Consider the following 72,089-nt stretch of genomic DNA (forward strand, 5'->3'; position numbering starts at 1 on the left):
ATTGAACGACCATATTGCCAATTTTGATCTTTTTATTAGTCTAATAAAATGTCATTTCAAGTATGTTGCAAAGGTATCGAAGTTCTGTGATAAATAGAACATTACAGTCGTGTCCATTTCATATGAAATCTACAAAACCTCACAAATTTTCTATGATTGGGAATTCGTATACAATAATATCCTCTACATACAGTTAATTTTTATATATCTGCCCATGCCGGAGTCAAAAAGCATTTTGATCGCCTTAGCACAAATCCCTATATCATTAGCAACAATGAGATATCTTCTGTCGATAGGAACAAGTACGCTTACGTCGCGAAACTATTTATAGGAGCTCTCTAACGTGGAGGCGAGAAGCTCCAGTCTTCTCGCCTCTTTAACCCTATCCGTTTACTACACAGCACACAAGGACTCGAGTGGTCATAAACCAGTCCAGAATTGTCGGGTGGCTTGTTTACAGAGAACTGGAAACTCAAACAACCACATTTGTGTCACAGGAAATAATTTCGTGTTATAAGGCTACTCTGGAATTTATAAAACGTCAGGAATAAAAAAACCGGAAGTGTCAACGCCTCATTAATTACGCACAGAAAGGAACAATTTAGGGTTAGGTGAGTAGTATAAGAGGCGAGCTGCAAAGGTCCCACGTCGTTTAAATTTGCAGTAAAATTATTATCAGCACTTCTTACAATTTAAGAGGACACTTGTCTCTGTAGGAAAGGAAGGAAACTCGGCTGTGAGTATCACCAGGTATGTTTAGACAGTATTCACTACTACTTAATCATTACAAGTTTAGTTTGACAGACAGACGAGACTAAATACAAATCTCTTTAAACAGTGATTAAATATTCACTAATTAAAATTTGTACGGTTTCTATGGTATTTCTTTGTATCACAAGTTGATTATATTTTTTGTTAAAGACATATTCTTTCTCTTTTGTTGTTTTATCTAGATGACGTGTATTGATCGGCTACCATCTTCATATACACGTTGTATACAACGCTCATAGCTCAACCGACGTACACTTAATATGGAGCATTTTTTAAAGATTTAAACACAGGTGAATCTATTTCAGTTTTCAAAACAAATTTCCTGTATCTGTGGTAAGAATTGCGTTCCGTGGAAAGCCTTTGAGGGTCTTTTAAGTAATATTTTTTAAATTAATTTTTTTGGCTGTAATAATCAAACATAGATTTCGGTACAGAGTTTGTGTGAATCATTGATAAGCTCGGTGTTTCGGAACTGTAACAGAATTGGTCGAGTATACGTAAAGATCACACACAGGAATTACAGGGAGAAACATACAAGGACTTACAGCAGTTACAGCAGAGTTACAGCAGGAACTTAACAGACGAAACAGACATGAGGATACAATTTTTACTATTACTTCTGACCTTGATAGTTTGTCACTTCACCGGGGAAGCTTACATTCTTCCAGAAGACTCTTCTGTAGACAGAGGTAAGTAAAGTTATACCTATCTATATAAACATGATATTATCTATATTCTCATTTAAAGCAATATTAAGTTTCGACGTAGTATAATTTTTTTTGTATGGAAATTGTAATTTTCATATTTATTTTTTTTCTTTAGTTGCTTTTGTTTATTTGATTTGTATTTTGTTTTGTTTTGTGGTTTTTATTTTCTTTACTTGTTTTTGTTTGAATATTTCGTTATTGATGTTTTTTCCGATTTTTTCTAGATATGTTATACGTAGGCAAGTCATTCAACTGTGTAATTGATTTGAGTTTTTATAAGCAAAAATATTTATCGAATGTGTTACAAATACTCAATACATGTTCAATAATAACAATTAGGAAACTAAAACGAAAAATTAATTGAATAAAAACACACAAAACTAAAACAATAGCAAAAGAACAAATAAAAATATATATATACAAGTATATTATTTTCCATAAAGTTATGAAAAATCACCGCAAAACACACGTTCTGATTGATCTTATCAGATACGAGAAAATTAAAAAACAAATATTCAAATTATGATAAGGTTCAACTTTTAAGAAAATATTTTAATAATCTTTCATCCATATATAAACAAACATAATCAATAATATTGTTGTGTACATTCTAACTTACAATACAACGCTATAATTGTTTTTAAGTGACTGTTGGAGTACAGCAGTGTGGAGTTCTACGTTCCTAAATTACTCGATATTTGCGTCAAATCGATCGTTAGTAGATCGTTACACAACTGCACTTAAATTTCGTTCCTAATTTCGTTGAATTATATCGATATTTTGATAGTTTTATTCCGCAAATCGGCGTAACACAAATACCAGTAATTCTGAGAACTGATGGGTAATATCGTTTTACTCCGAGACCTCGACAGCGAGTCGAAATCAACATTAATGTCAATTTAAGTTAAGAACAAGGGTAGTGATAGTAAACTGTATGGAAATCGGTTACTTTTTCATGTAATAAACGTTGATGTGATTTCGTGGTAGAGTTGACAAAATTTATATAAAAGATAATTGACAAGGCATTCTGCGAGGAAAAATATCTCCAGATCCCTCGCGGATATATACCTCGTAATTTCCAGACAGGATATCTGGATAAACCACTTATTTCGATACAGCTTATCTCGTAATATCCGGATATATACCTCGTAATAACCAGACAGGATATCTCGATATACCATTTTTTTCGATATAGCTTATCTCGTAATATCCGGATATATACCTCGTAATTACCAGACATGATATCTCGATATACCATTTTTTTCGATATAGCTTATTTCGTAATATCCGGATATATACCTCGTAATTACCAGACATGATATCTCGATATACCATTTTTTTCGATATAGCTTATCTCGTAATATCCGGATATATACATCGTAATACTAGACAGTATATTACCAGTCTGTTATACAGTGTAATAACACCATCATATATTCAGACTGTCATATAGTGTAATAACTGCATACCTACGTAATTGAGTTTTTTTGTAATTTTACCTATATTGAAAAGAATTATGACGTCAGAAATATAGAAATCCATACCCATTCTAACATCATGACAGTTTTGCTAAACTATTGTTAGAAAATATTAAATATCCTTTGAATCGATATTAAGTAGTTATGCACGACGATAAACGTAAATAACTTCAAAAAAATGGTTTCTAATATGACTTTGGTAATGCCATTCTTTGTGATATTTTCTGTTTAAATATGAAAATGCTGATTAATTTTCTTTGGTCAGTTCGTGTCGTTGTTTATGTACATATTTATATAAATCATTATAAGAATGTGGTGTTAACATTTCCATCCATTTAGAAAACTATATAAAAACATATTTTTTTATTAAAACTATCACACAACCTAAACACACACAAAATTCACTTTTTATTAGTATATCTGTATAACTTGCTGACAAGCCCGTGTTCATGTATGTACTGCTCACCATCATTTGTAACCCAGTGTTCAGAAAAAGAACGTGATGAGAATTGACAGATACGAAAGGAATTCTCACAGATAGATTAGGATCACGTGTGTGTAATACACAACCATATCCCCACGAGGATTTGTTCTCTCGGTTCTGGTTAAGAATTCATAGCTACCATCTAGAACGTACAAATTTTGCTCATGTTACATATAAATATCCTGTTTTTATTTTAGCTGATAGTGTATTTGATAATAACTTATCTTACTTCTTTCTGCTGAACGTCCTGTATTATGGTTGTGTAAAGACTGGTTTGTCCTATGATTGGGTGAGGTATCCTGCTGGGGGTTTTCAGCAGTATGCTTCAGTATGACAGCACTCTAAAGTTACCAGAACTCCACAGTGTCATAAAAAGACTTACACGACCATACCGTAACCGCCAATAACACGAACACCACATACACTCACCTCGCATACCCCGGGAGGCCATTCTTCAATAACTCCAGCTGTTGATAGCACGTTAAACAGCGTAAAATTGACGCAAGCAATTAGTCAACGTCGTGACCCGACACCCTCGTGACGTCATACAGAATGATATTGGCGTCCTATAATTTTCATAACGTCATTTTAACAGATCTGACATCACTAAAGAACATTTTAAACTTGAAATTCTCCCAAGCGTTGGTATTCATTCAAACCATTGATTACAATTATATAAGAATTCGGTCCAAAACTTGAACTTGTCATTAAGCCTTAGTGTTGAATATTAATTAAGCAGTGAACTGTGATGTCGTGACATTTATTAACGATATGAATGACAGAGCTTTGGAAGCCAACACCACGCCGCAATGTGATATGATTGCTTGCAAAACTGTCATTTATAACTGTCATAAATGCTATAACATGCCATTTCAACACTTGTATTTACATTCTCTATATATGTCACCGTTTCCTCAAGATTATAAGTCGATTTAAACGAAGATGAATAATTACTACCGACTAAGCTGTCAGTGTGAACAGCCATTTTGACGTCGAACCATGGTTGTTTTATAGTACCTACAATAATGACGTCACAATGAGCACGCGTTGGATGGTATTTGAAGTCTCTGATGTCATGGATCTTTCTTGTTAGCCTATAAAATGGCATTGTCAGGCAAATACAAATACATTTATTTTGTATATCACAGTATCAAAAAGGTACAATGATTGACAAAGGAGTGTGTGTGTGTGTGGGGGGGGGGGGGGGGGGTCAGGAGGGGCGGGGGTCATATTACTAGTACTGAAGTGATCAAAAAGCAAACAGCACATCACAATACGTGCTCTGAGTTAGCGACAATATTCCTGGTTCGATAATGGTGTTGTGATACTAAGATCATAAAGAAACCAAGAACACAGATCGTTGGTACACTAAACCTGTAGTTCAATTTTGTTTGCTTCAGTAGAACAGCACGTGATTAAAAAAGAAGTAAAATCTGACTCGAACAAACAAACATATGTAATTGTTTGTAATCTAATGATCTGTCATGGCGAAATCAGCTGACAGGACAGAAAGATCAGATATAGCTCAATTATCGCCCTGGGACCGTAAGTACTTGTTATAAAATCCCAACCAAGGACTGCTTTTATGCTATATCAGACTGGACTCGTGTATAATTTGTGGATTAATAATTCAACAAGGTGTCGGTCTCTAAATTTACTGTCCTCAAGAGTCTAGACCATCTCAGGGTCATCATATTGTGCTAATTATAGCGTGTTATGACACCACAATCATTGGTAAATATTTATGAAGTAAAATAATGTAATGATTTCTACTTTGGTGAGTTGGGACTGTGTAAGATTACTGACGTAAGGACGGTTATCTTACCGGGAGGTTTTCTGTGTGTTAGGGTACTGACGCTAGGACAGACATCTTACTGCGAGGTGTCTCTGTGTGTTCAGGTACTGACGCTATGACAGACATCTCCCTGCGAGGTGTCTCTGTGTTAGGGTACTGACGCTATGACAGATGTCTTACTACAAGGTGTCCCTGTGTGTTTAGGGTACTGACGCTATGACAGATGTCTTACTACAAGGTGTCCCTGTGTGTTTAGGGTACTGACGCTATGACAGATGTCTTACTACAAGGTGTCTCTGTGTGTTTAGGGTACTGACGCTATGACAGATGTCTTACTGCGAGGTGTCTCTGTGTGTTTAGGGTACTGACGCTATGACAGATGTCTTACTACAAGGTGTCTCTGTGTGTTTAGGGTACTGACGCTATGACAGATGTCTTACTACAAGGTGTCTCTGTGTGTTAAGGTACTGACGCTATGACAGATGTCTTACTGCGAGGTGTCTCTGTGTGTTAGGGTACTGACGCTATGACAGATGTCTTACTACAAGGTTCTCTGTGTGTTTAGGGTACTGACGCTATGACAGATGTCTTACTGCGAGGTGTCTCTGTGTGTTAGGGTACTGACGCTATGACAGATGTCTTACTGCGAGGTGTCTCTGTGTGTTAGGGTACTGACGCTAGGACAGGCATCTTACTGCGAGGTGTCTCTGTGTGTTAGGGTACTGACGCTAGGACAGACATCTTACTGCGAGGTGTCTCTGTGTGTTTAGGGTACTGTATAAGTTTTCTGACACTGTAAGGTGTCGCATTTAAGGTACTAAGGCTGGGGTGGATATCTTGCCGTGAGGTGCTGCTATGTTTGGCTATGGGCTTAAACAGGAGTTATATCGACCAAGGGAGAGTATCCACAGCCTTACAGGGGCAAACGCTCAACTGAAAGCTAAGAAGGAGACAATATCTAGGGAGACATTCGGAAGAAGAAAGATATGTAGAATAGAATGAAAATATAAAGATTGCCAGTTTAGTATCCACGAACGGCTTTGTTATTGAGGCTACAGGGATGGGCCTATTTTGACTTCCCTCGCATCAGCCAGGACCGCTTGTAGATGGTATTCACAGATTATATGACAGTTTCATTGTTTCCTTGCAATTAAGTAGTTGACAAAGAAAGCGAAACTGAAGCATACAAATGTTTCAGCTTTTACGATAACACAACACGCATAATATATGTTTTTATAAATGTATCACTACTGTAATATTTAGGCAATAATTGTACCGAAAAGGATTCATGAGAACTGGTTTATTCAGTCACAAGATGTTCAAGGGACATTAGGTATTAGGTATCACGTTACTCGTGTAAACGGTTAATGAGCGTTTAATCCACGTTTCCTGGGTGTTCGTTGATTTTTAAACGAAATTGTATAATCCTCTCGTGCCCTATCGGTAAAGCATCTATTTTAGTTAAAACAAAATGGCCGCCGGTTGGTAATTTTGGATTTAATAGCCGTACATTACAATATGTTTTTCTCAGACATTGCGTGTGATTGCTCTTATTCAGAAGAATGACACCTTGAGGAAATATTAAAGAATTGTTCATCTTAAAGGTTAATTAGTCTTGACGTATAAATTTTACAGATGTCGCAGGAAAAATCCAGACGGTTGTTTTTGTATGACATCATTAATCAGAGTTGACTAGAATGACGTGTGATCTGCCAGGGCCACGTGGAAAATGTCAAGGTCTGATTTAAATCAATTTACAGTGAGGTATGATTAAAACATATAACAATGTCAATAAAAATTATTAAACGAGGAATTGATTGACCATGGGTCAAGGGTAGATAAATTTCTGACCACAAATAGTGGTCGCATTACATCACCAGTTTCGAGTCGGAGAAATTTTTATTTTGTGGTGCATGTCATTGCCCGGAAACAAGTTGGATTAATATAGATGTCTGAGAATATGAAAAAGAGAGACTGATCAAACGAACCATTGACGGCACACAAAGTTCATGCTAAGACCGGATTAAGGAAACGCTGCATGTGGCAGATTTAGGAGATTACCGTTTGTATCCAAGTATATGTACACACCAGATATTGTATGTTAGGACCAGATACGACATTTCGACAATTACAGCACTGGCATAGGACAGCTACAGGACACTCTTAATAGGACAGTGACATGTCAGCCCTAATAGGACAGTTACATGACACTCCTAATAGGACAGCTACAGCACACTCCTAATAGGACAGTTACAGTACACTCCTAATAGGACAGTTACAGCACACTCTTAATAGGACAGTTACAGTACACTCCTAATAGGACAGCTACAGTAAACTCATAATGGCACAGTTACAGCACACTCCTAATAGGACAGCTACAGCAAACTCCTCATAGGAAAGCTACAGAACACTCTTAATAGGACAGTGACATGTCAGCCCTAATAGGACAGTTACATGACACTCCTAATATGACAGCTACAGCACACTCCTAATATGACAGTTACATGACACTCCTAATATGACAGCTACAGCACACTCCTAATAGGACAGCTACAGTAAACTCATAATGGGACAGTTACAGCACACTCCTAATAGGACAGCTACAGCAAACTCCTAATGAGACAGTCACAGCACACTCCTAATAGGACAGTTACATGACACTCCTAATAGGACAGTTACATGACACTCCTAATAGGACAGCTACAGCACACTCCTAATAGGACAGTTACATGACACTCCTTATAGGACAGCTACACCACACTCCTAATAGGACAGCTACATGACATTCCTTACAGGATAGCTAAAGCGCACTCCCTATAGGACAGTTACATGACACTCCTAATAGGTAATAGGACAGCTACAGCAAACTCCTAATGAGACAGTTACAGCACACTCCTAATATGACAGCTACAGCACACTCCTAATATGACAGTTACATGACACTCCTAATAGGACAGTTACATGACACTCCTAATAGGACAGCTACATGACACTTCTAATAGGACAGATACATGACACTCCTAATAGGACAGCTACATGACACTTCTAATAGGACAGATACATGACACTTCTAATAGAACAGCTACATGACACTCCTAATAGGACAGATACAGCACAATCCTAATAGGACAGCTACAGCACACTGTTGTGGATTGTTAAGAAAGACAGAAATTAGAATAGAACATTACTTTTAACGGCAAATGTAACTACATTCCTAGATATAAAAAAAGTTTGTCAATGTTAGATTTTGCAAAAACGATTCCAACTAGATGTTTAATATATTTCCAAATCACAATCGCAACTTCATATTCTGTTTTATATAACTTTGTGAGACGTATAGGCGGAGATAAAAGGTAGAACTTATCGTAAATAAATACCTCGTCACTCTTCTCAACTTTATACTGTAGTGTACCCTGTATTTACGAGGTAGGTGAGGTCGACAACCTATTTATCGGTTTATTGCGCCTGCCCCGGATGTAAGGTCATACAGGGTCAAGTTGGAGACACTAACATGATCTAGCTTTATTGAGGCAGTAAGAGAATTGTAACCCATAAGTGTCTGTGTTTCTATGTTAATAGACAAGTTATGTGACCGAGTTTCAAACAAAAAGTTTGTTCCCTTGTGAATTCCAAGCGTATTGCGGCCACGTTGTGTTTTATTTACTTGAGTTAGTAAGTCGAAATTTCGACTTATTAAGTCGAACCCGAAATTTCGAGATAACAACTCAGATTTTCGAGTTGCTTTCTCAAAATTTCGGGTTATCTCAAAATTTCGGATTACTAACTCAAAATTTCAGATTACTAACTCGAAATTTCGAGTTAAAATAAAACGGTGGGTTTTATGATAAATGCGGTGTAAGGAGACGCGTGAAAATGATACTGATCCCATTGCGATTTTTATCCGAAAAACATTCTTCTAACAATAATGTAAATATATTCGTCATTCTATCCATATTGATTTAACGATCTGGCGAAGGACTCTCCAATAAAACACACATTACAAGTTACGTTATCGCGATATGTTTTGACGTTTTTATTATAGTCAAACACATTCACACGGTGTTCTTTTGAAATAGCCCAGTAGGAAAAATTAAGAAATTTGTTGAATTATGGGGAAATGAACATTCCCATTAAGATTTCCACATTAATTCAAACCAAATTTAATTTTCCTTCGTCGTCTCCTTACTTTCAGCTGCTTAGATCCCAATTATCATTGACAAGTCACAAAACACTACAATAGATGTAAGACGAGATTTTATTCCTTATTTGGCGTTACTATATCTAAATTTGTATAGAAACGTTATATTAATTTGTTGGTCTTTTGTACAATCACTCGCAGTGCAAAACACATTTTGATATATTAGACTGTATCAATTGAAACCATGCGAAGATTAAGACTCAGTGTTGCTGTATTCGTGTATAAGGATGGGCATATTTAAAGGACATCTACCATTTTTCTTTTTAGTGGGTGTGTGGGCAGGGCACGATGATTTCCATTATTTTGATATAGTTCGGCATGCAAGGGTATGGTTATAAGAGAGAAAATCCAAGTAGCAAGGTCATCTAATCCAATGTTAAAAAACAACCAGCAGTCATGGCTTAAACGAATGGTACATATACGGTAATGTCACATGTGACTGTCGCTTATGTACCAGCAAAATAACATTCAGTGACAGATGACTCGTGAAGATTTGGGGATTCTAGGGAGATAAAACAATAATCTATTCCATTTATCGTTTTTTTTTTTCATTTGACTGTCGCTTATGCGTTAGTAAATATAATATCTTATGGTTCTTGGGAAATAACTTGGTAATTTGACAGGTGCGCGCAAATATTAAATTGTGACATAATCTAGACAGCGTCCGGTTATCTTTCCTAAAATGTAGGAGAACGCGTTGTTGGCTTGAGTTCCTACAGGTTCTGCTGTTTTTACGCTATATTCACATTTGACATAGTTTTTTGAATTAAAATATATATAAATATATTAGTGAACCTTCCCGTCTACTCTTGGATCGTTTTACCAATGTCTGACGCCTCTTAAATTTAATCTAATTAAGCATCACTGATGTGTATACGATTCGCATAACAAATGAAGTCGGTCTTCGCATTTGATAGAACGTTATGTTGAAAGAAATGAAACGAAATTGCCGACCTGTCCTAAGGACGACCCAGCTGTATAACTCATTGTTTAATACATTACGTATAGACGGTATATTGTATAGGTGATACCTGATTATGTATTATCCATTCAACCTTGCCCTTCTAACTACTGGTGTTGATAGTCTCTAAATCATCCTCGATACTCCATGAGTTACGGTCACTTTCGTTCTCGTCTGTTGGTTGGTTGACAAGTTTTCCGTCTCCGAGACTCCTCCCGTGTACGGGTATCGTCTCACCGACAAACGTCAGTGTTCTGGCGACGTGAGGGGGCGACCTGCACCCCATATTTGTACTCTCTGCACCCCTGGAACATGTCATGGCAAAATTGATGGCACAAGCGAAGTAATTTGATTGGTTCCGGGAAAACAAAACTGACCAATCACAGACTGATACACTCCTTTTTGCGATTACAAAGGAGCGACACACAACTTCAAAGTGTCGTAAGTAATTAAAGTCCAAACTACCAAGATGGCGGAATCTCCTTGGGGACCAGGCCCAAGTTTCACGAATCTTCCTCCACTTTTGGAAATTTAAAATTGCCAACAGGAAAGCATTATAATAGTTAAGGAAATTTATTTAATTTTTTTTCCCCATAATTTTCTGTTGGGAGTTGAGATTTCCTTAAATTAGTGCAACCTTTGTACAACTTGGGTCTGAGTCTATTTATAGGTATTTGTGTGCAATGTTGTGTTATGTTAATCTGTATGAGTTTGGCAAGATTTATTAAGATGTATGTTGAGTTTGTCATTTCTGGAAGTGTAGTTAATCGAAGTTAAAATATAGGAACTATTTAAGGATGGCAGCAGTAGGTAGCAGGTGTCTGGATATAGAACTATTAGATAATTTGATTTATGTGATGGGATTTTTGAACAATGACGAAACAATTAATCTCTGGGGTATTCTTATCTCAGCAGGTTCCCTAGACAAGGTATATAAAAATAAATTACAACGGGGCGAAATTATTTGTCAATGTTTATTGGAGATTTGTGTGACAAATTTGAACCATTTAGGGACTTTGTGGGATAACGATTTGACATTTACTAACAGCCTGTCGCTATGACAAGTAACACAGGGTGTAGACAGCTTCCGTTTTTTATGTTATTGTTCACGATGTGTGGTTCGTGGTAGCTGTTACGGTCCTGATAGGAGAACTGGTGTTTCCGTACATATTATCGCTCTAGATTTACGTTAAGTGTCATCTAATACGGCTTGAATCTTTAATTCTATTTTTCAGTGACAAGAAACTACCGTTGTTTTATTTGTCTTGAAGAAAATACAGTATTTTAATTGGTCACTTCAACATATCAACAATCCAGCTGAACGAAATAAAAACATAACGATTTATTACATGTAGACTATTTTATTACTTAATTATTTTTGAAATCTGTCATCACAATACAACGTTAAAAAAACAAAAACAAAAAATAACATTGACTTTTTCTCCCAAAAATTAATACCCATACTTTGATGCCCTTTTCGAGTGACGTTATGTTTTCGACAAAATATTTTTATTCTGAATTAAAATGCATCATTAATTTTACGTTGTACAATTAATTTTCACTTTTTAATTCTTTCTCTTCTAGAAACGATATATTTTAATAACAAACACTAGTGCTGTAATTTGACTTTTGCGACATGTCGTTTCGTCATATTATCAGAAATACTGACCTGTCCACTCGGACCACTGATCTGTCCACTAAGACCACTGACCTGTCCACTAAGACAACTGACCTGTCCACTCGGACCAGCCGAGAATGAATGTGTTACATTTGATGTACATTGTATTTTAGAACTGTATCTAAAAAACCGCCCTTCATAAAAATGTTAATTTTGATTCGCTTAATACTAAAGTTTATGATAAATATTAGACATATTTAACAACTCAACTGTATGATACTTTATGTTGGGGAAAAACATGGACGCTTAAAAGTACTAAAATGAAATGTTATTACAACGGAAATACCATATTAAACAGTATTTCGTTAATGTTACAGAATTCAACGGTGTTGATGATCCGACAAATAACGTGATTGAACAGTATTTTTTTTATGATATTACACGTACTAAAAGGTTTTCACGTGTTTTTAGTAAAGTTTTTTTCCTATCTAAGGCAAATACAACTGTCAAGGACTTTTATCAAAAACTGGAATTATTTTTATTTTCTGTAGAAACGAATGCATTGACTTGGTGATTTCAAAATGCAGGGTTTTCCCAATTGATTTTAGCAACACGTGTTTCAGTCGTAAATTCTTGTAGCCGCTAACTGGCAGACAAATTACGTATACCAAGGGTAAGCGTGGGTTGTAAATCTAAGACTGTCGACGTGAAAAAGATTTACACAACATTTGCTCACTTCCGCACACTTCATTGATATGGATTTGATTGCGTGCTTTGTTTACCACCCAACCAACAACCAAGGTCACATGGTCTCTTCAAATAGTTTGTAATCACCTCACTGAACAACATAAGAAAGGCCCGTTCACGCCGGCAGAGGCCGAGTGGTTAATGCGTTTGACCGTCTTTATCACTAGCTCTCCACCTCAGTCAGGGGTGTGAGGCCTACACGTCAAGTCCTTAAATGATCCTGGCTATTGATATCAACCAAAGCAACAATGAACCATTCATTTCATCCAAAGCATTTCGGTTGAAGTATTTTGTCCAAGAACACAACATGTAATTAAAGGACGATCCGTGTTCACGGCTTCATAGAAACACAAACTACCCCGACTAGGGATCGAACCACAGACAATCCCGTTTAGGGACTGTTACTATTTATAGCTTTTCAGGATTTTGCTCACTGCGAAATAGAAGGTTTTTCTCTTTTATTCTTGTATTTCAACATCACGTGTTTTAGTGTTTTAGCTTTTGTTTTAATCCAGGTCAACAAGATAGATTAATATAAGTTGGGAAAAATGGTTTCACAATTGTTTCTAAATAAAACTTACTTTTTTCAGAGAAATGTTAATAGATAAATGCATCAGTCTACATTCCTCTTAGAGCCGATGACCTTTTAGTACTAAAACTTGAATAACGTATTTTATGCATACCTAAAAATTCCAAAGGTGAAGATTTGCGTCAATGTGATATATGATGCAGATGGTAATATTCTGTATCAGGTATACAGACGTGGGTGGGTGTTCTTCTAATCTTTCCAAAGTACAATTGGTTGTTTCAATTCAGGTTCCGACAACACTATTCATTCAAATAAGACGAACTTGCAGCCGTAAATTAAGCGATCAATAAGTGCCAGTGTATACTAAATTTTCGATGTGTCACAAACCTGCAATATTGAAATAATTCAGCTGGTGTTGCATAGTCTCCAGATGAAACGTACCAATCACACTATTGTCTTTGCCAATAAAGACTCAAGGCGATTAGACTTGCGCAAGGATATACAATTCTGTAGTTTTGTCTATTTTATTTATATTGTCAATGACGCCCACGTGGCGCTACCTACTTTCTCAGGTATTACGTGACCAATTCGTTGAACTCGACACTGTCCTCAATGTTTACAAAGTGATTTGTTTTAATGTGGTAATGGTAATCCAAGTGTAATTAAGATGATTGTTATCTAGTCTCTGTGCCTATATACCTGCTAACGAGCACGAGACAAATTAGGTACAAACACACAAACAAACAAAACAGGTGACGAGAACAGTTGATAATAAATGCACTTGTGTCGAGAGAATCGACTTTGTTCATCTTTCTCACTCCGAAAAGAGGCTAATGTGCTTTTTTCAATGGTGAACAACGTTTTTTGTTCTAAATGCGAAGCCCTTCTGAAAAAAAGTGCCTGCTTTTGTGTTACTTATGCTGATATATCGACATTGGCATGGCGATGACTCGATACAAAATAACCAGAGAGGTCAGCTTAAAGGTCGGCCAGCGCATGAACACGGCAGCGTCGTTAATGTGTCAGCTATCGTCAAAACGCCTTTCCACTGTCGATAATGATTGCATATTTAGTTGAATTCAATTCACAATGGGCATAAAACTTATAAATATGTTGGAATATATTTATAAGTTTTTTTAGAGTAATGATATGGCATTCACAGTTGTTATAAATGACACAGGTTTGCAGTCAAACAACCATATATAGGATTTATGATTTTAATTTTTGGATTGTTGTCAGATAACTGTTTTATAATCGGGGCCTCCCATTCAATAAGGAATCAATTGCAGATATTTACACAGAAAAAAAATTCTTTGAAATTATTTTATTCAGTTTCTTGGCATTGTCTGTAGTTTGCATAAATACATTGTTGGTTTCGATCAGGAATAAAACCAGCTTTTACAGAACTATCGACAATGGCAGGCTTGTACATTTAACTTAACGGATAGAGATTAATTGAGAGATGTTCGGGTGATAAAAAACAAACAGACCATGACAGTTACATTGTTTACAGTGTCATTGTCTTGGTAAACAATATATAAGTGAACTCGGCACTGCCCTTTTTGTTTGTTTGCTTATATTTTTGTTTGTTAATTTTTATATGAAACCATAGCGACAGACATTGTATAAGCCTCGACATCAGAAAATAGCACTAACCTGATCACATGTATGAGGCATTCCTTGTATTTTATCCACAACTATGTTCTAAATCAATTTCTGATACATCTGCTTAAAAACTCATTCGGAAATTTATTAATACCAATAAAAATTATGCTACTTGTCATTTTAACTTTCAATTTTTTTTTATTTCTTGAAAAATGCTTATTAGGTCTGTAGTGCACCGGCGATGTTATGGAAGCCATTCTTTCAGAAAAAGTCATAATTTGGACGGAAATGTCTGGGAAAAGAATTCCGTAAAGTTAATTGTTCTCAATAGTCCGGAAATTCGAATTCCGGTCAAGAAAAATGTTTGGTGAAGGTAATAGATATTCATGTAAATGTTACAGGTATCCGAATTGATAAAATAGAAAAACTTTTTTCTTTCATGATTTCTCATTAGTAGTTGAACATCAAAACGAAAGACTAAGTAGATATAAAAATGACTGTAATGATCCCTTATATCTAATAATGTTGTTCGTGTTTGTGCAAAGGAAATTAATTCCAACGCTGATTGACGAGAACTCCTCGAATAGTCAATTAGACCACTAGCTTCTGAACATAAATCTTCACAAGCATCGTTGAGAAAAACTTTTTTTTGTCAGAATGGATTGGACATTTTTAACCAAACATTCCATGTACGTATGTTTACCTGTATTGTATTAACGTGACTGTATGATTCGTTCTCCGGGATCGGCTGTTTAATTAAATATCGGCAGAATAGGGAGCATGAATATTGTATTATTTTGATATTGTATTGGGCCAGGTATTGTTCAAGTAGTTGAAATAGGAGGGATGGAATTTCTAGAAATAATTAATTATATTACACAATGATATTGCTGTTATGTTACCGTAGCAAATATACAATTGATCTGCGTACATCTGGACTAAGTTAGATGATTTGACGACATGGGGACATTTTACAAGGTTTACCTGCCGAAATGCACGCTGACAAGCTCCGATACATGTCGTCTGCTCGAAGACTGTCGATCATATTGCCATAATCGTTTTAACAGCTTCTACAGATTCATATTGGAAAACACAGGAAACTTATCGACTACCTTTTCCTTAACTAGCTTGCTATGCACTTTATTATTACTAGCTTAGTTGTTTATGAATTCCGGAGCAAGTATCCGATAAAATGACGGTAGCTGAATATTCTTGCATTTCTAACCGTTTTATACAGGTCTGTTCACGGCAATACACCCAGGATTGCTGTTCTTATATTAAATCCTTACCAATGCAATACAGGCACGCGCACGTAGAGATGTGACGTCATCACCTGATACAATGTATACACAATTGTGTACAAATACTTATTTGCAGTGACTGATGTTTTATTTTGTTTTATTTTCTAAGGCAAGCTTTGTTTGCCAAATCAAGGTCGGAAAAATTCGTCTTCTATGTCAATTTGTCGATTACTTGTGTAACAAATATCGTTTTGCTGTAATAAGGCGTCCTGAAGCTATTTTCACCTGATATTTCAGAATGAGAAATGAGAGAAAAATACTTTTTCATATGTCAGGGTGAAGGATGTGATATTTCACCGTCGAGATCACAAAACGTGGTAAAGCCCTTGGCAAATCCTCTGCTTTTACGACATCTTGTGACCTCTATGGTGGCATATACCTACAGTATCCTTCATCCCAACATCTGAAAGAATCTTAAATTATTACAAGGAACCATGAATTATTACTTGAAAACACCAGACACATATCGCCAACTTTCTCCTTTATAGAAGGACACATACACGATTATTTATAGATTAATTTCTTATGTACTGTGGTGCAAACAGTCGATAAGATAACGGTGACGTATCTGTATAGTTTTTAACAAGAACTCGATCTTAATTCTACATAATGTACATCATTTGATATATTAGCAGTTTTAACTCATTCAAAAGTCGATTCCATGAATTACACATAAAATACATCAATATATAAATATGGTATACCGGTTAGCATGAAATAATAATAATTCGATAATAAAATTTTAAAAAATAGAGTAAAAAAAATTACAACTATTCCAATAATCAGTACGAAACTACCTAAATGAAATTATCAACGACAAGAAACAATAAAAAACAAAAAAGTGAACAACAATTAAACAAAAGCCAATTAATGGAAAAATTACCTATAATCAGGATTCAGAGTAAGTTTATATTCTTGTCATCATGTTTCTTTATCTGTATGTCATTGGAAAGTACATATAATACGGCATAACTAGTAGAACAGAAGGACTAGTAAATTGACTACGTGTTGTATACACTATGAGTGCCTGGCAGTAGTGTCAGTCTTAGTTAGATCTGACTGTGTATAATTTTAAACTTATTTTGGGTACATGTATGTAATTAAAACAGCACGTATCTAAAACAGGACGAAATGTGAAGAATTTCGGCCCATTTCTTCCCTGTCTGACTATCATCTTAAGACAGTTTTCCTAGCCGGGTTAATAATTTATGTGTTCATCACGCGTGTTGCCTCATTCATAGCGCACGTGTCTAACACGCGATAGATTGGATTATATTTGGATATTTCTTGTCTTTATTTAGACCATGTAGTATTGACAAGGACCATAACTGGATGAACAGCGCGTGGTTATGATCGGATGTCTTAATATAGATCAAATGCGATGATCACGTGATAGGTAATAACGACTGTGGAGAGTACAGCTATGAAATAACACCCCGATATGTTACGGTAAACAATGGATATTTATGTTGTGGTCATGTTTCCATTAAATACGAGTAAAATTGCGCCGTGATTATCTAACTGGTATCGTATTGCTGTGATCTCAAGATGGGATCCGAAAGTGTTTGGTTCGGTCCTTCTCGGGGCTCTCGGTGTAACTTGGGAAGACGGGATCACGTGTTGCATTGTTGTTGTGTTCAAGGGCAAGATGCTCTGAAAAACATTTAATAGGACTCGTATAATTAATTGCTGGTGAATCGCATTTGACCAACACATGTTGCTCCAAAGTTAAATTTCTCGATTTTTTCAAAAATAAATCAAAGCAATCTTTTCAACAATCAAAACTGTTGATTGGCGTAGAAATTCCGATCGCGCCAAAGCATTCGGACGATTATGATGAAGCGCCTCTCTGATCTTGATGTAAGCAGACGACTGGTTTCCTTATTTTGACATGTTTAACACCTGAGCGTGCTTTAGATACATATATCTGGTTACTTTCGATAATTCAAGTAACAAAATGGTTGCTGTATGCTGTTAGTTAAAACCTGATTCCTGTGTTGGACCATCTCGATGAACTGTTTCCCTCGGACTGGTGACTGATGAGGCATGGATTCACTGTATATCCTCCACTACAGTATCACAAGCTGTAATCCATGATAACCATTCCTTATTACGTTTTATTATGTGATCCTTTCAGTTTAAACCTGTCCCTTGTGTGGGGCCGGTGATACATTTTGTAGTATATGGTGTAATATTAACAGCTCTGAAAATGGGAAAGAGGGATTTTTTTAACTGCATTACTTCAGAATATTATACATTTGTATAAAAGAGTTTAGAATATTTTAATTTTTTCGTTAGTAAATATTTTAAAGTCATTCAAAAAGGGAGAATATTAGTTACTTATATATAATACAATAGATTTTGTGAAGTAATTTCCTCAGCAATTCAAACCAAGTATACTTAATAGTAAAATTCAATGTGAGGTTATCATTTCATGAATAACAAAATATGAGCTAATGAGCCTGTTTACTTTTGAGAATAATTGATTTAATCTCAAAGAACTCATCGACTTGTTCATCCACATTTTGTGTCATTTCAATAGATAAACTTTGCTTTAGTTTAATTTTAATTTGTAAGATCATTATGTTATATTAAACCCTTCACATTTTTTTTCTAATTTGACGTGAATGTTATCCCCCCGCTGGTTTATTCCTCCTCGTTCGTTTTGAATACTTATATCAATTTCCTTAATATCCGCTCTCGTATGAAAAAATTACTGCAAGTGACCATCTAAACGATGACGTCATATCTATATAATGGACGACAACCAAACATCTGTAGTCAATAGTAACACTACAGCTAATCAAAATGGTCCATATCATGCCCTAGTTTTATTTAACTTTAGTCTGGATCATAATTATGTTCACAAGATGGTCTTTTTTGTGTTAATTCATTTATTTGTTGATTAGTTAATTAATCTATTATTTCACAAAGTTTTCTGAGTGTCCGACTACGGAAACGGCAGGGATGTTCTGGTTACTGCCCCCCTCCCCCCGACAGACGTCAAATTTAATCATGAAATGGCTTCGATTTTGATTTGAATTGCATGGTTACAATATACGTACCACTAGTCTTTGCACTAGCACAATTCTAAGCAATACATACCAGTCACACATGGTCAACGTCAGATAAGTTGAGTAAGTTTCGGTAAGAGCACAGTGGTTTACCGTGACATAAGTCGTTGTGCGGCGATGTCGTCAGGACATTTTGTACACACATTTTTTCGAAAAAATGAATAATACGGCATAATTTCTGAAGATCGTTAATGTGTGACAGTGCAATGAAGCGTGGACTTGCAGGAGGGCTCGATTAGCCTGCTGCCAGTTATTGTTGTTACTTTCTTACCCAGAATATGAATATTCAGAGTGATGACACTATAAAAGTGTCGTCTGTGGGCACATCATAAAATGACACCGCCTTGCATACTCATCAACCGTGTAAATTTACAACACCAGGTGTTCAACGGCCATGCAGAATTATGTATCAATTTTTCAGTTTATGGGTTACAGTGTGGGTTTTAAACTTTAAACACAGTCAGGTGAAGTGATCAGTCATTCGTCATATTGCTTTTTATAACGTTAATGTAATTAGCGATCAAAAGGCATTATCGTAGAAATTTGCTGTCAGGAAGTTCATGTATACTAAACATCTAATATCGGAAATTTTATGCCGAGTTCAACATTGTCCTAGGGCGGATAGTTTACCTCAATATCAGGAATAAATACAGCCCCAGGTAACAGACGATAGGTTCGTCAGTTTTAATGAATAATACCTTTTAATTAGTGAGAAATGATCCAGTATATTGTTGATTATGTTTGGTAATGCGCAGTAAAATGTCAGTAGGCGAACGCCATAAAACCTTCAATTAAATACGCAGCTGTATCATAATCTACTTCAGCTGAAGTAGTGCTATTGGGAAAAAAATCACGGATAAAAGAACTCACTGACAACGTCGAGTAAAATACAACTCGCATGCTCGTGCTTTTGTTTAATGTTTTCTAGTTGCTTATGAGAAAAATTCCGTCGTTGTTTCGTAGGACTGGGGCACGACTTCGTAAGGCGTCTTTTTGAAACGTCGCTTAGTGAAACAAATCATGATGTGAAACATTAAAGAGTTTGTTTTAACAATGAATTGATTCTTATACTTCAGACAAAGTTGAATATCCTAAAACACACCTAGAAACCACAATTGTCAAACATCGGAATCAACCGAGGTGTGCCGAGTGCTAGAAACCAATTTTTCATTTCGGGATCTATTTGTCACGAAGGCATCAGCTACCACATGGAGTCCCTCATCAAAATAATTATTGCTATTGACGGGGCGATAATTTAATTCAACAAACTCAGAAACAGATAAAGTGAATGAGGCACTACAACGTGTCTCTTCTCTTCCTAAACAGTTTTCCCTCGTTTGTTAGGATCCCTGAAGTCCCTACTCAAGTCTTAATTTGGTAGTAAAAGAAATGAAAAAACCAAACAGAAAAATTATAAAGCATTTACACTCTTACAGAAGTGTACCGTTACAATAGAATTGTAGCGGCTGTGGTGTCAACGTGACGTTATGTGTCTGTAAGCTTTACATGCTGTATCAAAGTTCTCAATTACCGAATTACAAAAATATACCCATACTAATCTGCGCTTCCCATTATAGGTGCTCGCGCTCGCGCGCGCTGGGATTGACACTGATTAGGTCACTGGAGTGTAAAGGTCAACCTTACTTACTGTTTCTGAAATGTCTTCGGGAATATGTACTGATATATCTATTAGGACAAAAATGTCGTCGCTGTATTAAACAAGCTTTACTTAAATGGAGGTTACCAACAAGCTTACATTTGAAGCAGATCAGATCTGGGTTCCGTAAATGATTTGTACATAATGGTGCATATAACGCTCTATTTTACAAATAATACAAATAGGACGGATGATGAGAGATTGTTATCTATTTTAGGAACATTCCGGATTTATATAATATTACATCCTGTGCCATTATCAAAAATGCCACCGGAAGTAATGTCTCGTTATGATAATAGAACGGATTAATGTCGTGCTACATTCTGTATTTGGAACATTTCTCAAACATTGAAATGGAAGATAGTTGTAACATTGGAGCAGAATAAAGGGAGCGTAGGTACTTGATTCTGTTGTGAACCGGAAGGGAAGCTGAGAGGCGTCTTCTCCGGAAACAAATACTCCATACGCATGTGCTTTGTCTTATGATGATATTATGTGATTTCATGTACTTTTACAACCGAACTGAGACAAATAATCGAATCAAATTAAAAATGTGTACAAACAAAAATAGAAAGCAACATGAATAGATAAAAACCGCTAAAAACAAATCATTTAAAGGTGAATGTATACAATCATTTAGTGTATCACAAAGTTGTAATGGAAGGAACTGCTTAGTTTTCTATTGCTCGTAACTTTCCTCGAAACAGATCTAGTGACTTTACAAAGATATAAACAAGGGAACAAGAATACAAAGTCACCTATGTCAACAACTCAAGTCTGTCTGTTAACGAAACAAGTCTGTCTATAAAGAACACACGTCTATCTGTAAACAACTCAAGTCTGTCTGTAAACAACTCAAGTCTGTCTGTAAACAACTCAAGTCTGTCTGTAAACAACTCAAGTCTGTCTGTAAACAACTCAAGTCTGTCTGTAAACAACTCAAGTCTATCTGTAAACAACACAAGTCTGTCTGTAAACAACTCAAGTCTGGAAACAACTCAAGTCTGTCTGTAAACAACTCAAGTCTATCAGTAAACAACACAAGTCTGTCTGTAAACAACTCAATTCTGTAGACAACACACGTCTGTCTGTAAACAACTCAAGTCTGTCTGTATACAACACAAGTCTGTAAACAACTCAAGTCTATCTGTAAAGAACACAAGTCTGTCTGTAAACAATTCAAGTCTGTCTGTAAACAACTCAAGTCTGTCTGTATACAACACAAGTCTGTAAACAACTCAAGTTTATTTGTAAATAACACAAGTCTGTAAACAACTCAAGTCTGTCTCTAAACAACTCAAATCTATCTGTAGACAACTCAAGTCTATCTGTAGACAACACAAGTCTGTAAACAACTCAAGTCTATCTGTAAACAACACAAGTCTGTCTGTAAACAACTCAAGTCTGTCTGTAAACAACACAAGTCTGTAAACAACTCAAGTCTATCTGTAAACAACACAAGTCTGTCTGTAAACAACTCAGGTTTGTCTACAAATAACTTAAGTCTGTCTGTAAACAACACAAGTCTGTCAGTAAACAACTCAAGTCTGTCTGTAAACAACACATGTCTGTCTGTAAACAACTCAAGTCTATCTGTAAACAACACAAGTCTGTAAACAGCTCAAGTCTGTAAACAACTCAAGTCTGGAAAAAACTCAAGTCTATCTGTAAACAACACAAGCCTGTCTGTGAACAACTCAAGTCTGTAGACAACACAAGTCTGTCTGTAAACAACACAAGTCTGTCTGGAAACAACTCAAGTCTGTAAACAACTCAGGTCTGTAAACAACTCAAGTCTGTCTGTAAACAACTCAAGTCTGTCTGTAAACAACTTAAGTCTATCCGTAGACAACTCAAATCTGTCTGTAAACAACACAAGTCTGTCGGGAAACAACTGAAGTTTATCTGTAATCAACTCAGGTCTGTCTGCAAATTACTTAAGTCTGTCTGTAAACAACACATGTTGTCTGTAAACAACTCAAGTCTTTCTGTAATTAACACAAGTCTGTCTATAAACAACTCAAGTCTGTAAACAACTCAAGTCTGTAGACAACACAAGTCTGTCTGTAAACAACACAAGTCTGTCCGGAAACAACTCAAGTCAGTAAACAACTCAGGTCTGTAAACAACTCAAGTCTGTCTGTAAACAACTCAAGTTTATCTGTAAACAACATAGGTCTGTCTTTAAATAACTTAAGTCTGTCTGTAAACAACTCAAGTCTATCCGTAAACAACTCAAGTCTGTCTGTAAACAACGTAAGCCTGTCTGTAAACAACTGAAGTTTATCTATAAACAACTCAGGTCTGTCTGCAAATAACTTAAGTCTGTCTGTAAACAACACAAGTCTGTCGGTAAACAACTGAAGTTTATCTGTAATCAACTCAGGTCTGTCTGCAAATAACTTAAGTCTGTCTGTAAACAACACAAGTCTGTCTGTAAATAACTCAAGTCTGTCTGTAAACAACACAAGTCTGTCTGTAAACAACTCACGTTTATCTGTAAACAACACAAGTCTGTCTGTAAACAACTCAAGTCTGTAAACAACTCAAGTCTGGAAACAACTCAAGTTTATCTGTAAACAACACAAGTCTGTCTGTAAACAACTCAAGTCTGTAGACAACACAAGTCTGTCTGTAAACAACACAAGTCTGTCTGTAAACAACTTAAGTTCATATGCGAACAACTTAAATACTGTCAACAACATCAACCTTTATGATGAAAATGGAAGGCTTCATTAACAAACATCGCCTTTGCAAACTACAACAAAAATCAATACAGATTAAAGGTTTGCGACCCTGACACAATATTCACACTGTTTCCTGATGTAATCACCAATATCACACACAAGTTGTGATCTTAACTGAAGCAATGAAATAAATTAGCTAAGTAAGGAACCTATTATGATAGTGGACGTCCGTGCTGTAATGCACGCACCTGGAAATGTAATCCCGCTAACACCTAACACGAGTTCGCTGACCGTCCAAAGCAGACGAACCGGAGTACAAGAAACGAACAAATATGGAGCGGAGAAATAAACCACGTGATATTGACATTGAAAGCGAGGGTGCGGCCAGATTGTAGGAGACCAAGCAGCCTCACTATCGCCTGTCATTACATGAATTATGCTGTTATATGGATCAGGTTAAATCGTATATCTTTTTACTGTAAATTTAGTGATTTTGCCTTGGTTTTATTTTCGCTGTATTCAAAGACGAAATGAATTCATGAAAAACATCTGTAGACACCATCGGAAAACAAAAATTTAAAGAAAAATCGATTTATTTCATGACATACGTGAGAAATACTTATTTTTCTGCTTCGGGCTTATAATGTGCGCTTTAATAGTACTATTATACTGTATATAGCAAGGGTTTTCTTCCTGACCGTTTTTCACTGTAGAATTTCTCCTCGCTTCTTTCGAAAAGACAGATATCCACAGAATGCTTTCACATGTGACAGTATGATATAATTTTATCTCTGATTACAGAGTGTACTACAGGGAATGGTGGAGGTGGTTAGTCTGTGTAGCGGGACTGAAGGCCAATAAAAGGATACATAACTTGTTGTTTGCTTTTAACTTTTAATCTACTGAAACATGAGATTCTATATGTTTTTTAGAACTTATCCGACATTATTGCGTTGATAGACTTAAAGTTAAACAAAAAAATCTTGAATTTGTACCAAGAAAAATTACCTATATCATTGCATATTCACCAACCACTGGCACTGATACACATCAATTGTAAAAAGCTAGAGATGAGTGCTGGTGAAAGAGCGGGAAATCGATATTCCAATAAAAATGTAGAACAAAAATATAAAAAAATAATCACAATACATTGTTAAGACAAACATTGAACAGAACGATGTGGACAATGTTTAAAAACATCAGTTTTTTTTTCATCGAACGTCAACTTTCAGCGTTAAGAAGATTGATTAGATTTTTTTTTAATTTCAGCCATAAAATACGTTTTACATATCGATAACATGATCTGTAAAGTTGAGACAAAATCATCTAAATTACTTAACGTTATATGTCAGTATGTACTTCAGTTAATACAAATATTAGATATGGGAAATTAGATATCGTTTATTTAGTTTTTTGTCTGGTAAAAATTATGTACAAACAATCAATTAAAATGCATCACACAGCTCTTTCGTCCTTCTAGGACTCATCAGGGCTAAAAATGGCTGTGATGTTTGACCAGAAGGAGTTTCATAATTAAGTAAAAAATAAATTGTGACTCATTAATCTTGACTGTTGTGATTTCATATACTTTACTTACGATATGTGTAAGGTTAAAGTTAATATAACGTTTTGTAGAAATCCTATTTGTTGGCTACATTCTGTGACAGCCTATATTGAAATATGTGCTAGAATGCGTGATGTCCATTATAGAGCTTTGACCTACCTGCCCTACCTGTAGATCTTACAATGACCTTTGGTCCATCTTTATGATGTACTACTGTTTGATCGTAAACTGTGGCATTTTATCGATTAACATTCGATCCGACATCTAATCCAGGCAATAAATTACCCGTGTTCTATAAAAGACAAATACTTTGTCAAATGTTCTCACAAACTTTACTTTTTACACGGTGTCTTAATAGACATAGTGATGACAGGATTCAAGTGGGATGGGAAAGAGAGGAAAAGGAGAACCCGCGTGCTGAATTATAGATGAAAATCTGTTACTATATCGTGTGATGTGTTCTGTGTTGCACGCTCAGGACACAACTAGTAAGAAATCCTGACAAGTTAATGAATGAACACTATGAATAAAACGACAACTCAAGTTAAGGGTGTATGCTATGTGTCATATTCTGACCTCCCTTTTAAAAAGAGTTTTGTATTAAATAAAGAAACAAATGGAACTTGTTAAGTATAGAGTTTCTCATTTGAAAAAAAGTTAATATATATAGTAATGTAATAATGAAGAGGAAAAAGTGGTTAATTTAAACGTACTAGACAGGAACTTATGGTTTTGATTCTGTTGAACAAATATGTGTTTATCTGTGGATTGCAAAAATGTCTCTTTCGAGCCTGTGTTTTAACTGGTTATATTCTCTGGTCCTGTTTTATATTTTTTTGGTAGGAATCCACCTGTTTCGAACGCGAAAATGTATAAAGTCGCGTTTGTGATTTTCTGACGACTTGAGGCCTCAGTACGGAGGAAAACCTTTCTGCACCTCAATCTGGGCCAACAATATATTTTTTCGTAATTGATTGTTTAGCTTGCTTTTTATAATGAAATATATTTTAGTTAAGATCAATACTATGATGTTGCTCATGAATTTTTACTTTTCTGTCGTTTCAGACTTGACGTCACTAAAAAGATTAACGCAGTTTAAGCAGACTAGGACACTCTTACTCCAACTCCTACACCAAATCAACACATACTCACACGATCCACCAAAAGTCTATGTAGATACGTCGATACTGGTCAGGGGCGATAACTCTTTAGGGAAAGACAGCTCTCAATATGAAGGTGAGTACAGGGTCGTATTCATGTATCATTTGACCAGTTGCGACAGGGTTCATTAATGCTGACCTACGGATATGATACGTCTTACTGACGAGTTATAACTAAGCCTTTCGAGGCATGTATTAATACAATGTCCCTCCCGACTAATGCCTGAAACGATAAATCAAAAGTCAGCGAATTTCACAAAAATATCAGTGTATATTTTTTTTATTTACATTTTTGAATTTAAAAATGATTAAAATAATACATAGCACTGGCAATTAGCGGTGTTAAAACGAAGACATAAAATGGACAATAACAACAGCAAATCATAGCAGAAATTTCAGAAATACATATTCACTGATGTGTTACAATATTTGTTTGATTGGGCTGGTTAGTGTATTGATAAAATTGGTTCTAAAGCGGTGAGGATTACATGATCGTCTTACACGTCACTGGTAAATGACCTTGTTACATGATTTTAATGTAATTTAGCAGATCACCCTCCTGATGTTCAAATTTCAACCTGCGACATCTATTACAGAAAATGTCCAGAAATAATGTAGGTTTTCCGTGACGTCATTTGATTGTCTGTGAACGTCCCCACGTGCCACCTGTCGTACGGACTAATTAAAAGTCTTGAAACGAGGCTATTTGTCTTGTTACGAAGTATTACAATAATCGTGAAGGAAATAATCAGACTATATCTTAATTCAAATGTCAGTCTGCTTTAAAATCCTATAATCATTTCATTTACTCGTTTAAGATCCTATATATGTCTTTCAAGTACTAATCCGGACTTTTGGTCCGGTTACGTGACGTACATTATGATAGACATCAGAGTTCGCAGACGATAAAGAGACTGATTGTATCGTTATGGATAAAGCTGCATTAGTATCTATTAACATTATCACTACTAATTCCCATTTAGTTTAACCCTCGTTATTTCCAAATCGATTTGTCTGCTCTTTGATACCTCTATTCGAGTTGGTTTCGTTTTGTAACCTTCTTTTTACCGTCGCGTGATGAAAAATTAGTTACTAATAGAAAGCATGTTCGACCTGATCACTGCGGGAACAGTATGTCATGTCAGAACACGTGTACGAACACGTGGTATTTATTGTTAAATTGCGTTGACTTTTACCCGAGTAGTAACATATATTTGTCAAACATATTTTTATTTAGAATTAAAATAAATCTAAAAATAGACCGTACAGGCAGTTTCACCTCGATGCACATGGATTATACAAAAGTTAAACTAGTTTTCCTGGTCAGGAGACAAACAGAATAATATTCAAACTCACCTACCCCAAGAATTCATTGCGTTCTGTTTACTTTAAATATCCAGAGGTTCCGTAAAAAAATATTTTTTTATGGATAAACATAATGTATTTTGTATGAAAACCAGACCTAAAACTAACGTTTTCTTTCGCCATACCAATCACAGACAGCGGAATGAGACAATGATAAATTTGCATACGTCTTTTTAAAACATTACATAAGTATTCCAGGGATCGCGGGTTCGTACCCTGCCGAATGCACTGAAATCTACTTGTTCGGCGACTCTGTGAAGGGAATCGAAGAAAAGTGAGAACATACTTACATGTAGATGATTAATAAGGACTAACAATGATGTAACGTATATCAGGAATTTTCACAATTGATATTTCTGAATATAAACTGAACGATCTCTAACCGAACGTAATGGAGAACTGTCATTAGGACAAGTAGCGAAGTTTGATGATACCCTCAACAGTTCTATTGAAAAATTTAGTTTTCTCGATATCACTGTGATTCAGACACAGACATCTTAGTGTCTAACATTATGTTATCATTGATATCGGTGGTTGGTTGCAGCCCTAGCAGAGAAGCATAGTGTTTTGGCTCGGTACACAAGAAGTATTCAGTTTAATCTAATCGTGATGAATTATTTATAGATTTTACTTACTTTTATATCATTCTCATTGCTAATCCATTATTGTAATAAAACATCCTACATGATATTTTTATTTCCATTTTACCTTGTAAAGCAAAACTTCAGGATAATTGAAAATCGATACCTTCTGAGAAATCAGCCTCTGTTTCGTCATTTCAGGTCGAGGCAATGTCGGACTGGTCTCAGAGAAACGTGACATGGGAATTATGCCTCCGTGGCGGGAACTTTGTCGTCTGGCGGGCCTGAGAAACTGCCGAGGATACAGTAGATAAAACCCAATAAATAGATCAATGTGCCTTCATACTTATCGTCCTTTACTGTCTTTATCCACCAGATGGCGCTCACTGGGCGACATCTCTTGGAGATACGTTGTGTTTATTTTGCCCGGAAAAGATATCAAACCCGTGCCTATTTGAATCAATCAATGAAAAAATGTCAACAGAATCTTAATTCAAACTCACCTTGATCAAACTAAAAATATAAGCAAATGAAAAGTTTACACGAAAACTCAAAGGCAAAATAAGACAAGATGACACCTGTCATTGAAATCAAGTAAAGTTACGTCACAATCCCAAGTGAGAACACGATAATCAACAATGAAATCGCTAGGTACACTAACTGGCACCACATACACTCAACTTTATACCGCAAAATATTCCCTAGTGAAATCATTATAACGACCATCAGACTTCACCCAAATCTCCCTCGTTGTGCATGTAGCGTCAAATGAGACGTGTTAAGACCCCAGGCTGGGAAGACATGTTGGTTGCTATCCAGAAATGGAAAATTCACTATAGGGAAATCGGTATAATCACGCTTATCAAAAACGTGGTTGAAAACTCTCCCCATGTCCTCGTTGTTGGAAAATATCGAGGCAAGTGACCTTTGAAGAGGAGTCTGCTTTTCCTCGATGCAGTTGTGGTGGATAAATATCAGAAGATGAATGACAAACACAACACTAACATCCATATTCCCTCAATACAAACAGCACCGAAGTAGTTTCACACACACATACACACCTCTGTAACGAAATGTTAGATCTAATTACTGGCTTGTAAGAAGCAATGTGCCCTTCACGGATATTCAATCAATTCCTGGAAAAGTGAAGCACGTGTTTCCGGTAAAGTACTGGAAGTCCATCGTAGCCAAGTCCTTGAATTATTGTGATCTCAATAACCGGATATCCGGCTTATGCTGTGGTTCTTCTCGGATGTCCTCACACCAGTAGAGCTCGGATTTTAAAACCATGACAAATATGAAATGGACAACGCTTACGTAAACAATGAAATTATGATTTTCTTTTGTACATTTATAAATCTGCATGTAATTTGATAAGATCAAACGAACATCTCCCAATATCCGTGTAGGTAAATACTTTATAATTTCTTTTTATACGAAATATAAAAATGTGTTAAACGTGTGTCACAGTGATAAGTTGACCGACCTTTGAACCTTGTACAACAACAGCATCTTTGGAAAATTAAAATAACACAGGAAATAATAGTACGAGTATTTTTGTTATATCTGTGATACGTGGTTAAATATTTCTATAGTGAACTTCCGTGTAGTTTCTTCTAGACCGTTCGCTATCTGGTCATACAGGCGTTCAATAAAGATATTCTATAATGCCTGCAAAGAATTTAACCATGTCAATCCCCTCCTACATTTTTTTCTAGATAATTCATAACACACACCCTTGTTCCACAAAATAGAATTTAGAAAGTCAATTATTTAAACGGTGTCTTTTAATTTCTTAATGTACTCATAGTCCGTATAATTGCAAGTAGCCATTTGTAAAATCCAATTTGACGTTACAGAATCTTAGCCGGTGACTGAGATACCCCGATCTCGCTCAGTTGCAAGTAATATATTTTTCTCGCACCTATTACTCTGAAAATTATTCAGTATTTCACCAGAGTTTGACGTATCCCGTGGGAGCCTTAAACTACCCACACAGCCTCTTCACTTTTACACTACGTTTGGATAGTGCCGCATAAACAATGCAGGCCGCACATACAAAAAATAACAACACATTTCACAGTGAAGATCTTTATTTCATTTTAAACATGATTAATTAAACCGAATATCGTTGAAATCTTAACAACATAACCTACGTTTATGTTGAAATGTACGGGTGTAGGTGCCACCTACGCCTACACGCGGATGAATATATCCATGCATAAAAAATCCGCGAAAACGCACGTAAGGGTACAAGACAGATCGGACTATTTCATGGGATATCCCTGTGTGGGGTGTGAGAAAATGGCAGTCTAGTACTGTCATAATGGAATGTCGGCGAGCAATTACAATTTATTTAAATACAATGATAATAAAAACACTTAAGCATTTTAAGAAACATATCTTTTATTCTATATTGAGCCAAAACATGAAAAGCTGAGTGCATTCCAAATTAACTGCGAAGCGGTTGAAACCGAAATTACATTTTTTTGTGTTAAGGATCGCTAACATTAAAGATAATTGACGTAAATCCCTACTTAAAATTATTTAAAACTCTTCAAATACCTTCACACGGAGACAGTCGATGTCACGTGCCTTTGGGGTACACACCAGTACAGTAAATGTACCACGTCCGATAGACTAGTACCGGGCACCTTTTCGTACATACCCTAGTATTGACCCCACCGATATATATATATATATCTAAAATACCTATCCCAATACTGGTCCAGTATTCGTCAATAGAAAAGTGTAGTCAAATCTAGCTAGAAATTACATTCAAGCCATGATACACATTAACACATTATCGCAATTTGTTGGCTTGATTACGTGATACACTTAGTGTCTCGCGCTATTTAATCTCTTAACAGCTAGAAGTGATGAACTCCAAATCCAACAGCAATCAGCGACAGATAAGTATACTTAACGTGACAATACGGAGAATCATGTGTACAGAAATGAGACGACCGGGTGTACATTAAAACTCCGAATGTGGGGGTTTTGTTTTCTCATTCCTTTTTCTTCATCTAAATTTAAATTACATGTATATATAGAATTCCTCAAACACAATAAAAACATTTCTTTGTGGAACTGGTTTGTTCATTGAATGACAGTCACGTGTCGGAAGCATATCTACTTCAAATTATTTACGTCAAATTAAGTAAAAATTCCTTTTTATTATTAAAAAAAAATAAATCTGTGTACCATTTACACTTGAAACGTGCCATTGACGTTAAAAGTTCTGGCGACTTTGTCTCAAGCTCGTGACCGACGTCATGTTCCAGTATTTAATTACCTTGGCCATCGGAAAACATGTTATGTAGCGATGTTTAGTTTTCTCCCAAGATGTTTGTATGTAAATAAGTTGATATGCCATGTTCAAATTCTGTTTTCTTTACTTGTAATCAATATTCATGTTGAAATTCTTCTTCTGTCTCGTCGTTTTAAAACCTGCGTTTAGATCGGGTTTCATTGTTTTATTCATCACCTCATGAGCGCAGAGGGTCATTTTGAGTTAAGACTACATGTGGTAAAAGTTTTGTCCAAAGGAAAAGGATAAACAAGTTTCCCGGGAGAGAACAAAGGATATGTTTCAACACATTTATCTATAACCAGAAGACAAAAACACCTCGGGTTTTAGGCGCCAGAAAATAAACATAGGTACATGATTGGTTGGTGATTAGTGGAACTGAATCGAAAATGATGACGTTTGTTCGGTCACCATTATAGTTAGAAAACTCTTCAACAATTCTTTTAATCGTGCACATGTTAATCTTTCTGTTGTTCACAACATTCCCTCGTTTTATCGGTCACGAGTTTAAATTATGATATGATGTTGGTAATTTAACAGTTCGTGGTAGACAAAGGCAGATACATGATATTGTATAGCTGATAAAGATGTTGGTATTTTCTTGTTTTGACAGTTCGAGGTAGACAAAGGCAGATAAATGATATTGTACGGCTAACTAGGACAAAGGGAAAAGAAATATACGACAACCTGTATTTGCTTTTAAATGACATTACTGACTAATCTAAAAATAAATTTTGATGTACAAAACGTCAACATTTACATTATTGCAGCCAACGCTGAACAGTCGATATATTCAGGACAAAGGTCATGCTATGGTTTTATTCGAAAGTCCAGTAAGTGACATGTTATGTATATCAAACAATTTTCATCTGATCTGCACAGAAGAATACAAATCACTAAAAACAAACATTACAAACAAACAGCTCTAAAAAATAATTAATTGTGAAATTTTGAATACTTAGAAACTATATGTTAAATGACGCATTTCTTGAACTTTGTAATTAAAAAATGTAACAAAAATGTGATTCTCACCAGTTTCCATTGGGTGCTATAAACAATATCCCCCTGCCCCTCCCCCTCCATGAAGAAACGAATGAAAAAAAATACTTAAACAAAACTGAAACAAACATGAAATAAAAAAATATAGTGAAGATATGAACCCCGCATATAAAGGAACCTACCAATTTGACAGTAGGGTTTCAGTAAGTTCCTGTTTTTTTATTCAGCATTCAGTTTTTCAGCTCTACAGCAAAATAGGTACAATTAGATATACAATGAGGAAGAGTCATGGCATACAGTGTTAGGATCTGTAGTAAGTACACAAGATATAGTTTATTAAAACAATACATTATTTGTTCTATTTTAAAAAGCTTCTATAAATTTACATAAATTACTTATTTTACCTTTGGAAAAGTAATGGACGAAAACCAGCTTTCTGGAAAAAGCCGAAACTGAGGGATATTATTGGACAATTTGTCAGAATTGGGACCAAAAAATGTTTGCCTTCAATTAGACAATAATTTATAATTCCATCAAGACCACGTGTCTTACCTCTCTTTAGATAATTTAGGACAGTATTTATTACATTTTCGGTTATACTGGTTTCAGGTTCCTACTATACAACGTCATCATCTTCCTCTCCATTAGCAATAACTTATCACGAGTTACCTGTGTGGCTTACAATATTATCTGGATTAGCTAAGGAGTTCAAATGTTCATACAAGTGATTTAACTCTATATTTGGGCTCTTGTTATTACGTCAAGTAATTTTTCTTATAGAATTCTCTGGTGCTATACTTTCCTAAATAATCAAGCGTGCCCCTTCAAGTATTGTCTATTGTATTTCAGTTCAGTGCTGTTATATTTCTTTTTATTGTCAAAATTTTATGAATTTTTTTTTTTTGGCATAATTAAAAAATCCTCAAACATGCATTCCGTATGTTCACAAGGGGCTTCTTAAACAAAGGTTTATGATCATCACCATACAGAAAATTACGTACCAATGAGTACGTCACAACACAACAAGCGGCACTACTTCTCATAAAACACAGCTGACACCATTCACAAATCGACCAAAGAACAAGTACAGCTTACACCTGTGTTCGTCAGTTTCTATATCAAAGTATGTGCAAATGACAGAAGCCCGGGGGTCGGGATGATTTATAATGGACAAATGCCGCGGAGATGGTTAAATGGTATACATGTAAGCGCATATCATCTGTCAGTGCCACGTGCCGTTTGACATGGTAGCATTCTGTTTTAATTATCCCAAATAATTACTCCGACGGAAGAACAATTACGGAATCTGTTTTTTCCGAGGGGCTTCATATTAACAAAATGCTGTAGTTACCATGTGTTTATAGCTACCGTATATAGATCAATCGTGAACTATGTTAACATGATGATGCTCTTACCTTGGACAGGTAAATCTACACTTTTTACCAGTATGTGATTAATTGAATCTTTCATTCCCCTGAAGGTGAAATAGATGGATCTTAACCCGAAGGAAAGATTATTAAGTTAGTAAACACGAGGCTTGCTGAGCGTGTGGAACTAAAATATCTTTTCCCAAGGGTTGAGATCTCACCAACAAGGGAGTGAATTATTGTTTCTCTTCTCCCGTGGGAGTCATTATTTTCCCACTGCATCGCAGACGTGATGTGACGTCAGTGTTATTGTTATTGTGACGTCATATTATTGCCTTGACAAAGGAATCCCCAGGCTCAATCCAAGTGTGAGACAAATAGAATCTTTCATCAACTTTAAGGCGATGAAGGGGGATCTCAACCAGAGAGGGGTTATAAGTTGTGAAACACGAGGCCTGCAGAGTGTTAGATAGCTGAATAATCTTACCCCGAGGGTTGAGATCCACTATCTCACGACAAGGCCTGCATTAGGATTTAATCTTACACAAAATGTAATTCTAGTGTATTTGCCGATTAAACGACAAATAAAATTATGATCTGGAGGCTTTAAAGACATATTTTTCATACTTAGTTGTTGATTTTAATATCGATGAAAACACAAGATTTTCATTTATAAAGATAATACAAAATTTCAGTTGCAAAGGAACTAGTGTATGTGTGTTACTTTATTTAAAGACGTTTCACATCCGGGTCACGCCAATGACATCACTTAATTTTTTTTGCAGAACGTGTAAAGAGCACGTGTATCTATTCTCCCTTAGGGTGAGACAGCGAAATCTCGCACCGGGAAAAAGTAGATGTGTCCAGGGTAACATTAATAGGATTTTTCCATAGCTAAGGATAGTCCAGAGAAGGAGATTGAAAATAGTCTAACTCTCGGTAAAGACTCTGTTTAGGCTGTCAGGCGTCTCCTCCGAGGGTAGAAATTTTCGTTGTCCTATCCTCATACAAGGGAATGATCCTTTTTTTCTACCCCATATTTCCAACATGCTAGAAGTATATCAACAACAAGGTAAATATATGCTGACAAATATGCAAACAACACGAGGCAAATATGTTTGTGTTCTGTGCGTGCAGGCTGTCTTACCCTGGTAAGATCGAAATATCTCGACCTCACCGGAAGTGTGAATCTTTTTGTCCTATGGATAAGAAAATTCCTTGTTTCGTCCTTGGGTTGAGTCTCCGGTCAGGACAATGATATGACGTCTCAGTAACAATTTACTGGCGTCATGTCAACATTAACTTTACGTCAACTAGTTACTCTGTGACGTCATAATTCCATTATGTCATTTGCACAGTGACGTTGAAATAGATATAATTGCAAAGTGAGAATATCGACAATTCACTGTTTTCATGAACGTTTGCAAAAGTATATATGTTGTGTGATTGAAAAAAAACATTCGTTTCTAATTCATGTGAGACTAATGAAAATCGCCGCTGGAAACTCAATTAAGCTCGTTTCATGAATCTTATATGAGTAGAAACTCGTGTATTTCTTTGTTCCATTTTGTCAGATGAACCCTGACCTTTTACACAGCAAAATCATAAGAATTCAATACAGTTTAATATAACTTTGACAAATTTGTGTAAAACAAAGAGAACTGATGTGTCGTTATGTATGATTTAAACGTAGTCTCGTGCTGACATGTCACATCACACTTCATTATATGGTTTGATTACAAAATATAAACCCTGGTCTGTGATCCATACAAAGCCTATACATATGTACAATTCTCGAAGATGTTCAAAACATATATTTCCCGGACTCCTACAAGTGTACAAAAGACAAAAGAGAATGACGCACTTCAATTCAAATTTAAAATTGAACGCAGTAGTCAGGTTACGAAGTAAACTGCAGTACATAGCTGTTTTGTCTCTGCAGGACTTGGCAGTGATGTCTGGAGCATAAAGCAAAGAAGAGACTTGGGAAAAACTAAATTTTCAAATGTTAAGATTTAGAGAGAAATGTAAACAAACCCAATAATTCAAATTATTTCACAGCTTTCAATAATTGATGATTTCAACATCAGGAGAAAATGTATATTCTAAATCAGGTAACAGCAAGTGTGAATTTGTCTGAAGATCATGCTTGTAGATTTACTGTATTGTATGGATGTGGATAAATTATGTTAACGTCTTGAACAGCTGGTCGCCGGAACATTTCGAACATTAGTATTTTTGACTACCAGATTTCCGGTCTACTGCCCGGGAACTTTCGTTACTTTCCGTAAAATAGAACAGCATTGTCTCTGACAAAGCTGGTATCGAGGGGTCCTGATTTAACTGTAAGTTTACAGGTGTATTATTTAAATGTACATGCCTTTTTTTCCAAAACATCTCATTAATATGATGAAATATGATAATTTTAGTTTGTTGATATTTGAATATATGAAATTTCCTTGATAATGATTTATAAACAACTTGAGTGAAGCCAATAACAATTTTCATCAACACCATAAATTTTTGATGACGAATGGTGATTATTTCCGATAAAATTAGTCTTTCTTTTCTTTGTTGTCACAGCTTCACAGCTGAATGAAGAAACACCAACGCGAACACTGGTGACACTAGATTACAAATATCCCGGAAAATTCAGATGTAAACTGCATTTTTAGAGGTATTTAAAATGACGCGCGTTGAAAAAAAAAACAGTTTTACACAACAGTAGACAGAGAAAAGGGGGAAATATATATGTTGTGTTTACAATTTAAAAGTTATTTCTTATGCCACTTGAAAAAATAATGATCGTCAAACGTTGGACTATATACCCACTGACAAAACAGCCCAACAACAGATGGAATAGCAAAATGGCCGATTCCAATATGGCGGCAAATGTCGTCAGATCTGATGTTATGGTAAAGCCAAATAGAGAATATACACTGGAAATGTAAATATCACGATTTCTTGAAGTGTTATTAAGTATTTTATTTCTTGGAACATCCAACGAAGTGTTCGTTTACTGTTTTTTACCTTCTATATCTCTGTGTGGATGTCTTTACCAGAACAGAATAAAATTATGAAGTGAAGGAACGTTCATTAGGTGTTGATGACCTTACTTGATACAAGGATAAAGTACACTTGATCTGTTCTAACTCCTAAATGAAGCAACACAAAGAATAATTAATTACTGGGAGTTCATTTGATTTTCTAAAGTTATCTTTCTTTATTATTCTTGTCAAATGGTTGAAGGGTCGATACCACAGACGTAAGTCTCGTTAACTGAATCAATAAAGTGGTGAAACACGGAATATTTTCAGTAAATCTCTCCGCGATTTTATTTTCGCCTTGGTCTCTTCGACCATGAGCAGGACAAAACTAAAAACACAGATAGATAATCAGAATTCTTCAGAATAACCCGCTGTCAGTAATCAATTTGACCAGGTGGGGTTGGGCACTTCAGTGTGATAGCACTTTAAAATTTCAAAATTCATTTCCGCACTTTCACTAGAAGGCTTATCGCAGCCTCCCAAAAAACATACTCACTCAACACATGCTAAGAAAGATCATCCTTAAAACAAACCTTGGTTTAACTATGCGCCAGGGAGTGACTAGAGTATAAGGATATAGATGTATGACAACAATGGTAAAATGTTAATTTACACCGGTAACTGTAAATAATTATGTAGAAGATATGGGAGAGTTACGAGGCATGAAATATCCCTACATTTTGCAAAGCAATCCAATTGTATAGTCTACAAAAATATGACTTTTTGTCTGGTTGTCGACCGTATATAGCCAGACATTGTATTTTTGGTGTAGTAGTGTGTATATACGCATTAATTTTCAATAGCATTCGTGCCTTCCTTAATCATATTGGTCCCTAGCTCTGCAAAACAACATAAAATGTAGGTGTAATTTTCCGCCAATCAATCGATTGGACTAGCCACGCCTAACTCTAGGTTTCTGATGTAACACATTGTAAATTGTAAATGCATTCAAAACCGTGTTTATCTTGGACTATAGCATATGCAAAATATCGCGCACGCACGCACACACGCACACACACACACACACACACACACACACACACAAAACAAGCTTTGTGTTCCATTTGCTTCCATTTTTTAATATTGTTGTATGACTCTAAGTACTTATTTCATGTAATCATATGAGATCTCTCTAACAAAATACAGCTATAAATGGCTATAAATAGTAACAGGGAATTTCCGTAGCTTTCGCTATTTCGTTCCTACATTAATCCTAACTACATATACTATAAAAACGATTATTTTTGAGAGATTCTGTGTTTTGATATTTTCAGTGATGGAATTAAATTGCAAAAATGAAACATTAAATATAAACTTGACTAATATTTTTTTTCGTTTTTTGTACGCAAACAGCAGCTTTTGAGCATTTTGATTCGCCGATTTTTCTTTTAATCTTTTTATTTAAAAATCTTGCTCCGTCAACATGATAATGATTGGTAGAGTCAAGGCTAATACGCCACCTGGTGGTGTTTCTGTTGGAACTCCATTTTTTGTACGAATGAAATATGTGTTTACTTAAACCTGATGTGTGGATCGCTGTCATTCAAAAGGACGTAAACGAGACTACAACGCCATAAACATCAAAATATCTAACACAAACAATAAAAAACAAATATATAACGGAGAAATGTATTATTCTATTTTTTCGTAAACATTTTGAACTTGGGACTGAACGCAATATGACACCACCAAATGAAAACGTTGTCTGCTAATAAATTGTGTCCGACTTACGATTACAGGACATATTTCAATCTAGGTGATGTCTTCGGCTTTAATACCACAAATAGTTCACTTAGTGGTGAATTAGACGATCAACTAGCACACATCAAAGACATCGTATCTGTTGTATCAGGAAACAGCGACGATTGATAGCCATGTAGATCGTCTCCCACTCACCACTGTCACAAACTGCTACTGCTTTTTACTTCAACATGTCTCTTTCCGATAAATGATGTAAACAACCCACCTCTCACGTACATGAACATGCTTTAGAAGTCTCACTTTTCACAGGAACTATACAATTCCGTTAGGAATGTGGAGGGATCATTCATGAAGGAATTTTGAATGACTGGCGGGAATTTGCTGTCAATGACGTCACGTCATGTCACGCAAGCTGTTAAGCGCTGCTGACATTCAGTTTGCAAATCGGGCTTTCTTTCATACCAATATGAAACTAACAAATATTCCTAGAAAGTAACAATTATTCCTTTCAAAACCCATTACTGTAAGCTTTCGGTAAAAGTGTGAAAATGTGAGACACATTAGTTGAATGTCTATTTCTTGCCCAACATGCTGACCTTGAGTATGTGACGCAAGATATTCAATATTTAATTAAGACAAGAAAGTCAAAAATAAACAAAAGGTCAAAGATCATGCACTTCACTAGGTCATAGAGTATATACACTACATCAAATGTCAAATACTACACCATGTCATACGCTTTACTAGATGTCATATGCTATATAAAAGGTCACATATTACACCAAGGTCATACACTACAACAAAGGTCATGATGCAAACCAAAGGTCTTTACACAACACCAGACGTTGTACACTGCACACGATAGGTCATGCACTACGCTAAAGGTAAAAGTCTACACTAAAGGTCAAACGCTAAACCAAAGGTCAAGTACTGTGATTCCCAAAAGTCATACACTGTACTACAATCTTATACAGTAGATAAAGAATCATACTTACACCAAACGTCGTTCATTACACCAGAACGTTATATACTACACTAAAGTAAAAAAATATTAAGCGAGGATAGGCAGGTTATATATCAAACCAAGGTCATACAACACATCAAAGGCCATAGACTACACGAATTTTCAAGTCATACACTTCACCATGGGTCTTACACTACACGAAAGATAATACCCTACATCAAAGTCATTAAACCAAAATAAAGGTCAAATATAGGTTATATGCTAAATTACTTCAAACGTCAAGGTCAAAACCCAAGATCACAAAAACATGTACACTACAACAAAGATCGTTAACTACACCAAAGATCATATACCAAACTACAGTTCATGCATTACTCCATAAGTCAAACATATCAAAGGGCATGTACTAAACCAAAGGTTAAAAACTACATCAAATATCATACACAAAACCAAAGGTCATACTCTACAACAAATCTTATATACCAAACCAAAGGTAATACACTAAATAAGATGTCATATATTACACCAAATGTCACGTACCACACGACGTCACACACTACAACACAACGTCACACTCTACCCCAAAGGTCACACACAACACAACGTCACACACAACACAACGTCACACTTTACCCCAAAGGTCACACACAACACAACGTCACACACAACACAACGTCACACACAACACAACGTCACACACTACACAACGTCAAACTCTACCCCAAAGGTCACACACAACACAACACAACGTCACACACAACACAACTTCACACACAACGCAACGTCACACTCTACCCCAAAGGTCACACACAACACAACGTCACACACAACACAACGTCACACACTACACAACGTCACACACTACACAACGTCAAACACTACACAACGTCACACACAACACCACCAAAGGTCATATACTACACGACGTCCCACATTACACAACGTCACATACAACACAACGTCACACACTACACAATATCACACACAACACAACGTCACACTCTACACCAAAGAACATATACAACACAACGTCACACACTACACAACGTCACACACTACACGACGTCATACACAACACAACGTCGCACACCACACAACGTCACACTCTACACCAAACGTCATAATCTACACGACGTCACACACTACACCAAAGGTCATATACTACACGACGTCACACACCACACAACGTCGCACACCACACAACGTCATACACTACACAACGTCTCACTCTACACAACGTCACACACAACACAATATCACACACAACACAACTTCACACACAACGCAACGTCACACTCTACCCCAAAGGTCACACACGACACAACTTCATACACAACACAATATCACACACAACACAACGTCACACTCTACACACAAGAACATATACAACACAACGTCACACACTACACAACGTCACACACTACACGACGTCATACACAACACAACGTCGCACACCACACAACGTCACACTCTACACCAAACGTCATAATCTACACGACGTCACACACTACACCAAAGGTCATATACTACACGACGTCACACACCACACAACGTCGCACACCACACAACGTCATACACTACACAACGTCTCACTCTACACAACGTCACACACAACACAATATCACACACAACACAACGTCACACACAACACAATATCACACACAACACAACGTCACACACAACACAACGTCACACACAACACAACGTCGCACACCACACAACGTCACACTCTACACCAAAGGTCATAATCTACACGACGTCACACACTACACCAAAGGTCATATACTACACGACATCACACACAACACTAAAGAACATATACTACACAACGTCACACACTACACAATGTCACACACCACACAACGTCACACACTACACAACGTCACACTCTACACAACGTCACACACAACACAATATCACACACAACACAACGTCACACACCACACGTCACACACTACACAACGTCACACACAACACAACGTCACACGCACACCACACAACGTCACACTCTACACCAAAGGTCATAATCTACACGACGTCACACACTACACCAAAGGTCATATACTACACGACGTCACACACAACACTAAAGAACATATACTACACAACTTCACACACCACACAACGTCACACACTACACAACGTCATACACTACACAATGTCACACACCATACAACGTCACACACTACACAACGTCACACACTACACAATGTCACGCACCACACAACGTCACACACCACACAACGTCATACACTATACAATGTCACACACCACACAACGTCACACACTACACAACGTCATACACTACACAATGTCAAACACCACACAACGTCACACACTACACAATGTCACACACCACACAACGTCACACACTACACAACGTCACACACTACACAACGTCACACACAACCCAACGTCACACTCTACATCAAAGAAAATATACAACACAACGTCACACACTACACCAAAGGTTATATACTACACAATATCAAACACTACATCAAGTGTCATATTCTATTAATGATCGTATTTTATAGGACGTCACTCACTACACCAAATGTTATATATTACATGACGTTACAGAGGACACCAAAAGTCATATACTACACGTCACACACGACATCAAAGATCATATATAACACGACGTCACAAAACCAAATGCTTTGCATTACATCAGAAGTCTTACACTTCACCAAAGGTCATACACTACATCAAATGTCATACACTTCACCAAAGGTCATACACTACAGAAAAGGTAATACACTACACCAAAGGTCATACACTACATCAAATGTCATACACTTCACCAAAGGTCATACACTACATCAAAGGTCATACACTTCACCAAAGGTCATACACTACACCAAAGGTCAAACACTACATCTAAGGTCATACACCACACCAAAGGTCAAACACTACATCAAAGGTCATACACTACATCAAAAGTCATACACTACAGCAAAGGTCATACACTACAGCAAAGGTCATACACTACATCAAAGGTCAAAATCTACAGCAAAGGTCACACACTACATCAAAGGTCATACACTACATCAAAGGTCATACACTTCAGCAAAGGTCATACACTACAGCAAAGGTCATACACTTCACCAAAGGTCATACAGCAATGTTGTTCACAATATTGACTTTTTCTCGGCGTGTTTTCCAGAGTTCTTGTCCAATACAACAACCATCTGATGAGTGGTGTCATGGTCACACCAACATTACATTTTTCTGTTAGCAATAGCGATGCCTGTTTTAGGAGATTCTAGTCCGAAACCTTCATTACTTCTAATAACATGTGTAAGCATTGTCAAAACGAGATTGATGACGTCACAAGTGACCGTTTTCGTGACATCATTGAAGAGATCTGATAGTATCACCACACAGGTACTAGCCAGTCAGCGTTACATTTTCGGCGGTTCTCTTTTCTGGATTTACTCCATCGTTGAAGATTTTTCGGAGGTTCCCACTTCTGAACTTACTTTATCGTTTAAGATTTTTCGGCGGTTCTCTTTTCTGGACTTACTCCATCGTTAAAGATTTTTCGGAGGTTCCCACTTCTGGATTTACTCCATCGTTTAAGATTTTTCGGCGGTTCCCACTTCTGGATTTACTCCATCGTTTAAAATGTTCCCTTTTTTCTCGATATAACCGAATACATGTAACCGATTAATATTCTTTAAATCTGGATAGTAATGTATATATAAATGATTACTTAAGCATTTCGTCATGGAATTTGTCAGTAAATGTAGATCAATTATATTGGCTATAAGTACAATAAGGAAAAACTGCTTACATATTGCAATATATATTGCAACGGGATACATAGCACATGTGAATGACATAAGCTTATCGACATGTAAAGAAAAAAATCAGAAAAATGGTATTTTCAAGATTTTCTCGAAGTAAGCGAGCAAAATTATTTTTTTTAATTTGCAGTGTTGAAACAGACCACAGGCATTACAGGGGAAATAACTCTTGGTCACAAAGCAAATGTTCCCGGAGTTGGTATATGTATTAGTCTATCATTGATGATGTAGAAAGGCGGTCACCGCTCACCTTATAAAACATTCAATTTTCCCCACATTAACAGGCATTACTCCCAGATATATATTCCTATTCCCTGAACCGCATTGGACGATCGAGTGTCCAGCTTGACCAGATGACTACTTTCCTGAAAATAACGCGATCTCAGGTGTGTAAACGGGGCTTTCTTCCACAAAATGAAGAGTGTTGGCTGAAATATTGAACAGAAGTGACATTACATGGCGATTTTGACACTGAATTTTCTTGTACTAGATCATATACAAATATCTCCATGTCACTGTACACACTACACTTGTATACATGAGCTGTTCTAAGTAAATGTACGATACTCAGCCGCCACAAGTACTTACATGTACCAAGATTCCAACTTGATGCGGGCGAGTTCATATATAGATTTCATATGATATGCGCCAAGCATTTTGAGACCCGAAGGCTAAAATCCGAAATTTTGAGTTTGAGATATTAACCCGAAATTTCGAGATAGCAACTCGAAATTTCGAGTTAGTAATCCGAAATTTTGAGTTAGTAAGTAGAAATTTCGAATTGTTATCTTGAAATATCGGGTTAATATCTCACAATTTAAATAACTCGAAATTTCGACTTACTAACTCAAAATTTCGACTTACTAACTCAAAATTTCGGATTACTAACTAAAAATTTCGAGTTGCCATCTCGAAATTTCGAGATAAAATAAAACACAACGTGCCCGGAATACGCTTCCATAGGAAACAAGTGACATTTTGATATATTCTATGACCACATTTCAGACGTGTAGGTGACGGTGCTAGCGGTTAGACTTATAAAATTCGCAATAATTTTTGTATTTTTATCGGCGATTATAAAGGAACACCAAAATCTAAAATTTCATGAATAGCAAAAAGGTAAAACTTGGACACGAGTCCGATAGTATGTGGAGATAACACATGGCACAATTTAGCTTCAACTATATCTAATTCTATTTGTATCAGGTGTTCTATTCACTTGTACAATTTTTGAGATTCATCATGGAGAAATTTACGAAGATTATTTTGTATTTCTGATTTTCCTAATTTCAGATCACCTCAAACGCAGCTGAGGGAGAAAAATATATGTCACGATATGTAGTGTTAAAAACTCGGACTAGGAAATTCGTCACCAGGTTTTACATGTTGATAATAAGCCAGGATGAAAGGATGAAATGGTGAGAAAAATAAGAACAGCCAAACAGCCAATGACAAAGGCCATCAACACTAGTAAAAAGTTCATTTTGTCAAGTTAGAGTTTTACCAAGGTCTCCTACAGGTAAAAGTTTGTGTACAACAAAGGGACCGACAAAGCAGAGAGTCATTCTCAATACGTAAAAATATAACTGAATCACACAGCGGTTTTATACTGCTTTGACTCGTAGTAGGATCTAAAGCGCTGAAACCCAGAAGACACGTGGAAGTTAAAACTGGACGAGTTTTAAAATTGATAAAAAAAATCTATGCTGTAAATATATTTTAATAAACAAAAATAATTTTCACAACAAGTTTTCTTGAACATACGCTGTATTAACTTACCCAAAGTATTAACATATCAACCTATCATTCCTGAGATGAATGTTACTATCTTAAAACATTGAGCGACAGAAATCCAAATCAAAGTAATGAAAAAAAATGTCTTCATTCGGTAGTGATAGACTTGTGAATTAAGACAAGGCAGATAGTATTTTCATTAAAATTATATTATTGAAACGATATATTAAGAATCAACCTTCCTAGTTGGTACTGTTGAAACACAAGCGTTACGATTTAGTGATTTCTGACCAAAATTGATCGCGTGCATAGAGTTACAACTAAAAACACTTTTTAAACTTTTTGAAAGTGAAAAATAGAAAACTATGTCTTTAAAGGACAAATTCGTTTAAAAAGACGAACAGAACAGAGAAGGTTAGGAACAAATTTTAGGGGCGACAGTGTGGGACTCTTCCGTATAATCCAACACCAACTCCAAAGCATTACGACTCATTCCGTCTGATCTTTTAGTTCGAAAGTCCACCATATATGGGCATACAAGTGTAGTAGTTCACAAACGCTTTCAGGGAAATTTTCGTGATCACAAATACCGAACAATTAACTTCAATTTAACTTTGCTCCATTGCCACACACTATCGGTGTCTTCCATATGAATGGTACACTGAATAGAATCCTCGATATGTTACTGATGTCATACTGCGGTAACTGTTGACATTGTGCATCTCTCTCTATCAATACAAGTTATAGTGAATGATATCGACTAGTTCTGTCACTGTGTGAGTCAAAATGCAGTAACGCCTCCCTCCATCAGACATTTAAAACGGCAGAGTTACCAAACATGTGTTATTTAACTCTAGCGGTTTCTACCTGGGAACGCTGTGTTGAAATGTTACATTCTCGCAAGATCACAAAGTGTGCACTGCCCCGGTTTGTTTCAGCTGAAGTGCGCGTAGATCTTCCGATGGGAGTGAGCATTTTGTGAAACGTCACAATCTTGCGTGATTACAGCATTTCTGTTGCTTTTTCTTGAGGTTGGGTGTTTTTTTTCAGGAATACTGCTGCTTTTAAACATGATCATTGTGTTTGTTCAGTAACAGTTTCTTCCTGTGGGGCGCTCTCATGAAATACCGATTCTATCGTTCCGTCTTCAGTATTTATACTGTACACAATCTGGGCGCCATCTTGAAGTGCCACCTCGTCGTCAGGGAGATGTATCAGCACACATTCGACTGTTTCGTCTCCCTCATACTCAGCTAATTCCGAAATCTCATTCTTAATAACGATGGGCATAGACCCGTCGGCGGGAACCTGGACACCACCAACATGAACACGTGTGTTTCCCTCAGCAGCAATCTTGGCTTCGTATTCCCGTAGATTTCCCAACGGATCAACGCCTACTGCCGAGCAATATTGAATATGTTTTGCCGTTTCCAAGTGACGTTTCATCTTGGAAAATATCCCGAAATGATGATTGCATACATTACAATGGAACCGACGTTCCGGCATGCATTCCTTGTGTATTTTTTTGTGTGTGTTCAGAGCACCAGGTGTGGGATAAAATTTTCCACATATATCACACTCATGTGGCCGCACACCTGTATGAACACTCATGTGTCTGATGTACTGCTGTTTCCCGCCAAATTTCTTCGGACATTTATCACACGAGTATACGTGCCAGCTTTTCGGCGGCGTTATATTTGGATGACCTTGAATGACATGATTTTTCATGCCATCAAATGTTCTAAATTTCAGCTCGCAGTGTTCACATTTTACAGTTGCCACATTTGTGTGGATTTTCTTGTGTTGTCGCATTGATTCCTTGGTTTTAAAAGTGCGGCCACAAACCTCGCACTGAAAGGCATTAAAGTTACGGTGCGTCAGCTTGTGACTTAACAACGTGCTCGCTCGTGCGAAGCCGCGTCCACAATCATTACACTTGATAGGTTTCTCTTTCGTGTGAGTACGGCGGTGCATTATAAGATCGGTGCGACGAGGGTATGATTTTCCACAAAACTCGCAGATGCATGGAGTCACGTGAGACTTGGCATGTACCCGTAGAGCTTTAACGTCAGCGAACTTCTCCTCGCAGTGTTTACACTTAAATAATGAAGGCAGATTGTGTTTGATAGCCATGTGTTCCTCGCGCTGACGTCGACTTTTGAACATTTCTTGACACTCGGTGCACGGGAATTTGTTTTTGTGCATCTGATTGATGTGTCGGAGAAGGACGCGTTCCTGTAGGTAACATTTCCCACACACATTACACACATACTGACCAGAGCTATGCTCCTTCCGGTGAATCTGTAGTCGGAATGGCGTGCTGAACACCTTGTCACAAGTAAAACACCGATAAGTTTCTTTTTCTTTTGACACCTCATCAGATTCACTTTCCTCTTCATGCAAGTTTTTAATATTGTGTTCACTTTCCATGTGTACGAGAAGCGCTTCAGAAGTATCATAGTCATCCCCACATATCTCGCATTTGTCACAACTTTCTTCGTTTTGCTCACTTCCTACCTCAGTCTCTACTCCCCCACTTCCGGTATCACATTTTATCGCCTTATCTACGCTGCCACCCGTTTTCGTAACTGTCTGCCTCACAATCTCTTCAGAATTTCCGTCACCAGTTTCGTCCACTGACTTTTCTATAACGACAAGAGTGTCTAGCTTTTCAGTCTTTTCATTCTCCAATTCTTTTGATGATTCTCCATCTGGATTAGATATCGACCGGCTGGCTAGTCTTTTTGATGCTCTAGGTTTTTCACTAGTGACTAAAACATTGTGATTTGTTTCGCTGTCAGATTCCACCTCTACTTTTATCTTTTTCTTTCCATCTTCAGTACTTTGTAAATTTTTTCGCTTCCTTCCTGTTGTGCTTTGTTGCTGCGGAGATGTGGTTCCCTGTCTTTCTTTATCTTTCCTCTTTTCATCAGGTTCATCATCGTTTTTCCATTTGTTGAGCCAGGGCATGCGTTTTGCTTTTCCTCCGCTTCTTGTCCTCATGTGAAATGGTCCTTTCGTGCCTGCCTCTGGCGTGTGTTGTGAGGTAGATGTGTCCACTGCTTGTCTGCCTACAGGTGACGGCTCGTCTGTTGCTTTTCTGGTTACCTGTCCTTGCGAGTTGTCTAAGGTAGTTCCGTCCAGAGATTGTGTATGTTGAGAAGTTTTGTTGTCAACAGACTGAGTGTTTTTGACTTTTGCTAGCCCACTAATGACTGTATTAGCACTGGTAACTGACCGTGGTGGCCTGCCACGTCTTCTGTTTCTCCCGTAATCTTCTCTCGATTTACTGGCCGATTCATCCGGGTCCTTGGTAAGGTCATGTGACTTAGCTGTTTCCATTTGCTTCTGCTTGTTATTTGTTTCTTCACCAGATTTTACTAATCCAAGTTTCTTCAGTGTATCTTTCTGAAGTTCTTCAGGTCGTTTATACACAAGGACACTCTTGTTAGAGTTAACATCTGGAGGTTTCTGTATATACACAACATATTTTTTTTCCATTCCCTCTTTTTGGTTATTCTGAACACTGTTTCTGTCAGACACTGTACTTTCTTCTTCATCAGGAAAGTCTGTCCCTATGGATTTATCCAGGTGTGTGCTAGCCTTAGAAACATTGGTTGTTACAGATTCAGAACATCCTTTTACATTAGCAACTGGAGGTCCAGCAACATCATTGGCTGTCGGCATTGATGATACAGAAGAAGTAAGTGATGCTGGTTTCTTTCCATCTCTTTCTATCTGGGACTTCTGAACAACCTCCTGGATGGTTTCCTTTGTCAACAGTGAATGATATCCAGTGGTTGATGTAGCCACTGATACAGGAGTATTCGATACTGCCGTGAGGGACTTAGTTACATCGACTGAGGCTTGGTTGGGTGCCTGGTTATTGGTGTGGCCTGTTTGCTGTGATGTCTGTTCAGAGCTTTGGCCTGGTTGTTGTGTTGACTGGTTGATGTTGTGGCCTGGTTGCTGTGATATCTGATTTGAGTTTTGACCTGACTGTTGTGATGCATGGTTGATATTTTGGCCTGGTTGCCGTGAATCCTGGGCTGGGGATGCCTTAGGCGATTTTACTTGGGATGTGCTGGACTGGTCAAATCTGGATTGGTACTTTTCTGTAAGGCAATAATATCACTTAAAATGAAATTCCAAATAACAGTGTCTTTGATGCAGGCTTTACAAAGATATCAAATTTAAAAACACAGGTACATTTACTGTCAAGCACAAGAGATATTTCTTATTTACTTTTCAATTTTTAAACCAAATGAGCTTTAGGCATTCATAGCAAACCTATTGAGATCTTACTGATAAGTAAAAATCTTAAACATTTCAAAACAAAATATTTCAATTTCAATACAATGAAAATTAACAAAAAGAATTTTTCTGTCAAAAGGGTAAACAAAGATGATCAAATTTCATCAGAGCTTCTTTGTTAGAAAAAAATCAAGAAGGAAGTTTTAAGATGTGCTATTTCCCTATTGGAGACACACTTCACCCCTGGTGAATCAAACTTCTGACAAAACAAGAAGGATGTTTTAAGATTTGCTTAGTAGAATTTTTCCCTTCTTGTGAAGCAAAATTCTCCTGGTATCATTTATAATGAAGGGGACATAACCTCAGATTTGCATACTGTAAACAGTTTTTTCTTCATTGGAACAATTTTTGTGGTTTTACCAATATCTTAAAATGGAAGAGGTTATAAAAAAGACCATTTTGTTCCATCATTGAAAATAAAGAAAAATAGAAACCCACAAAAATGATAACTTTCATAGTATCTTAAGGAAAATTATATATTCCCTCAAACCATAATTTTTGTGGGTGTTTTATTTTCATTAATTTCAATTTTAATTCATGAATTTAAATGTCCATGAAATCAAATGTAAATGAAATAGTTTTTGTTTTAAACTACCATAATTGAGCACCATGAGAATATATGACCCAACAGTATATTGTATAACAGTATACAGTCAATTTTGTCAAATAATCAGACTTGGTATCAGACTGCAATCTTCAACAAAATTAGTATCAGATGACAGACTTACACTAATTTTTAGGATGAAATATTAGTCTTGTCCTCTACAGTTTATTTCTTAAGTGATAAACTATACAAAAAATAGACAAAATCGACATACTATACACATTTCTCTCATTTACATAAAGTTAAGGTCAATTATAAGGTTACCGAGACAATCATATTTGATAAAAAATGCACTAGGTCAGGAAATCATCCTTAATTTGAAATTCAATGATTTGACAGTTTAATTACATATTTCAAAATTTTGATTGAATGAAGTCTGAAACCATACATCATACTTCGAAAAAAATCCCATCAGTCAAACAAAAACAACGACAATTAACCCCAAGTCCATTATTTAGCCTGAAAACCTCCCACTTTAGTTGGGGTTAAGACCCTCAATTTATATATATTTATCTATAAATATAAAATGAGTCCCCTACACTCCAGGATCCATCCTGGCATTGTGCTTGCCCTGATCAGGTTACTAACAAGGGCAGTAGTTCAAGAAAGTTTCTAGATAGTTGGAAAATTGGCGGGCCATGGCTAAAATATGACCCAGAGCAAAAGCTAATGTTTTGTGACATATGTATGAAGGCATTAGTTAGAAATAGTTTCACTGATGGCTGCAGTAAGAAAGAGTGCTTGGTTAAGCATGAGAAAGGATCAGGTATATACAACTATTCATCATTTATGAACAGAAAATTATGTAATTTTAGATTTAGTAATTCAGAAATGCCTAGAGGATGGTACAATATAGTTACTCATTACAGCCTGCTTGGCACATGAATTAGAAACACAATCTTTTAGTTTAACGATTATGTCTTTATTATCTCTGAAGTGTTTTTAAGAGATATATTACTTAGGAAGTTACTGTAATAAGTATAATACTTTGATGGTGTAAAATAAGGTTCGATGTAATCCTGTATCTCTCTACAAACGTCCAATTCTATTCTAAATTTTATTTTCAATTTTACAGATGAGAACTCTCACTCTGCTGCTTTGGCAACACAACAGCAAACTGTCGAGATGCAGAAGGCCTGTAATAATTCCATGTTTATAAACTCTTTTACCATATACTGTATTATGTTTGATGTATTGTTGTTAAAACAGTGAATAAATAATGTAATTATATAATTAGCATATGTGTTTTTATTATATGAGGGAATTAAGGGCTCGTCGGGTGAGGGTGAGGGCGAGTTCCGGAATCTGTTCGCGCACTTATAGCAAAAAAAAATTTGGTTTGGCAAAACTGAATTTTGGCCCAGAGCTAGCCCTGGCTTTAGTAGCATTTGAAACAAAAAGTAGTTCTACTAGCTGAAAATGCATATAACTGACAGTCTGGTATTCTTTGTTTACACAACTTTGTACAGGAGTAGGTCAATGAAATGTTTCCAGTGCTTGAAGTCCTTAACTGAAATGTATATCTATGAGATGTATTTGTCATAACAAGAGGCCCAATATGCTTGACTAATTCACCTGTTCTGAAGCTTACACAGGTGACTTTGTCAGTTTTTTAAGTCAATTTATTCAAACAAGAAAGCCTCTTCTTCAAGCATGATACTACACAAATACCGTGACCCACATCTTGTTGAAAAAAAAGATATTTTCTGTTAATAACACATTTGTTCCTCGGGACGTTTTGCTAATTAAAAAGATGAATTTAAAAGATTTATTAGTACCCGGATCCTTCTGTTTAATAAGAATACTTTATCATATTATTACTTGATCCGTGTGACCCTGAAAGTGAGTCAAGGTCATCCATTTAAACCCACTTGGTAGCCCTTTATTCCAGCATCCCACAAGCCTATGACTGTCCTAGGCCTTTTCATGAATGCGAAGAAGTCATTTAAAGTGAACAATGATGCTGGATGCTGCTGCACAGCATTAGCTCACTTGCCCTTCAGGAATGTGAACTAATGCATTTTTAATGTATCCATACTACAAAAGTTAATTATTGCACAAGAGAGACTTCCATATTGCTTTATCTGAGATAGTTTCTGTTTCTTTGGAAACTGAGATCATAGACCACTTGTGTTTTGTGGTTGTGTTCTCAAGCAAGACTCTTTACTCAAGCTGCACTGTCCCTCCGTATGGGTCACCCGTTTGTGTTTCAGTGACCAAACTACCAGCTAATACTCTACATTAACACTTTGTTTTAGAGTCTGCCTGCTCACAGAATGATTAAAACCGAACAAACAAAAAAACCTTCACATTATTGTTTGTTTGTGAGGTTTACCTACCATTACAATAAGAAAAAAATCCTTGCACCAGATCATTCTTCTCTATGTAGTCTTTACCAAACGTGGAGCCAAGGTAAGCACACTGGTTGCCTGATATGTTTACAGATATAAACAGAGTTTCCTCCCCTTGTTCAGCAAGTCTTGTACACTGTAAACCAAAATATCATGATATCTGAGAATGACACAATCTGAAAATAATACAACAAGAAAATATCACTTATGAACATTGTCAAGGGTTAATCACAAGTTTATCACTGCCAAAACAAGTCAGTACTTATGTTACAGTTATTTTTATCATTTATGATTTAACATGTAAAATAAATCTTCCAATGACATTTATAAGAATAAATACTGTTTTCTCCATGTGCATAAAATCAGATTCAACCTCAAGAAAAACAAATATGGGACATAATTTCTATATTTCTAAGTATATCAACAGTTTATTTTATTTGTAATTGAATCTTTATAAATTGGTTCTTTCTCTATAAGGTAAAGGGAAGGGACTTCATGAAAGAAATGTGGATGTTATGAAGAGTTCTAGGGGTTCAGAGAGTGATACAGAGTGTAATCCCTGGTATGTTGTGGTTGTGTGAACATACAACAATAAGACTTTACTCACCACCATTTCAGGTGAAATTCTGAGAAATGTTGTGTAATTATATTGTAATAAGCCTTACTCCCTAATTATTACACTAAAAAAACGACTGAAGCTAATCATGCACATGATCAAAAGGATCTAATTCATTTAATGTTAATCTTTTATTATTATTATCATTATTACTATGACATTCTTAACGGCTCGTCAACACATAAAAGGTCATTAGGGCCATTAACCAGTAAAACACAGTGATCCAAAAGAGAATAACATTAAACAAACCAAAAGGTACTATTAATCTAACATACATTTAGGTAAGTATATATATACATGGTGAATATTTTTAAAGGTGACAGCATTGCCAATCATTTCACAAAAAAATCATTTGAGCTTCTGATCTATATTGTAGCTTATTTTTTAACCTCATTTGAAATACAGACTCTCTTTATCAAGCTTTCATCTTACCAACGTCTGGACGTCTTGGACAAGGTTATCTGTCTGTCTAGAAATATAAGGAGTGATCTGGGACCCCACATCTGCAGAGCTGTAGGGGTTGACTTCTGACCCTGGTTCTAACCCAATATAAGGGCCAACCTCTGCGAGAGCTTGTTCTAGTATGTCTGGTGGGTCTGTTGCCATGAATACCCTTGCTGGAAAACAACAAACATCAGGCTATTTTTATATATAAAAAAGTGCTACGATCAAACAATATTTAAGCTGTTTTCCAATGGATACTTACAAAATTTTAGCAAGGACTATCTGGTATATCTTCATAAAAAACAAATTACTAACTTCAATTTTCAACATCCAAGATAGCAGTTTATCATTAACTTTGATTTTGTAATCTGAATCTAATCAGAAACTAGTTATGAATTAATGAGATTTGGTAACGATCCTAATATACATAAACTACTCCAGAAATTACTTTATAAAAAAGAGTTCAAATCAAATATCATCGTTTTTTTCTGATCAATCTCAAAGTTACAAGGGCATAAACGTGAAATGCCTATTGCACACAGGAAGTAAGTCACTTCTTGAGAATAACGATCTTTCATTGTCAAAATCCAAGATCAGCTGTGTAGTCTACTGTAGTTGTTCTTATCAATCCCAAAATTAAGCAAGCAGTACTTAGGCCATGGGTGACAACATTTGAAATTTTTATTAAGATTAGGGACGTAGATATCTACGTCCCTGTTAAGATCCATCCAGCACTTTCCAGAAATACACAAAGCAAAAACAACAAACCCTCCTTGTACATTCCAAGATTGCACATTCATGCACCTGTCTGCCATATAGCATGAATGCAAAGTGATGGTTGGAGTAAGATAAGGGGAAATTATGATTATGATGAAAAATGACTGAATGTATTCTGATATTTTTATTTGAAATAATAACGCGCACATCAAATATATACTAAATATTGCATCAATGGACAAAAATATGTAGAAATAAAAATTATATTTAGATGAAATTTATTAAAAACAAAATCAATTAAATGAAGGGTTGAGGTCATAAGACAGTAGATATGTAAAACATACAACGGCCAAATAATACTATATATATACATAACACATGGAAATTGTCCCATTGGTAACTGTTATCTAGTTGGACTCAAAGCATAGGTTATTTCTGATTAAAAGAATACAGAGCTGCAAATTTCAACCTATGTTGACCCTAACTATAAACATAATCAAAGTACTTTAACATCAATTCGCAGATAAATATGTATATGGTATAATTCAATGTCCATTTATAAATTTAAGTTTTAGTTGTAAGTTACGTTTCCCCTCAGGTGCCCCTCAATATCCTCCATCTTGCAGAGCGTTCGTTTCGGAGTACGGATGATCAACAAGCTTGGATAAAACTACGTCGTCGGTGAATCATCTCTGTATGCATGTGACATTGAAGAATATCACTACATTATATTAATGCTATGTGCAAAATTGTGTATTTTACCTCAAATGAATGAAAATATTGCAATTTTTCACTTCTTGCTACAAGGACGGATTGTCCGCGCCAAGGGTCGAACCGGAAAAGGATGACTAAAATGCAAACCCGCTCGATTAATCCGGATGAAAAATGTGATTGCCATCCTCAACTATTTTTATCATTATTATTATTTTAGAACATAATGATACAATTTGAAGAATGATGTTAATGTCGGTCAAGAAATAAACTTGATTTATGAATGATGTTTTCCTTGGTTGAAAATATATCTGTACTATATGCTATATTTCCGGATTTTCGAACGCACCCGTTTACCGTTTTCCCCATTTATTCATTCTGCCATGGATGTTCACAACTCGACATACTGTGGAAGAGTCTAGTAGGCTATTTTACGTATGTATTGCAGAAAGATGCACGACTCGTTTACTGAAAATTCCTCGTTTTCATTAAGGCCATATTTAGGAAATGTTGATTATCTATACAATGGTTTGACAGATTGTCAGAAGACGATAATCGCAACAGTCAACCCGGGATGGAGGTTAGAATAATTCTCTCTGGGGTTTCTCCCAGAGACTCATCTATAAATAAGTCCCAAGGAGGAATCCCAAAAGGGATTGAGTAAGAGCTATGTTCTAGAATATCTGGGGTTGAAATATTTTAAATTAGCGTCAGCTTTACTGATAACTTTACTTATGTTTACTTATGTTGTATCCGCTAGCAGGACATACTGGTCCTCTTAGGCAGCTGATAAATTGTTGAAATGTTAAATTTATATTTCATTGAATGGTCCTTCCATTGTTTGTTAAGACAGTTTTCAAACTTTTGGGTATTTGACGATCTTATTCCTTGTGCTGGCAGACTGTTCTATATAACGACTACTCCAAAGGTGAAACTGTACTTCCAGAAGTCTTTCTTGCAATGACCTTTCATCAAAAACAGATAATAATGACAGATAACATTTATCCCACTAATTCTATCCAGACCTGTTTTTTTCATAGAATTTCCATGCGTATCTGGCTGTGTTAAAGGCAAATTAAACAACTATTGGCATTTCCCCCGAAACAGAACTGGACCAGGCCTTAACTCCACAAATATATTATGAACTTACTGCAATGATCAGTGCATAATAATCATGGATCATACCATGGTCAAATTAAGGATTAAAGTTGAAACAATTTGATTCTTTATTTAATTTGAAAAAAGCTTAGAATTGAAAAGAGTATGGCTGGTTCTGACTATCAATAAGTGTTATTATTTTGTCTCAGTCACGGATCAATAGTAAGAATTCCCTCCTAAATGAAAACACCAATTACTGATGCCCCTGTAAGGGTCAGCATTCAGTTAATGTTACTATAGGACAATGCTATATATAGCGTTTGGCATTTCTACTGAAGTGCATAAGTTGTAGGTTAGTTGATTTTGATGATCCATTTCGTTGCTGACAATTGATCAATCAGTAAAATCTAAGAAATATCACTACTTTTCACAGGATGTCAAGTTTTGTTGTTATTGAGAATAAAGGGAAATCACTTGCATTTGAAGCTTGACAAATATGGCAACTCATGAACTATTAATCCCAAGGGTTTGGACTATTTGTCCACTATTTTCATCTTAGTCGTGGTCAATAGTCAGAATTACAAAACACAAAATCTTATCAACACTGCAAGGATCAGTGTCCAGGCAATGTTTTTATTATTTACAACTGTGTGCTGGTTAAAAATCATACATTGATAGAAAGATATCTTAACTGTTTATCAAAACAATTAAATGTTGTAAACCAAATAGTTCCACTTATTTCCAGATCAGATTTATTTTCCAGCTTAAAAAGGAATGATACATCACAGAAAGAATAACAGTAAGACAGGGATTCTGAAATTGAAATATATTGAACTGACTTTAATCAGCAAAGTTGCAACGGAAGGATTAATATATTGTAACTGATTAATTTATTATGTCTTTAACAGTTGTCCCATTAATACTAGCTTTATTTAACACAGAACACCTCTGCTGCATCCCTTCCCATTGGTTGAAGAACATTTTTGTGTTGTGTAGAAAAAATGTCTCAATACTATAGAGCTTTGGTCTTAGAAATTCATTGCTGGGCAAATCTTGTTGAAAGAAGCAAATTGCAGAGTTGAAATTGAATGGGGAAAATATCTGATTGAAGTATGCATTAGTTCATCAATTGCTGTTAAAAATGCTTTCAGTTTTATATAAATTGTTAGATCATTAATATCTCCTGTTTTACCTTTGTAGCGATGAGACAAGATGGAGGCAGATTGCAATCGTGTGAATTTGTCAGAAGACATCCAAGAAACCATTGGACAAATCGTAAGGCTAAGATTATTACAAGTAAAATAAAAAATAACACTGATAGTTTATCAAATGACTACGTATATATCATGAATTAAAATAGGCAAATTTTACTCCCAGAAAGGGGCAGCATTCCCCGAGGGATGATTTCCCATCAGAATATAAACAAATTCTCCATAAAAAAACAAAATACAAACATGGAAAATTTCCCCTAAAGAGAAATTATTTTAACAGCTTTGAATCATAACATCATGAAAAAGAATCTGACCTGTCATATTTCATTTATGTAATCTTCAGGTATGTCACATATTTTTACCCTATCTCTTGTTTGAATTCTAACCATTTTTCAAAATTGACCAAAAAATTCCATTTTTCCACAATTGGTAGTGTTTCCAATCTAAATTCTAAATTAACTCATGCAGCAAAAACATCCATTTTAGACTATATTTTAAACTAGGAGAAAGTTGGTATTGGCACTAAAACAAATCTACAACTTCTACATAGGCACAGGGTATGAATTTTATTGAAAAGCAGGAGATCATTTGTTCAGATAGATGCTTTACTACAATTTGATAATTTAATTATCTCCCTTTTTGTAGTATTGTAAATTTTCCCAGTAAAATTTGAAGCTTGGGTGATCTCTAGCCTGGGTATTAAGCATACCCTGAAGCAAAATCTACCAGGTACTTTGTATTAAAATGAAAACCAATTTCAGACACTTTTTATCATACTGTAGCTAATAATGATACATTTCAGCAGGTTTTAAAATGAAAACGTGAAGACAAAATTGAAATTTCCTTACATTATTTGTAACATTACTGTCCATATGATGACATCACAATCAATCTGTGATTGGCACAGCCAATGAAAAGCCCTCTGGTGTATATAAGTCCAAAGAATGTCTTTGTTTCCTGTTTATGAACTGCCACTTTTTTTAAGCTACACTGCATATTTTTCATTTTTCAGCATTTTGACAAAATGCCTAGCAGCTCTTATACACGATGAAAATTCACTGCTAACACGTGACATATACAGCTGGTTATTAGCCAGACAAATGTCAAACATCTATCTGGAAAGATAGTGGCCACCATACCCTCATCAGTTTTGGTGGTAAAATTTATAAAATGTAAAAACTTGTCTTTAAAAACATCATGATATTTCACAAAAAGCAAATGTGAGATCAGTTATTCTAGACAAATATGCATCTCTCCTGAATGTGATAACCTGCCGATCGCTCTGACAGATATCAACATCTATCTGTTTGTTTTTATTTGTTATTTTCAGTAAATACTTCCCGCAAACAATTTTAAGGGTGGGCATATACAAATCACTGTTCAGAATCTGTCCAGAATCTTAAAATTGCAACTCCTACACTGTTGAATGGAATTTTATTGACATTCAGCTCTTGATAGAACAGGAAAGATTTTTAAAAATCAGACGGTGTCACAGATTGCAATATTCAAGAGGATAAATAACCGATAATACACATGTGACACTTCTTACAGGTGTGTATTAACTGTTCCCTTATCAATATGTGTATAATACTTCAGAAGTTAGTATCAGAAGCAAGTAGACATTATTTAATACATAAAATCCCTACCTACCACCCAATTTTTTCCAGGCAGAAACAGGAAACAAATATTTTTTTCTTTGGCCCTTCACTAGTGACAGGCAAACACAAAAAAAATTACATGGATTTGATGGATAACAGACAGATAAGTAATAAAACAAACCCCATTTTTTATAGCCACTTGTGTCTGTATATAGTAGGACATGTAGTAATATTTTTCTAGATTTTTTCCCCCTTGAATGATCTTTTTTGGGAAGAAATACACTAAGCAAGGGGACATTGCACTTTTTTAGCTATAAATCTGGTCAAATATAATGTTGAAATAGATTAAGCATTGATTTTCTGGAATAAGCCATTTTTTTGGCTGAAAATGAGGTCAAATATATTACTGGAATAGATTAAGCATTTAGTTTCTGGAATAAGCCATTATTTTGGCTGTAAATGAGGTGAAAATATATTACTGGAATAGATTACGCATTGCTTTTCTGAACATGCCATTTATCATTTCAGTGTCAAAAGCTGGAGAGTAGCGGTGAGGACTGTCTTTTTCTACGAGTGGCGAATCGTGGAACAACTTTCTCTAATCTCGGGACAAAGAATGCGTTATTGTTTGTTCAGAACCAGCCAAAACTTACTCAGGAATTCAGGAAGTTTTGTGCAGGTCAGTATCACAGCCAATTATCTGTTTGCAGTAAATCTATACCTACCATGCAATGCGTCCACACCTGATAAAAAGCCTATCTATTGTTCTTTAATGTATAGAGGTTAGATATAGGTATGTATGTATTTTGTGATATTGCTGGCTGTCTCTACCAAAAACACATGATGAATTATTAATATACTTTTCTCTGTATTTCATAGTTATTCAATGAAATAAATTTTGACATGAATTAAACATATTTAGTGTTTTGAAGAAGATTTGAAACTGGCTGTTGGATTTAAATTGATTAATGAATATTATTTGTTTCACTATCATTCTATACATACTTTATGATATAGCTAGTTGATAGTTTAATGACAGGCTACTCTTTCATCATGCAGCTTTGAAAGAAAATGGTACACTACTTACCATGAAAAATACCCACTCATAAGTTAGACTGATTTCTTACTCAGTGTCTCAATATAATCTGCAAAATTTGTGAGTTATCTCCCTTCATAAATTTCAGTGTTTAAAATGTCAGTGATGTTTCAGCACAGTTTAAGCATAGCATATGTATTTTTATACAGAATCGTTATATTGAAATACATTGGTTGTATCATCACACATTTAGTTGTCTACTTAAAAATTTCCTTTTTTCATCTTAAATTAGGAAAGTACTTTAAATATGTTTCACCAGTTCTGAGTCTCTAATAATCACTAACTTCATGCCTGTTTTAATTTCTAGAAATCTATTCCTCTCCTGACGTGTTGCTAAAGAAAGAAGGAGATTCAGAGGGTAAGCCAGGTCAGATAGAATAGCTTCCACTTTTTACATTAACTTGTAAGGACACAAAATATCAGCTGAAAAGATTTATGGCTCTATAGGATTTCTTTAATTTAAGATACAGGGATTATTTCACTGGTCATTCCTTACTTTTGATGGCTGGTAAAAAAAATAGAGAAATATTAAAACTAGATGTAACTCATTCTATGAATAAAACTTAATTAGACTTATTAGAAGTTGATGACAGCTTGATGGGGCCAAAAAGGGTCAAATTGCCTCATATTTCAAAAATCTTTTTTTCAACATCCAAAAAAAATGTGGTAAAATTTTCATGGATGGAAGGGTATTCAGATGCTTTACCAAAATTGTGAATTCCATGATCTCAGGTCACTGAAGTTTATATAGGGAAATTGGATTAAGTTGTTTATTTTTCAGTGAAAATAACTTGAAAGAATGATTAATATAGGATGACATTTTGATGGCATGCATATACTGACACTGCACCATCCCTTAAGGCCTTAAAACACATCACTTAAGTCTTATCATCATCAATGTCGCTATTTTTTTTCGTGACTTGAAACCTGAATACCCTCTAAACTTTATCTTCAATATTATTTACCTCAGCTGACCGTCAATGCCACTAGGCCTATTGTTGTAATTTACTGATTTCATTGCTACTATTAATCTACAAAATTAAGTGCCAACAAGGGAAAACTTTTCTTGAAGAATCACAAAATTTAAGTCCCATGAAAATATTTTACTTTGCAGTATGTTCTTTTTTTTTTTCCTCGGTATGTTTCTTTATCTTGATGAATTTTTTGCTGTAGAGGATGCTTCCTTAAGATTGAAAATTCCACTGAAAGCCAGAATCCAGACAGGTCCTGACAGAGAGCATGATGGACTTACAGACAAAATGATCACCAGGACACAACAAACGAGATCCTTAACTAACAAACCTTGTGATGGAATAGCAAACACAAGAGACAGAAGAAAAAGTAAAACTGCCCCTGTCAGAGATAGGACAAGAAGTGACAGAACAAATAAAGGGAAAAATACAACCAGGGACATCAAATCAAAAACCACAAAGAGAAAAGCAGAGATCAACAGTAAAAATGGAAAATCTGAGTCGTGTACTGCTGGTAAAAATAGCACCGCTGTCGATGGTGGTGAAGTAAATGTGACTGTGTGTACTTCAGATCAGGAGGAGAGTAATGAAGTGCGGACAAGACCAAAACGTAAAATGTTTACACCTAGCAAACTAAAATTGTATGAAACAAGCTTCAAGAAAGGTAGTGAAAATTCTTGGGGTGTTGACAAAGAGAAATCGGAGAAACAAAATGTTGCTCAAAATAAATGCAGTTTGTCGGTGGAGGAAAGCAAGCATTGTAACAGTCAGGGAAAGGTCAATCTTACTGATAACAAAAAACAGCTTGATACACCATCTGATGTTAATTTGAATTGTGTTTCAACATTTCGCAAAAACAGAAAAAAATCCAAGGTTGATGAAAAAGGATCTTCGTACGATGAAGATAGTGATGTGATTGATGAAGATGAAATTGAGGAATATGATGATAATGACAAAGATTACGTTGCAGAAAAGGATGAATCTTTTTCAAATAAATTGCCTTCAAGCAAGAACTCATCTGGTAACAAAAAAAATAGGAACACTTTGAAGGAAAAGACCAGGTACACCTGTAAGAAGTGTGATGTAGTCTTTGCGTATCAAGGTACCCTTAATCGACATCTTAAAAATGATGTGTGTTCAGCGATAGTTACACGACAAGAAGCAAAAAAAGCCAAGTTTTTAAACCAGTCTGAGGAAAGTCTGAAGAGGCAACTGAATGACACCATCTGCAATAAAAGTGTTAAAAAGTTAAAAGGACCTGAAGCTTCTAAACCAGGTGCTGGTGATAATAGTAAGGATGAAAATTCAAAGTTGCCTGAAGGTATGCATTCTGCACGGTTCAAAAGGCTTGCGAAGTGTGGTGTGTGTGGCGCCTACATCCTTCAGAGGGGCATGAATAAGCATCTCTCGAGTAAAGCTTGTAAGGCTAGAGCCGAGAAAAAACGTAGAGTGGTCAAGTGGTCAAGTGGTGAGAAATGTAGTGAAAACTCGGATCTGTCACCCGAACAGACTTCCACAAAAACTGGTTCAGATGAATTAAGTCCATTGTCATCAACAGCAGAAAGAAAGGACGATACCACAGGTGAAAATTCAACTTATGAGGTTGGGATATTGAATATAAAAATTGAAAAAGAGGACACTGAAAACAATGTTTCAGATATCAACGACTGTACATCAGTGATCACTAACAATAGACATACTAAAACCGGAGTTCCGTGCAGTACCTGTAACTTTGTCTTCTCCAGTAAAGAAACTCTAAAACGCCACAAGACGAAAGGATTCTGTCCTGGTATAAAGCTAGAAGTGAAAACTAGTATTTCAGATGGACAAGAGAAATTTACTTGTGAGGAGTGTGACAAAACATTTTTGTCATCTTTTGCATTCCTTCGTCATCGTCACCGCCACACTACCTCCCGCTCCTCAGGGTTTACATGCACTGTCTGTGAGACTGAATTCCTGTATGACTGGGAACGTGTGAGTCACATGGTGCGATTTCACAAATTAAAGGGACCCATCGACTGTTTTGTTTGTCTTCATAGCTTTCAGAATTATAAAGAATATCGCACTCACAAGCGCTACTGCATGACAACATCGAAATGTGAAGGGGAGACAACTTCTAAAAAACAGGAAACATCAGGCAATAAAGAAAATGTATTTGAGGCAAATAATGACAATAATTCTGAAACACACAACAGTGCACAGGATAATAGAGTAGGTGTTGTTGATAAAGGGGAGATAAATCCTACCAGTGTGGCTGTTAGTAACTTGGAAAGTGAACAAGAGATACCACCAGGTAACGTTAGGGTTAAATTGAGTTGTGGTTCAATTATTTCTGTGAAGGATTCCATGATCAAAAGTAGTTTTGTGGCAGATAATGAGAAATCTGCAAATACTGATAATAATGATGCTGAAACTTTGTCTCGTACAACCAGTCCTGATAAAGAAGATTCTCAAGGGGAGATGCAAGCATCTTCAGTAAAGTGTGAAACTTCCCAAGGAGATAAAAGCATTGTTGAAGGAGGTGTGTCAGCAACAAAGTCTTTAACAGTAGATAGTGTACCTGTGACATCAGATGTTGACGCAACCAGTATCATATGTACACGATGTCAAAAGGATGTTCGAGGATTGTTCACTAAAGATGCTGGAAAACATATTTGTAAATTTTGCCGAAGAAGCTATGTCAGTGACTTTCAGTTGACAAAGCATATGTCCACTCACACAGCCTCAAAATTCTACAGTTGTCATCACTGTAGCAAATGTTTTTTAGAGACACGGTACTTACAGCGCCACCTGCTGGACACTCATCGTGAACGTTACAGCATTTGTCGCTTTTGTTGTGCACTGTTTAGCACACGGAAGGGACTCACGCAACATCTGAAGGAAAAACACCCGAACCAGGGCGAGACCAGGTGTCGTGTTTGTTCTCAAGATTTTCCGGACCAGATCTCGTGCATGGAACACGAGGATAAACATGCAAGGGAAAGAACCAGACAGTATGTGTGTGATATATGTGGGAAAATGTTAAATAGCAAACATTCTCTGTCACTTCACCTAGCTTGGCACAAGGACTTGCGACCATATGTCTGTGAGGTTTGTAATAAGGGATTCCGCACAAAAATGAATCTGCTCGGACACGCGCCAGTACACAGCGGGGTGAAAGCGCACCAGTGTGAGATTTGTGGGCAATGCTTCACTTTAAAGGAGACACTTCGTCGTCACAAGAGAATTCATAATAAGGATAAGAGGTACCAGTGTAAAATATGTGGTCACAAGTTCCGCAGCACCGACGGCCTGAACAGTCACATGGTCAGTAGTCATTTAACAGCACAGGATATCAGCAGCCTCAAGTTCAAAGTACGGCAGTGTGATTTGTGCAACAAGCTCTGCAGTTCGAAGCAGACGTACGAGCGTCACATGACTACACATACGGGGGAACGTCCATTTCACTGTAAATATTGTCCTAGAAGTTACAGCCTTAACACGCTCCTGCTTCGACATGTGCGCACTGTCCACCAGCGTGCGGATGTTCACACCTGTCTTCTCTGTCATTGTCAGATCTCTTCACGAAGCAAGTGGAGGCGACATCTGCGCACAAGAAAACACAAAGATCGTTGTGAGGAACAGGGATTAACTGATCCAGGGGAGGATGGAATGGTGGAAGGTATTCACTACACCGTTAGTGGAGAGAAAGATATAAACACTGGTGATGTAGAATTAGATAACAATGTAGAGGAGACACAAGAGATACAGAATGAAGACTATATACAAAACCTCCCAGAGGAAGTGGATGAATCTGGGTATATTCAACAGATAACAGAGGAGGTTCATGACTCTGGGTTTATACATCAAATCACAGGCGAAGTTCAGAATTCTGAATACATCCAACAGATCACTGAGGTGGTTCAGGACTCGAACATTACCCACGATGAGAACTACATAGAGCAGATCACACAGGAAGTGGAGACTGTTTCTAGGGGACAAACTACTGTCATGCAGATTGTGTACGATGACCAAAGTGAGTCACAAACGGCTGTGAATAGTATTGTTGAGGGACGGACTTTGCAGAATGTAGTGTATTTAAAAGTGGTTTCCTAGAGAGTCATAACTTGAACAATAGCCAATGTTGTACAGTGGAACCTTGTTATTTCGAACTTGGATAAATCAAAGACCCTGTTAATTCAAAGCATTTTGTCTTTCCCTGCTGAACTTTACACAAAATATTTAAACATTCTTAATTTAATACTCTGTTTTCCAATGATCTCGCTGAGTTTCAGATAACAAGGTTCGACTGTGTATTGTGATGTGTTGTCAATAGTTTATTCAGTAAAAGCATTGGCCTGCTTGAGCTGAATATCACAGTTATATAGTTCCATGCTCCCTACATGTGGTTTTGTTTCTCAGGAAGTGACACTCCACCCTTATTGCTCTGGATGGCATGTGATGTGCCTTCTGTATGTTGTTTATTGAGTTAGCCACCAGCTACTGTAAAAAGATCTCGCTGAAAATAACCCGACTGTTCTTGGGGCAATAAACCCAACAAACAAGAGGAGTTAGTTCTGGTATGCATGTGTATACTTAAGAGTTATATTTAGCTGTTGAAGGTAAAAAATGTTGAGAAATTTCACTGGATTTTCATGTTTTATATAACACTTATTAGGCAACTGATATCATACACATTATTGTGTATGTGAGATATCTGACTCCTGTGGAGATTTTCTAAATATTCCCTCTGTGAAATTGATAATTACCTATTGGAATGGTATGAAAACAACTAGAAAACATATTTCAAAGTGTTACATTGACATGTTTTTATAGCTAATTTCTCTTAAAAACTACAAATCAATAACACCATGATAAACCTGGTGTATCATACAAAATATCTGATGGAATCATTGTGATGTGTTCAGAATATTTTTGATTGACAAGGAAAAACAAACTGGAAACATGACACATACAGAGACAGTGAGACAAACCTGACTAATCAGTGACGTGTTCCTCTTTATACCTAAATATAACCTTGTTTATCTGGCGTCATGTCTTATCCAAGTAATTGTTTCACGTTATCAAATTAGATGAAAAAGTCCACTGCAAAACAAAGGCATATTTCATTTGCCATACATCTTTACTGAACCCTATAATTTGCATTAGTGTTATAAAGATATTTAAACAACATTCAAGTAAAGATTCTGCATGTTTTGTTTAAGTTAAAGAGTGCAGGTATCACACCGAACACATTATAGTCAAAGATTTGTTTTATAAAGATTAAAGGTATGACACCTAGATATTCCACATAAGATTTATGTTCTAGTTAAGGGTATCTGGTGCCTGTGACATTCTTTGATGTGTGTTCTAGTTAAGGGTATATGGTGCCTGTGACATTCTTCGATGTGTGTTCTAGTTAAGGGTATATGGTGACTGTGACGTTCTACGATGTGTGCTCTAGTTAAGGGTATATGGTGCCTATAACATTCTACTGGATTTGTGTTCTAGTTAAGGGTATATGGTTCCTGTGACATTCTGCGGATGTGTGTTCTAGTTAAGGGTATATGGTTCCTGTGACATTCTACGGATGTGTGCTCTAGTTAAGGGTATATGGTGCCTGTGACATTCTACGGATGTGTGTTCTAGTTAAGGGTATATGGTGCCTGTGACATTCTACGGATTTGTGTTCTAGTTAAGGGTATATGGTTCCTGTGACATTCTACGGATGTGTGTTCTAGTTAAGGGTATATGGTGCCTGTGACATTCTACGGATGTGTGTTCTAGTTAAGGGTATATGGTGTCTGTGACATTCTATGGATGTGTGTTCTAGTTAAGTGTATATGGTGCCTGTGACATTCTACGGATGTGTGCTCTAGTTAAGGGTATATGGTGCCTGTGACATTCTACGGATGTGTGTTCTAGTTAAGGGTATATGGTGCCTGTGACATTCTACGGATTTGTGTTCTAGTAAAGGGTATATGGTTCCTGTGATATTCTACGGATTTGTGTTCTAGTTAAGGGTATATGGTGCCTGTGACATTCTACGGATTTGTGTTCTAGTTAAGGGAATATGGTATCTATAACATTCTACCTACATGCATGAAGTTTGTTCGGATCAAAGGAGGATATATGCTACTTTTTACATTCTGTTGTACCAAAACAGCACAAAGTCGTTGTGATTCGTATTTTAGTGAAGTGTACCTTAGAAATCACATGAGTTATTATAGTGTGGTTTCAGAAATACTGATGTCCTGTATGTGTGTCCACAAATTCAGTTCTTTGCTGATTTTAGTATTTATTTACCATGCAGTTTAGTCAAGAAGTTCAGTTCACAGGTTAAAACTTAAGGTCCAAATTCAAAGTCATTCGGTTCAAACATCAATGTCAACTTTTGATATTTGTCAGTGACAACATTTTTTTGAACATTATAAAACAAAGTCAACAAAACACAGATAAAAGTTGAAGATTATAGGTCATAGGTCAAAGTTAAATTTTGTGTCATTTCTTTTGACACTAACATTTTGAATTGAAGTTGTCAGAACTAAACAAGATGTCCACCTGAACAAAGTTCAAGGTCACTTGGTTAACATCAAATTGGGCAGTTTTTTTCTAATGTTCGTTTTGATATGATATGAAGAAGAAAATCAAGTCTAAGTTAAGCAACAATTTGATTGACCAAAAGTAAAGGTCAAAGGTCAAGGCCAACAGGTAAAAAATCAGGGTTAAATTTTAAATCCTTTTCCAGATGATATTTTATTGGGAAAGTACCAATCAGTGCAGGACAGAATTAAACAAGGAGTCAACCTGATGAAAGGTCAAGGTCAACAGGTCAAAGATCAGGGTCAAATTTCATATCTTTTTAGCAACGAACATTTGGTTCAACTGATCGTGTGGGCTTTGCTTCATTGGATTGTTTGTGAAGCCCAAATGTCAATCTCAGCAGTATGGGCAGGTGGCTTCCTGATAATTACGGGGATACATATCCACAGGATGGGGCCCTTGTTAACCTGTATTACTGTTCTAGTTAGTGCTAAAGTTAAGGTTGTATGGTATACCTTACACATCATGACAATCATCTGTGGTAGAGTTAAGGGTATATGTTCAGGACACTTAACTTACAAAGTGATAAAGAATGCTCTGTGTATTTAATATCACCTTAAACTTAGTTATAAACATTATACATGTTTTTAGTATTTTATAATTGTAGAATTTCTCCATGTGATTTTAGAATATTCTGAATCTTACTAACTGTCAGTTATAATTGAAGAGGATTTCTTTTTTTTTTAAATTTCGTTGGTACTTTTAATCCACCAATTTATATGTTCACGAAGTGTTAACTGAGTAGGAGCAGCTTTACAGAAAAGTAAGTTTTTTATTTTATTTTTGAAAAACCACGGAAATTGAAGCTCACAAAAATGTATGATTTTATAGTAGCCTATAACCTATACTACTTACACAAGTATAAACATGATGGGATCAAAGAATAGCAAACCAGAGTGTAAATCAAGGAAAACATAAAGTACAGCAAAATAAAAGAATTACAAACGGGATAAATCTGCATTAGGATATTATTTCAATTGTTTTGTTAAATGTTTAAATCTTTATTTCTGTTATACAGGTTATATATCACTCTGTACGTGACAAGTACATTGTAGGTGTTATTGAGTTGAATAAAATTAATATGGTCATATTTTTGTTTGGTGTTTGTGATAAGTTTTGATACAGTTACAGTCAGGTAAATTGTACTTTAGAATTACAAAATAATTATAGATATCATACAGTGAAGCCTTGATATGTGATTACAATTATAGATATCATACAGTGAAGCCGTGATATGTGAATACAATTATAGATATCATACAGTGAAGCCGTGATATGTGAATATAATTATAGATATCATACAGTGAAGCCGTGATATGTGAATACAATTATAGATATCATACAGTGAAGCCGTGATATGTGAATACAATTATAGATATCATACAGTGAAGCCGTGATATGTGATTACAATTATAGATATCATACAGTGAAGCCGTGATATGTGAATACAATTATAGATATCATACAGTGAAGCCGTGATATGTGAATACAATTATAGATATCATACAGTGAAGCAGTGATATGTGATTACAATTATAGATATCATACAGTGAAGCCGTGATATGTGATTACAATTATAGATATCATACAGTGAAGCCGTGATATGTGATTACAATTATAGATATCATACAGTGAAGCCGTGATATGTGAATACAATTATAGATATCATACAGTGAAGCCGTGATATGTGAATACAATTATAGATATCATACAGTGAAGCCGTGATATGTGAATACAATTATAGATATCATACAGTGAAGCCGTGATATGTGAATACAATTATAGATATCATACAGTGAAGCCGTGATATGTGAATACAATTATAGATATCATACAGTGAAGCCGTGATATGTGACTACAAGAGTACAATTATAGATATCAAACAGTGAAGCCGTGATATGTGTGATATGTGATTACAATTATAGATATCATACAGTGAAGCCGTGATATGTGACTACAAGAGTACAATTATAGATATCATACAGTGAAGCCGTGATATGTGAATACAATTATAGATATCATACAGTGAAGCCGTGATATGTGACTACAAGAGTACAATTATAGATATCATACAGTGAAGCCGTGATATGTGAATACAATTATAGATATCATACAGTGAAGCCGTGATATGTGACTACAAGAGTACAATTATAGATATCATACAGTGAAGCCGTGATATGTGAATACAAGAGTACAGTTATAGATATCATACAGTGAAGCCGTGATATGTGATTACAATTATAGATATCATACAGTGAAGCCGTGATATGTGAATACAATTATAGATATCATACAGTGAAGCCGTGATATGTGATTACAATTATAGATATCATACAGTGAAGCCGTGATATGTGATTACAATTATAGATATCATACAGTGAAGCCGTGATATGTGACTACAATTATAGATATCATACAGTGAAGCCGTGATATGTGACTACAATTATAGATATCATACAGTGAAGCCGTGATATGTGAATACAATTATAGATATCATACAGTGAAGCCCGTGATATGTGAATACAATTATAGATATCATACAGTGAAGCCGTGATATGTGAATACAATTATAGATATCATACAGTGAAGCCGTGATATGTGAATACAATTATAGATATCATACAGTGAAGCCGTGATATGTGAATACAATTATAGATATCATACAGTGAAGCCGTGATATGTGAATACAATTATAGATATCATACAGTGAAGCCGTGATATGTGAATACAATTATAGATATCATACAGTGAAGCCGTGATATGTGATTACAATTATAGATATCATACAGTGAAGCCGTGATATGTGAATACAATTATAGATATCATACAGTGAAGCCGTGATATGTGAATACAATTATAGATATCATACAGTGAAGCCGTGATATGTGAGTACAATTATAGATATCATACAGTGAAGCCGTGATATGTGAATACAATTATAGATATCATACAGTGAAGCCGTGATATGTGAATACAATTATAGATATCATACAGTGAAGCCGTGATATGTGATTACAATTATAGATATCATACAGTGAAGCCGTGATATGTGAATACAATTATAGATATCATACAGTGAAGCCGTGATACAATTATAGATATCATACAGTGAAGCCGTGATATGTGATTACAATTATAGATATCATACAGTGAAGCCGTGATATGTGACTACAAGAGTACAATTATAGATATCATACAGTGAAGCCGTGATATGTTTATATAAACGCTGTTATTTGAATCCTTATTCTGTATTTATGAGTTTTTCCTCTCGATTAACTCCCCTTTAATGTACTATAACCTCCTTCAACGATAGCTATCTGATATCGTGTCAAGTTTGACCGTGTTATCACCGTGCACCAAGTATTTCTAGGTATTCAATTATCTCAATTTCTGAATATGGTAATGACTGTTTCTATATATAGAGATTCGCCGCGTAAGTACGTTAACCCTACATGCACTCAATACCCACTCTGTTTGAACAAGATTAAAAAAATTTTGTCGATTTCTGAGTAATCCGGAATCTCTGTCTTTCATTTGTTTTGACGTTGTTATTGACATTACTACCCACGAGGTAGCTCAATATCAAAGCATGAAGTCACGTGATAACATTTGTTGGGTTCGAAGTAAGTTAGGTAATACCCCAAAAAATAATTTGCTATACACTGGAGTTTCCAACTCATAAAATTCAACAAAGAAAGGTATGTTCTTTACTTTGTATTTCTTTCACAAGTTAATGAAAATAAATATCCAAGAAAAATGAACGATTTTACAGGATCAAAGATTTATTCATGAATGTTGGGAGTTATTCATGAATATTGGAAATCATTCAAATATATTCATGAACAGGGATCTTTTCACTTCGGCTAACCACTGGAAAATTCCTTGTTATCCTCTGATATGGAATCAAACGGTACCGTATTTTCTACATGTATCGATAGAATGTCCGTATCTGCACAAGCCATATCTAACAATCACCAGAAGTATGCCTTTTTGTCTACTACGAAAATTTATAGAAGACTTTCGGCTGTAAAGCATCACTTGGGAAAAACGACGAAACTGATTTATGTTTGAGAATTGTATAAAAGACCAACAAATCAATAGCACATTCGGAATTAGATACTTTGGCACCCAATGATGAATTGAATTACACCATACAACTGTTTCGTCCTTTTTGGGCCTGTCAGTAATGCTATACTATACAACTGTTTCGTCCTTTTTGGGCCTGTCAGTAATGCTACACCATACAGCTGTTTGGCCCTTCGAGAACTCGTCTGTGATGCTTCACCATACGCCTGTTTCGTCCTTCGAGGACTCGTCAATGTTGCTAAAGGCTTAAGTTGTTAAAACCCTAAAAGCGACCACGACAAATTGTTCGATATAAGTTGGGGAAATAAACTTGATTGATTTACGAGAAATACACATGTTTATACTGATTTTTACATTTACTCGAACGAATTTAGATATGACATAGAGGTTACGGAAAATTGAAATTCAACCAGCAGTAACTACCACCTGCAATCTCATATTTTCTACCTCCATTGTAATACAAACATTTGTTAA

At 36.0% G+C, this 72,089-nt stretch overlaps 3 protein-coding genes across 3 annotated transcripts; 2 read left to right on the top strand and 1 right to left on the bottom strand.

Moving 5' to 3' along the window:
- Nucleotides 1-1,363: 1,363 nt before the first annotated feature.
- Nucleotides 1,364-28,596, top strand: LOC132549503 (uncharacterized). Its single transcript, XM_060213442.1, has 3 exons — nucleotides 1,364-1,460; nucleotides 26,242-26,412; nucleotides 28,484-28,596. The coding sequence occupies exons 1-3, from the start codon at nucleotides 1,364-1,366 to the stop codon at nucleotides 28,594-28,596; spliced, it is 381 nt and encodes a 126-aa protein (XP_060069425.1).
- A 16,592-nt stretch (nucleotides 28,597-45,188) lies between these two features.
- On the bottom strand, nucleotides 45,189-55,093 carry LOC132549501 (uncharacterized). The gene is made up of 4 exons (XM_060213439.1): nucleotides 55,025-55,093; nucleotides 53,534-53,718; nucleotides 52,474-52,621; nucleotides 45,189-49,331 (listed from the first exon to the last, which is right to left on the bottom strand). The coding sequence occupies exons 2-4, from the start codon at nucleotides 53,705-53,707 to the stop codon at nucleotides 46,291-46,293; spliced, it is 3,363 nt and encodes a 1,120-aa protein (XP_060069422.1). The 5' UTR covers nucleotides 53,708-53,718; nucleotides 55,025-55,093; the 3' UTR covers nucleotides 45,189-46,290.
- Nucleotides 55,094-57,283: 2,190 nt separating this feature from the next.
- Nucleotides 57,284-68,592, top strand: LOC132549504 (zinc finger protein 91-like). Its single transcript, XM_060213443.1, has 4 exons — nucleotides 57,284-57,346; nucleotides 59,409-59,559; nucleotides 60,284-60,334; nucleotides 61,150-68,592. Exons 1-4 carry the CDS (start codon nucleotides 57,284-57,286, stop codon nucleotides 65,040-65,042), a joined length of 4,158 nt encoding a protein of 1,385 aa, XP_060069426.1. The 3' UTR covers nucleotides 65,043-68,592.
- The last annotated feature ends 3,497 nt before the right edge of the window (nucleotides 68,593-72,089 follow it).

This window comes from Ylistrum balloti, unplaced genomic scaffold, assembly GCF_031769215.1.
Source record: "Ylistrum balloti isolate Yb309-2 unplaced genomic scaffold, AGI_CSIRO_Ybal_v1 Utg370060, whole genome shotgun sequence".
Taxonomy (NCBI): Eukaryota; Metazoa; Mollusca; class Bivalvia; order Pectinida; family Pectinidae; genus Ylistrum; species Ylistrum balloti.

Bases quoted from the DNA above. Each gene is read 5' to 3' on its own strand.
- LOC132549503 (XM_060213442.1), top strand. From the start codon at position 1,364: ATGAGGATACAATTTTTACTATTACTTCTGACCTTGATAGTTTGTCAC. The intron at 1,461-26,241 runs GTAAGTAAAGTT...CTGTCGTTTCAG, and splicing joins AGACTCTTCTGTAGACAGAG to ACTTGACGTCACTAAAAAGA. The intron at 26,413-28,483 runs GTGAGTACAGGG...TCGTCATTTCAG, and splicing joins AGACAGCTCTCAATATGAAG to GTCGAGGCAATGTCGGACTG.
- LOC132549501 (XM_060213439.1), bottom strand. From the start codon at position 53,707: ATGGCAACAGACCCACCAGACATACTAGAACAAGCTCTCGCAGAGGTT. The intron at 52,622-53,533 runs GTAAGATGAAAG...TTTGGTTTACAG, and splicing joins TCCAAGACGTCCAGACGTTG to TGTACAAGACTTGCTGAACA. The intron at 49,332-52,473 runs GTAGGTAAACCT...ATTGCCTTACAG, and splicing joins ATTTTTTTCTTATTGTAATG to AAAAGTACCAATCCAGATTT.
- LOC132549504 (XM_060213443.1), top strand. From the start codon at position 57,284: ATGGAGGCAGATTGCAATCGTGTGAATTTGTCAGAAGACATCCAAGAA. The intron at 59,560-60,283 runs GTCAGTATCACA...TTTAATTTCTAG, and splicing joins ATTCAGGAAGTTTTGTGCAG to AAATCTATTCCTCTCCTGAC. The intron at 60,335-61,149 runs GTAAGCCAGGTC...TTTTTGCTGTAG, and splicing joins GAAAGAAGGAGATTCAGAGG to AGGATGCTTCCTTAAGATTG.